General features: G+C 40.6%; 2 protein-coding genes and 1 long non-coding RNA gene across 3 annotated transcripts; 2 read left to right on the top strand and 1 right to left on the bottom strand.

Moving 5' to 3' along the window:
- Window positions 1–17530: 17530 nt before the first annotated feature.
- Window positions 17531–19168, top strand: LOC147327003 (uncharacterized). The gene has a single exon (XM_086297458.1). It carries the CDS (start codon window positions 17531–17533, stop codon window positions 19166–19168), a length of 1638 nt encoding a protein of 545 aa, XP_086153584.1.
- A 36127-nt stretch (window positions 19169–55295) lies between these two features.
- Window positions 55296–57001, top strand: LOC147327002 (uncharacterized). Its single transcript, XR_015129784.1, has 3 exons — window positions 55296–55436; window positions 56595–56649; window positions 56906–57001. It is a non-coding gene; the product is annotated as an uncharacterized LOC147327002 (long non-coding RNA).
- A 3947-nt stretch (window positions 57002–60948) lies between these two features.
- LOC147327001 (uncharacterized) lies at window positions 60949–64121 on the bottom strand. The gene is made up of 4 exons (XM_086297457.1): window positions 63505–64121; window positions 63249–63404; window positions 62736–62825; window positions 60949–62104 (listed from the first exon to the last, which is right to left on the bottom strand). Exons 1-4 carry the CDS (start codon window positions 63640–63642, stop codon window positions 61817–61819), a joined length of 672 nt encoding a protein of 223 aa, XP_086153583.1. The 5' UTR covers window positions 63643–64121; the 3' UTR covers window positions 60949–61816.
- Window positions 64122–72089: the final 7968 nt, after the last annotated feature.

Raw genomic sequence — 72089 nt, 5'->3', positions numbered from 1 at the left:
CAACCTACATAGGCCAACAATGATTTGTTTTGATGAACACATTGTTTTATTTACTGGCTGTTGTCCAGTTTGCCAGTTTCTGCCTGGGAAGCCAAATCAAACAGGATTAAAGGTGTTCATTCGTGGAAGTCCAGGTGGAAAGAACAGCTTCACTGAAGTCCAACAGATGGGAATAAGTGGAAATGCAGTCTAAGCGACACTTCCCAGAGGATCACTGGTTTACTTTGATATGTATTTTACCGTCATTCTTCTGGATGCTCTTCAAGAAGAGGTCTGCTTGGTACTAGGGACGGGTATCGTTTAGGTTTTATTAGATACCCAACCAAACCAAACCAGTACTTTTGAAACAGTACCGGTGCCTAAACGGTGCTCGAACCGGTGCTCAAACCGGTGCTCAAACCGGTGCTTAAAGAATGGAGAACACAAACTTTGTCCAAAAACCTCTCATGTTTAGCTGTTTTTTTGTAAAAAGATAACAATGTTAGCCTTTTCTGCAGCTATAGGGGATATATGGTATCACTCTTGGCTGGACGCAGTGCTTAAACAATGGAAAAAACACAAACTTTGTCCAAAAACCTCTCATTGTTTAGCTGTTTTCCACTTTTTCTTTGGTCATTTTAGCCTTTTTGGCCAGGGGTGAAGGGAGCATCTGCCATCAAACAAGATGACAGCCGCATGTAACTACGATGGTGTTTGCTAGTTTACCTTACATGCATTAATGTAATAATGTGGTTAGTCTACTCAACGTAAATTACACACGAATAACATTAAGCTACTCACGCAGAAAAGAACGGTTGCTGCTGTCATCATCACCCGTCATCATTTCTGCTACACTGGCAGGGCTAGGGGCCAGGACTCTACTCTTCGGGTTCTTGGGGGAAGTGCTAACTTGGTGCCTTTCTCGGCTTTTAAAAAAACGCTGTGTCACCAGGTTCGTCGTCAGATTCAAGGTGTTACCTCCTTTGCACAGTATCCCAGTATCACCTTAAAGCACTTGTTGCAGGCTGCTGAGTTTGCATCTTTTGCTGTGAAGTACAGCCAGTGTTAGATTTGTATTGTTGATTGTCATTTATGCTTAGAAATATTTACTTATATATGCTTAGAGTTTTGTAATTAGTTGTAGATTGGTAGAGGTTTTGATCCTTGATAGTCTGCAAACTTTGTGTGTATTAGACAGCACTTTGGGAGCATGAGAGGTCATACCGTGTCTTATTGTTTTATGGTAGGATTAACGTAGTTGCGTCTGTTCTAGTCTAAGTGCTCTTTGTTTAGATGAACTGCAGGACTTCCTCACCATGTTATCTAGGATGAACCATCTAGGGGGAGGGGGAGGCTACCCTCTTCCTGACCAAGGATGTTTGACCCTTTGATCAGCAGTCCACACACACACACACACACACACACACACACACACACACACACAAGGTACTCTTTGTGTATGTAGACGTTATATGTTAATGAACCTATGCATATTCATGTAACCTCAATAAAAGGACAGTGTATGGGAGGACGGACGAGAGCTACTGGGGTCAAGCGAAGGGACGGCGCTCTGTCCAGTCTCTCCCGTGCACGAGTACCATGAAGAAGTTTGCCTACTTGCGTCTTGCTTGCAGTGTAAGTATATTGTCTTAACGTTCCAGCGAATAGGTTCAAGCTACAAACCTAACATTAATTGGTCCTTCGATGCCGGCTCCCTGGGATCGCATTCACCGAGGGGGGGGAGGCACGCTGAAAGACTGATGTCAGCCAGGAAGTTCCTGTGGATTCGCTGTCTGTCTTTCTCCTCGATGAATGGCGATCGGCGGGATTCAGGCTGATATTACACGCTAAGCAACGCCAAGTAAGTTTAAAGAGGCCGACTCTATAACCGTGTCGTTGTGCAGTCTCCGCCATTTTGTGAGGCGTTGAGAAGTTCGCTGCTTTGTGGAGCGATAACTGGGTTAGTGTCCCGAAAAAGAAGTTTTGGTTAAATCGCCCAAGGGTCCCAAGCGTCCGGTGAGTGTCCGGTTTTGAAATCGCCCTGGGTGTGTGTCCTGAGCGTCCCTTCATTGGGTTTTGTCGCGCAAGTGGGTGAGCGTCCCACAACTGGGTCAGGGTCCCGAGCGGTCCGGTGTGAGTCCGGAGTAGGCCTATTTTGTGTTGTTGTCATTGTTGTCGTCGTCGTCGTTTTTGTTGTTGTTGTGTGAGTGTGTGCGGAGCAGAACACGTGGTCTGTAACACCGACTGTTGTTGTTATCATGGGTTTCTAAGCAACCAAGAGTGAGTTAGAGGGAGAAAGACGTTTGTGCTGGACTTTGCTCCTGGCAGCACAAAGTATTTATGTATAAAAGAGAGAGAGCGAAGGCTCCACAGCTGCGTGGGTGCACGCGAATGCGGTCGCGCGGGTTTCACGCGGACCTGAGCCGTGCGGTTAATCGCAGGCTTATAAATGGAAGAGATTCAAATGTTAGAAGTTTTCAGAAAACACACCAGCCTTGAAGAGTGTGTGGAAAAGGCCAGCCCACATCAGCAGCTGTGCTCTGGTGGGTGGCTTTCCCCCCACCCCTTCCTGACACAAAATGTTAACAGCCTGTGTGCCAAACCATTGAGGTGGATAGTTGTTAAAAGTAACCTACATTAAACTTGTGGTTGCTTAAATTCAGTACAATGACATGTGAGGAGAAGTGATATAGGTAAATATTTAAACTCATGAAGTGCATAGAGGCACTTGACCTGTGTGGAAGACTGTCGTCTTATTATGAACCATTGTTGAGATATACAGCACACCTGTGAAAACAACTAATATGCTCAACCCTGTATGAAACATCTGAAAATACATGATGGAGAAGCTGTGTTGAATATGTAAGTGTAAGACTTTGCCACTGTGGGCAGAGCATGCAACTACTGTGTGATGTCGCGTGTTTTTGTGCGCTGTGTAAAAGTAATTGCCTTTGATTGTGAGTGAGAGCGGTGATTCTGCAGGTCACCAGCTATTGTAACGAAAAAAAAAGAAAAAAAAGAGTGAAAAAGAAAAATCATAGGAAAAAGGTTTTGTGTTGATCAGCCAAAAACAACTACAATTTCATTTTCTGCTTTTAAGAAAAGACTGTTCACAAAAACACACACAGAGAGAGAGATGTGTGTTGATTAAGCAGTGATGATAATAATGAAATGTCTTAGTTTGTCACTTTCAGGTGAAAAGCAGACCTGAATCAATTTTCCACATGCAGCAGTCGGAAGAAAGTTATAGTTTAACATCATTGGAAACATGCAGGCCAAGTTTCTGGCTGACTTATTTACAGCGCCATGTGTCTCTCAACCTCACAAGCAAGCAAGCTCTCACCCCTCCCTGAAGACAAGGAATGCAGCTCCAAAGCAATAACATGATAAAGAGACAGCAGCAAGTCCTGAGCAAAGAGTCCCAGCAAAGCAGCAGCAATGTGGACAAACAGTATCAGAGAAGAAGAGCAAACCCATCATCCTGACTGATCGGATGGATGGCACTGTGTTTACAACAGGCTGTGACTTCACTGTGCATGTGAAGAAAACGTTTGAGGAGAACTGAACAGTTGGAGTTTGACATTTGCCACCTGTGGAGTAAAATGGCAAGAAGAGACAGTGGAACACAGGACAAAGCTGAAGGAGAACTGCCGGCTGTTTGGACTGTTGAAGTGGGAGAGGACAAAAGAGTGAGAGGACAACAGAGTGAGAAGACTAGGTGAGAACACAGAGGAATGCTGTTATTTAATGTGGGAAATCAAAATTTGGGTTAGCAAACCTGGGGAAAAGAAAACTGACTGCTTAAGTTGGAAAATTGAGGAGGAGTCTGGATATATGCAAATATAAAAAACATATACATCATATACAAAATCACACACACAAGCAGAACATGCATTAACCCTACTAACACAAACACAAGAGAGCTCATGAAGATTAGACAACATCTTCAGCATGTGAGTCTGTTTATCATCTTGTCCAAGTCACTTAGTGTGATGCAAAGACCAGTGGACTCATAGCACATTAGTTAAGAAATGATTAAATAATAGCAGAGAAATGTGTAGGAAAGGCACAAACACCCATGCAATGAAAATTAGCTTGTTATCTTTCATCAGTGTTAAAATAGTGTCAATTTAGCAGACACTTGTTATTAAATACTGAATTTATCCAATGCAAAAAATTGACTCTCCAGGTTGCAGGACAACAGTTTAACTTTTGTGGGAAAAAAGATCCTGGTTTGACCAACCAGTGATCAGACAATAAATTTAGTTGTTAAAATGGTAAATTGGGAGAAGCTTCCTGCTTGATTGAGGCAGCACATGTAATTTACTGTATGAGGGAAATTGTCTTTTGTGATACTATTTTGAACATGCTTTTCTGTCGTCCTGTCAACTTAGTGGGTTAATAGCTGATATGCAAATTAGTTGATCGGTTTTAGATTAATGAAAGGTGATTGAATTCTAGCACGAGTGAATGAGATGTGTTGGAGTTTGTTGTGTGTTGAGTGGAGACTCTAAAACACTGAGTTTCCTGTTTTGATGTGCGAGTGAATCCTGTATTTAGATACACAACTCTGAATACGTCAGAACAAACTTCTTTTGTGAAGTGCATGACAGCATGTCACATGTTTTATGATGAAGGGAAAAAAGGAAAACTGAATAAAATAGATCTGTGGCCTAAATGAGTGAAGAACACAGACCTGGTGATTAAACTCATAAGTTAAAGAAGACATTAGGCTTATGTTGTGAGTGGTGCAGCTGATGGTTGGTTTGGAGTGAATCTAGCTGAGGATTCTTCTCCTGTTGTGAAGTTGATGAGGAGTTTGTGTCATGACTTAGCAAGGCCTTTTTATTTTGATACTTTCACAGTGCACTGAAAGTTTGGTTTGATAATCTCTGTTATTTTTCATTTTTATTTTTTGAACAGGCACTGATTTTGTTTGTCTATTTCTTTTCTTTAAGCAGATCTGCACGTCGGGAATTAAAAGTGCTATACGACCTGTCGAGAAAGCTGTTACAAGTGAGTTTTCTCCACGTTGAAATGGGCTCAGGAGAAAGCTACTTATTGGGACAATATTAAATGAGAGTCCCTGTCCTAAAAAGGATTCAGCGATGTAATCCTATCTAAACTTCTTTTTCTTTTTGAAATGACGTCATTTTGCTGAGAGTGGAAACTAAATGCGACGATAGGTTCCACTATCAGCAAAGAAAGAAAGAATGAATGAATGAATGAATGAATGGAAATAGAATAAAAACAAACTGACTGACTGGTAAAAGCTGACAGGACTTGACCACGACTCAAGTTTAACCTCCACCTAGACAGGACAAAAGGGTGGATGATTTTATGTGTTTTTGTTACAGGAGCAGAAAGATGACAGCAACATTCGAGGTTGCATGATGATTTAATCTTTTAAATGCCATTTTCTCTGTCTGTGAATTTACTATGTGTGTGTTATTCACTACCTTGTGTTGCTTACAGAGGTAATGGTGACAAAGTATGCAATACGCCTGCGCAAGCGCTAACATTTGCATTTTCTTTTCTACAGCATTGCAGTTTTTCATGTGTTTGATCATGTGATTTATAAGAGGATTAGTTAATGTTTTTTTTACTATAGGATTTCTGGGTTTATATGTGTATGACATTCTTTCTACAGCTAGGGATGGCTAACTTCATGGTGTTTTTATGGCACCTCTGGAATGTGGATGGCCGACGCCTGCCCACCAGGATAATCAATGTGTGTTGCTAATGTTTGTTTTTTGAGACTGCATGTACAAGATTCAGCAGAAGCGGACAAGTGACATGAGACAAACAAATAAGAGATGTGGTGTTATGGAATAGTTAATATGGGCTCATTTGCTGGCCACTCTTGAGCCCATAAATAATATATGAGTGGAGTGACTTTGCTTACGAGAAGTCACTGATTACATTACTGTTGACTGAGTACATGGGATGATCCATGTCTGAGGCAACTTATGGTAATAATTGTAGTTTACTGATTTGAGAAAACCTGCATATGACACTTGTCTTGCTAGTGTTGAATGCTTATTGTTCTTATGATACAATTGTTTACAGGTATGAAGTTTGATTTTACTTCCAGATTTTGCTTTCCAGGCCATGATGGTGTGTATGCAGGCTCCTGGGAGAGCCCGGTGTTAAGCATACTTAATATGCAAAACACACTAACATTTTTATTGCAGGATTGTAGGTCCAGGGTGGTGCTGCTCCAGGGGAGGAGATGCCCTGATGTTGCCTGGGATATGATCTAGCTAATCTTTTTCTTTAAGACAGGAATCCAGGTTTGGTGTGTTGGCGCATGGGTGTGTCCATGCGTCAAGAGGTGGGGTCCAAGGAGTAACATTAAGCAATGTTTACTATTATTGTTGCAGTGATTTGTGTGATTAGCCGTTTTATTTACAAATATTAAACCTATGCAAGTGGTGCACCCATGTTCAGATGAGGCTTTGATGGCCTATAAGTGAAGTTCACTGAACTAAAGAATGTGGTTTGATGATTGTTGACATGCTCTCCAAATAGTTTGTCTTCCTAGCAAGGAAATACAGGTGCAGCAGTAATCTCCTGAGAAATCTTCAGAGGCCCAGTGAGAAGCGCATAGCTGACAGGACCAGGCAGTGGTTGAGGTCAAAGGTCAAGCTGGTTGGGGCCCATCATGAGATCAGACCTTGGAGCCACAGCAAAGACCATTTTAACTGCCTGCAAAATAGCGAGAGACCCTCCTGGATTTATCAGAGCCACTGCAAGAGGTCGAGGGCCCAGGAAACCCCGGCACCCTCAAGACAGCACAATAGAGAAATCTCACACTTGGTTGTTTCAGTGGTGAGGGGGGAGTGCTGATTGAGCCCCCGTAGGGTAAGCTCGCACTTCAACCTCCAGCCTCTGATCAACTCTAGGGCAACCAAGTGCGAGGCGTGACGGACCTGTGTGCGACCAGGACCCTCTTGGTTACCTTGACTACGACGCTCATCCTTATAGGACCCCAGCTGGTGCCGGAAACAGCTGAACCAGGAGGAAGGCAGAGGAGATGGACACATGACAACTCTCACCTAAGAGAGACAGATCCAGCAGGCCCAAAATCAGGACTATGCATTACGAGAAGGAGTGCCTGAGAGGATCGTCCACAGGATGGGAGCTGAGGCCAGGAGAGAGACTTCAGGAGGATCAGAGATCATCTTCAGCACAGCAGACATCACACAGAGAGCTGTGCTACTGAGCTTCCAGGAGATCAAGAGGAGACTTCCCACAGCAAGATGTTAAATAAAATGAAACATTCAATATTGACGCTGAGAAAGACAATTAAGGTGTACGACGTGCTCTGCCTTAAATCTTCAGCAGCGTTGGGATATGAAAACTCGAGGGATGAGGGCTCCATCGACAGCGCAGAAGGAGTTCGAGGATGACATCATGATTCTGTGAAAAGCACAGGAACCAGAAGCTATGGTGGTGATAACAGCAATTTCCTATGAACATCATCTAATGCTGTGCCACTGTACTGTGCATACGATGACACTCTGAAGGCTGCTGGGATCATAACAGCAGTAAGATGACGGAACCCAGCACCCTTTCCACAGAGAGCTTTTCTGCAGAGCGTGGACAATTAAGGAGTCATAAATCCCCCTCACAAGACGAAGGTCTGAAGTCAGGTGATGGGGGCTGGTAAGAGGCCATAAAACTAGAGTGCTGAGAAGTCTGCAGCTTGGAAATAGCTGAGACCCATGTTGACGAACAACAAAACCAACTGGTATGTTTGAATGTCTATTCTACATACATTTGGACTCTGGTCCTATGGACAGTGATGGAAACAACTGGAAGAGACATTCATGACGCCCTGCAGAGCTTAAACCACTCTGCAGAGAGACATGTGATGTGCACACCCGGAGGAAGCACCACCAAGCTGAGATGTTTTTGAAAATGTTATCTTCTTATTTTCACTATTAAATTAACAATTTCTTTGTTTGCTCATAGGATGCAGTTTGCCATGAGATGAGATCAATGAGGAATGGGATAACTGCTAATACATTTGTTGAACTGTGTACCTTTTCAGTAATTTAGGGTGATTTGACGTATGCTGAGTATAAAAATGTTTGCATTGAAACTGTCAGACATGAGGTATTCATACCTGGGAACTTTTCAAGCATAAAGGTCAAAAAGGGGGGAAATGTTAGATTTGTATTGTTGATTGTCATTTATGCTTAGAAATATTTACTTATATATGCTTAGAGTTTTGTAATTAGTTGTAGATTGGTAGAGGTTTTGATCCTTGATAGTCTGCAAACTTTGTGTGTATTAGACAGCACTTTGGGAGCATGAGAGGTCATACCGTGTCTTATTGTTTTATGGTAGGATTAACGTAGTTGCGTCTGTTCTAGTCTAAGTGCTCTTTGTTTAGATGAACTGCAGGACTTCCTCACCATGTTATCTAGGATGAACCATCTAGGGGGAGGGGGAGGCTACCCTCTTCCTGACCAAGGATGTTTGACCCTTTGATCAGCAGTCCACACACACACACACACACACACACACACACACACACACACACACACACACACACACACAAGGTACTCTTTGTGTATGTAGACGTTATATGTTAATGAACCTATGCATATTCATGTAACCTCAATAAAAGGACAGTGTATGGGAGGACGGACGAGAGCTACTGGGGTCAAGCGAAGGGACGGCGCTCTGTCCAGTCTCTCCCGTGCACGAGTACCATGAAGAAGTTTGCCTACTTGCGTCTTGCTTGCAGTGTAATTATATTGTCTTAACGTTCCAGCGAATAGGTTCAAGCTACAAACCTAACAGCCAGACTTTTGACTGCTTCGCCTTGGGCATCTGTAGCTCTGCTCTAAAAGAACGTACGTACCCTTGCAAAGGTAAAATGATCGGCTAGAATCCAAAGTGTATGACATCTCAGGAAAAAAAAAAGCACCGAAATGTGCACTGCTTTTTGGTCTGGTTACTACCGTTTATGTCAGAACCGGTGCCATTATGGCACCGGATACCAGTACCCATCCGTACTTGGTATAGGAACAATTTAAAAGATTTAAATCCCAAAAGAGTGCCACCTCAACGCTGACGTCATCCTGAGAACAAAAGGGCCATCAGAAATGATTGTATAGAGACCTGATGAAATAGCAGTTGCCAAATGGATTGACAACAAGCCTCTTGTCATGACACTGCTCATGGAATTTAGCCCCAAGATATCTATGCCAGATGGTCAAAAGAAGAATAGAGGCAAATCCAAGTCCCAAGACCTGCAATGGTTGCAGAATATAATATCAACATAGGAGGGGTTGACCTATGTGATCACATACTTAGCTTCTTCTCAGAATATCTTGCCGGACCAAGAAGTGGACTGTTCGCACCATACTACAATCGCATTGATTTGGCCTTTATCAATTCCCTGCTTCAGTACTGACAAGACTACGAGGTCTTGAAACGAGCTGAGAAGATCCCCTCCAAGTACCTGGAGTTCAAGCTCGTCTTGTCCGAGGAACTGATGAACAAGGGGCAAACATGTGAAACAGGTCTGACTGATTCAGGTGATGAAGAGTTCTCTCCAGAAATAAAGAAAAGGAAGCTTCAACCAGACAAGAGATTAAGAAAATATGGTTCAGTCCACTTGACTGAAATGGTTAACAATCCAGGGACCTCCATGTGTAGAAGGCCTGGGCGCAACAGTAAAACATATGTGAGATATGCGAAATGCCAAATGTTTCTTGTGTCTCCAAGAAAACACAGTGCTTCCTCAGGTATCATAAATGATTGGATTTTTGTGAAATAGGAAGCCCAGTGTAATCAGTTGTTCCTAGAGCAGTGGCCTACAGCTAGCGAAATGTCAGTGACTTCTAAGTTGATCTACTTTTTTATGATGCGTTTATGTAATTATGTTAAACATGCTTTGATATCTGTAGCTCAGGTGGTACAGCAGGTTACCGAATAATTGAAAGGTTGGTGGTTTGATTCCTGTCTTTTCCAGTCTGCATGCCAAATATTCCTGGGCAATATACTAACCCCAAGTTCCTCTCCCATGCATCCTTCCGAGTATGAATGTGTGTGAATGGTAGATAGAAGCACTTACATAGAACATAGAAAAAAGTCCATGTGTGAATGAGGCAAGTTGTGTAAAGTGCTTCTAGTGCTCAGAGTAGAAAGGCACTATACATAAGAACCAGTATATTTACCATATCCGGCTTACAAAGATTTTAATTTTCATAATCAGCTCTCGAATTTGGTTTGTTTCACATTTGCAGTCAATGAACTCCTAATGTCCACTGAAGTGCACGTGTTAAAAAATTAAAATAAGTTAAAAACAAAATCATTTTTGCAGTATGCTTTTTTAACACTTAATTTATTTATTTGAAAAAAAGAAAAATCTAAACACTTGATGGTTTTGCCGTAATGCACTGTTTTTCTTCTTCCGTCACCTTTTTCACTCACAGTGTTTATACATCACTCTGCATTTAATTATCTCTGGCTCTCTTTCACAGCATGTCTTTGTCCTGTCTTCCTCCACTCACCCCAGCCGCCCCTCCCTGAGCGTGGTTGATCTGATATCCTCGTGTTGGTGTTGTTCCCAGATCATCATACTAAATGTTGTTCCAGGATCAACATTGCAAGTGACCAATCAGAATGTTGTGACGTCATACTTTTGCGACTTCGGGAAACAAAAAACTGTACTTAAGCTGCGTGAAACCGCCTCTGTCCGCCGATCAACGGACCCTAACCCTAACCCTAACCGTAACCCTTTAATAAACAGTAAGCAGAATTGATATTGTCCTTGCAACATTGGAATTTCATAAATGCACGAATGGCTTGGCGCGCAAAGGAATAACGTCACAACAATGTGATTGGTCACTTGCAATGTTGAACCTGGAACAACATTTTCATGATGGTCTGGGAACAACACCAACACGAGGATATCAGATCATCCCCCTGAGCGTAGTTCTGCCAGAGGTTTCTTCCTCTGAAAAGGGAATTTGCTCACAGGTCATCATATGATTGTTGAGGTTTTCTCTGTATTCTTTGCAGTATTGTAGGGCTTTTACGTTACAATATAAAGTGCCTTGAGAAAATTGTTATTGTCATTTGGCGCTAGAGAGATAAAACAGAGATAATAGAAAACTGAAGGGCTTGGACAAAGCTCAAATAAAGCCAGTCTGTTTTTCTGACTGTTTACCAAAACTTGGAAGAACATTGATTTTCTTCTGTGGTAACAATGGCAACAATGTCAGCTGCAAATTAGAGATAGATTTACTTGGTACAACAATTAGTTTAAGCCAGTTAGGGGTTGTCACCAATTAGTTTATCTTGCTTTGACAAGAAATAAGTGCACTCATTAAAGCTGTTTCGAGAAGCTGTCTGCTAATAATTACTTAGGCCACTATGCCAGCATTACTACTTATGTATATGGGTGATTTGACTTTTAGTGGTACATGGACTGGATTATTCTTATTCTGGTGTGATTTTAGCTTTTCAGGAATATGGTTGAATCTTACCCAATACTGTCTTCTTGTTGAACAGCGTTTCCTTCTTGCTGAATAGTTTCCCTCCTTTTAGGGAGATATGCATCATTATGATGTGTGGTTATTGTATTTTATCAACTCTCCCATTCTCTTACTCACACTCATATTTCTTGTTTCTTGCTAGAAGGTTTATGATGATTGGCAGAGGTGTGGACTCGAGTCACATGACTTGGACTCGAGTCAGACTCGAGTCATTAATTTTATGACTTTAGACTTGACTTGAAAAAATGTTCTAAGACTTGTGACTTGACTTGGACTTTTACACCAATGACCTGGGACTTGAATTGGACTTGAACCGGTTTACTTGAAAAGACTTGATATTTCACCCCAAATATAAAATTTAACATGCATATTATATAGAAATTGAAAATGTGACGTCATTCAGGGGTAAAACCGCAAAGGATTCTGGGAACTTGTGGCAAGAGGTACTAGCGCACGCAGGCTTTCAATTGAAATCAGTCACACAGCGATAAAAAGAAATACAAAAATGTCAAGAAGCTGTTGTATTATTAACTGCAATAGCCGGTCGCATGACAGCCACGGGAAGCCGACGGGTAAAGAGATCGGTTGTTATCGGATTACGTCGTTGAAGAGAAATTGTTCGAGCCATGTTTCCGAAGTAACAAAGAGGCGACGGATGGCCTGGATTGCAGCCATTCAAAGACCAAATATAACGTCCCAGAACACTCCAGCTCACAGGTTAGTCTGCTCCAAGCATTTACACGAAGGTCAGTCTGCTGTTGTAGTTAATACGTCATTTTCATAACATAATTGGTGATATAGGTTACAAGCAAGTCTGGCGCTGAACAGAAATTGTCGCGCTATGCTCCTTTGTTTATTGTGCATAAATAGTGAATTGTCCTGACACAATATTGCGTTTCGCTTCTGTTATTGTGGTACATTGACAAAAACATATACTTTTATTCACAGGATAAAACAGCCAGTACGATTACAGCATACAGTATTATTGTCATTGCTACATTTTTGTAATGCGAACCAGAAATTATTTCCACTACTAATTAATTACCATTGAGCTCAAAGGTTATATTAATAAACGGTTAACGAATGTGTATTTATGACGACGATTTGTGAGACTGATAAACTTATGATAGGTACGATGGTCTTTACTTTCCACACGGTGCATTTCAAGGTCCTGCACCCATCCGTCGGTAAACTGTACCTGGGCTTGTTGCAGTGACCTGAAGTTACTAAACTTTCATGAGTGTATGCACTCACTCCAAGAACCGTATGATTATAAATATGCATATAAATATGCTACGATGAGATAGCTGACTTCATCTAACTAGCAAATGTTGTCCAGGCTACGTTGGTGATACAGTTTTTTTTAATATGTATGATATTTTTGTCATGCGATTTTAAAGCCGGTCCTACAACCGCATCCAAGAATAACATGCAGCTTATCTCAGAACCGTCGGTGAAAATTATTCTAGGAGCTAGGTTTAATTGAGCTGCATTTTATAGAGGTGCAATTTCACAATTTGTGTATATTTTCTACGTTCACTATTTCGTCATGTGTTGAGAAAAACACAGATTTAAAAATTACATGGTCTAATATTTACATTTAGCATAACTGCAACATTATTTTTTCGTTTTTTTTTTTAAAGACTCGAAAGGACTTGAAATTCAAAATTTCAGACTTGTGACTTTACTTGGACTTTTACACCAGTGACTTGAGACTCGACTCTGACTTGCCTGACATTACTTGAGACTTGACTTGTGACTTGAGGATAAAGACTTGAGACTTACTTGAGACTTGCAAAACAAGGACTTGGTCCCACCTCTGATGATTGGTGAATCCTATTATGCAAAAGTGTAGGTCTTTGTTCATTGTCTACAATGTACAGTGCAATGCTTGATTATAAAGATAACAACACAGCTGAGTAACTGATGATTGGAGGGGATGGAGACCACAGCGTATGCAGAGTGTTTATATATGGCAATTATTTGGTTTAAGACAGAACACTGGAGAGGACACACACACACACACACACACATTTGAAAATGACTAAAGGAAAACATACATACACACAGAGTGGATTAGGCTGATAGATCAAAACAATACAGTGCTGTTATTCAGAATGGGATGGTTTCCAGTCCAGAGTGATGGATGTGATGCAGTTTGATTGATTCCATGCTTATTGTAAATTCAATCAATACAGTTCTGTTTGCTTGTGGGAAATGCTGTCAGTGTCCCTTGATGGTCTAAATGCTTTTGCAGAAGCCATTCCACTATGACAAGAATAATATTCTGGTTAAATGGTCATATGGCAATATTACTGACTAATGGTGCATGCCTGGAATTTTCAAAAAAAATGTAAACTGACCAAGTCACACAGCAGATTTGAAATTTGAATGGGGTTGGATGTGTTTACTAGAGCTGGAAAAACAGATGGCCACTGTGGGGATAAACAAAAAGTATTTTACCAGCATAATATAATCTGCAGTATGGTCATTGCTTTAACAATGTAACAGATAGCTTTAAGATGGCCTTAAGATGTTTATGATGAGGTTAACTTTGTATTTCAGGTGCAGTTATAACTATTTTATACATATTGCATATCTGTGCTTATTTGAGTTGATGTTCAGGTTCTTTAAAGGTCGTAAGCCTCACTGACGTGACTGTTCAGGTGATACATGCTGAGGGAAAACTAGAACATAGAAGGAATTGCAATACATGCTTACAAAACACTTATATCAGTTTATTTTATTATCTTTTATATGTTCATATTCTTGTATTAAGGTTTTAGTAGAGGTTCTGGGTTAAAACATTTATTTAGTAGAAGACATACACATAGTCTCAGTGAGCTTCTGGTCTGGTAAAAGGTCAGAAGTGCAACAGGTGAATTGAGAAAGAGCATTTGAGGACGAGACACAGACAGTAGGTGAAGAGGTGACACAAAGAGCATGTGAGGTCAACACACACACACACACACACACACACACACACACACACACACACTTTAAGTTAGATTTATTTAGAGGAGAGGTTAGTTATGTTTGGCTGTAACTGCAAAATTGTCTTGGTAAAAGAGGAACCGTTTCTTGGTGTCTCGGCAAGAAAGAGGAACAAGACAAGAACTGAAAGGTAGACAGGAAGGGCTAGCCATGAAAATAGAAGATGATTTTCTAGGTGAAAAGTCATGATGATGTTGATCTGATCTATGTATAAAATGTATCTGTGACGCATGAAGGGGCGTCAGTAAACAAACCCTGATGTTATAAAATAATTGTTTGTGCTTTAGTAAGTCGAAGATCAATTGCTGTGTTCAGTGATCTTCCCACATGTGAATTAAAATCTTCGTTTGACTTCACCCGGCCGGACCAGTGTGGTTATTTTTCGATCACCTCTTGTACCCTTTCTCAATTCTTGAATCTTAACATTTGGGGGCTTCGTCCGGTGGTTGAGTAAGGGAGAAAAGTGGAGGTGTGAGCGGTGGTCCGAGGTGGTCAGACGGGCAGACATGAATTCCAGTGGTTGAAGTGAGTGGGCATAAGCCGGCTTATCCAAAAGGTAAGGCACTACCTGTTGAATTATTTCCAAAGTGTGCCAAATTGGACATGATAAAATTTAAGTCCACTCACTGAAGTTACTGGTGGATGTCTGTTTTGATTTTGATGAAAATCTCATGAGTTGAAGCAGTTAGAGTTCTGCTAAGAAGAAATGAAAGCAGTAAAGTCTGCTAAAGCAGTTTGAGTCTGCCAGGAAAAAGTTTAAATATTGGGTTGAAGTCCCAAAGAAATTGAGTTAGAGTCTCAAGTAGTTTGGTAGGGTATTTGGTCATTTTGTGGGTTAAAGTCCCGGTTGGTCATTAGGTCAGACCTTTGTGGGTCAATGTGTGGGTTAGAGTCCCCATTGTCCATCAGGGTCGATCTGCCTCAGTTATACACTTGTTTTGGGTGTTGATTGTTGTTTCAAAATATTATAAATTATTCTAGAACGGCAGTTCGAGTCTGCTAGGAAGCGCAGAGCCCGGAGGTTACGCTCCCTCCTTGTCGTGGACGCGCGACATTGACCTCTCGGCGAAGAGGGTTAGTTCAGTGTGGTTTAGCTGTGGGGTACAGGGCATCCCGGAATTAAGCTAGGAGTTAGAGTCTCCTTACCGTTTGAAACGGTATCTGCGCTTTTTTGGCCAGCAGAAGTGGACTTCGGGCGTGTAACTTTAACCTAAAACTTCAAAAAAGTTTGGGTTGGTTGACGCTTTTAAATTGAGTTAGGGATTTTAGAAATGAGGCCAGAAACAGTTAAAGTCTTGATACTGGTTAATTGATCGCAAAAAACTCAGGGAGTTTATCGGTTAAACGGTTATGTTAAATTTGTCGAAATTCGATAGGTGTTAAAAGGTTTAAAATCTGTGCAGTTGTAAATATAAGACGTCTCTGTAATAAAAAAGATCTCTGTGGGTCGAGTCAGCAATGCACTGACTGCCTGCTGCTATTCTTAGATGAAGAGTGTGTGTGCATGCAAATGAGGCAGCTGATGCAGAGCGCATGAGAGGACTATGCTTTCGGTTTTGTGTGTCATTCAGCTCTATAACTATTGTTTGCAAAGGTGGATAAATGTCTGCAATTAAAATGCTGGCTTAGTAAATAATAACATTGTAAATATATGAATGGTGACAGCGTTTCAAAATAGAATATAAGAATTGTTTGTGTTTAAAACCAACGTTTAGGTAAAGAAGATTTAAGGTGGATTTGAAGGCATAAACAAAAAATAAAAGGGTTACAGTCTGCAAGGGTTGTTAATTCATGAGCTGACTGGATGCAGAGTAAGTGGAGTGGTCATCCTGAGAGGATTGAATGATGCTCTAACTCTGTGGTCAAGTCAGACATAGGCTTTAAGCAACCATGAGCCACTAATAAGCGTGACAGATTAATGAGTATGTGTAAATTGAACTTGTTAAATAGCTTTAATAGAAGTAACTCAATGAGCACGCAATAAAGTGGACCTGTTAGAACCTGTTTGACATTTGTCGCTTTAACAATAAATGATTATATTGTGTCCCATGCACTAAACAGTCCCATTTAATACTGTAAAATCGTTGTTTAAATAGAATAAGCAAACATGCCTGTGATTTATTTTGCAACCTGTAACATACAAATTGCAGAGGAAGAGGGTCGACTAGAGGTGACCTGTAAATGTCACATAGTGACTGAGGAAGGTGTTTCACCTTATGAGATGACAGTGTGGTCCGAGATTGAGCTGCATGAGCTAAATGCCTATATACAACGTTGTCTATTTCTATTTCAAGGCTTAAAGGAGATGACTGAGCATGAAAATGATCCAAATTGGGAGCCCACAGAGGCCGCCCACTTTGCTCAGGTTATGGTAGAGTCGGTACTAGACGGTTTTGATTCTGATATGCTTGCTTGGGAAATAATGTAATTATCTGTGGAGATGTCTCCAAGCGATTAGTAGATTTAAAGGAGACAAATGTGCTTGAGAGTGCGTGGTTGAAATTGTATGTGTGCGTGTGCGTTTGATATGTGGGAGCCTTCTCGGGCAGCGATTTTTTTGTTAAACCTGTGGCAGGCTGTGCAAAATGGAGAAAGCTTTGACATAATGACATAAAGGTGATTTCGTGGTTTTAGATTTATTAGTACGGGATGCTTGAGGGTGTGTTGCTGTAAAGTATATAAGGGACGCGCAGCGCCGTTAATGGGTTTAAAATAAATGAAAAAACACTAATCCGAGGAACTATTGGAGAGGTAAGTATACGGAGGTGAGCGCGTTGCGCATAAGGGTTGCTGGTGTCATATATTAACACTTTGAGGGCGAATAATTTTGATTGAGTGTCAACGCTTGAGAACGCGAGGACAGCGTCTAAAGTGCTGGGTTAAACTTTGTGTATCACCGAGCAGGGGAAGAGGAGCCAGTGGTTGCGAGAACAGCGAGACGAAGACTGAAACCGAAAGTTAAGCGTGTCTGGGTGACCTAGACCAAGAAGGTGGAGTCGACCGACGCCATTGGAAGAGGTAAGTCTGTGTTTCAGAGAATGGCTGACAGCTCGGGTGCGACACCTAGTGGGAAAAGGGGATGCAAACCTCTGAAGGATCAGCTTGAACAGCTTAAGAAAGCTGTTCGCTTGGCTTCCCCTGGAGTATTAAAATCAGCAGAGAAAGAGTGCCAAGCGATGGAGGTTGAGGTAAGTAAACCTATTACATCCCAACAGAAAGGGCTGGGTGATAAAATACCTCTGAGCTTGGTGTTAAAAACTGAAGGAGAAGTGTATGGACAAATGCATGAGGCCCTACGTGCGTCCATAGAGGCATTAACGGCATTGGAGGTTATAAAGCAGAGAGTAATGCAGGGAGGGCCAGAAGAGGAGAATGAAGACCGTGCGACGTCATCAGAAGAAGAAGACGATGAGGAGGACGAAGATGGAAGAGCTGAACCTCAACCAAGTACAAGCCTAATTTTGAGGAAAAGGAGTGTGAAGAGAGACCAAGCACAGAGACGGCCCATATTTAAGAGCTCAAAGAGTAGAAAAGTGAGTTTTGAACAAGGAGCTCCTGACCCTGGTTTAAGTCTGCCTCTAATAGCAGGTCCAAAGAACGAACCAGTTTATCGCGCCTATAAGGTGAGAGATTTGGAAGCATTGGTTAAACAACTTCCACCAATAACCAAGGGAGAACATTGGGAAGGAGAAGAATTAGCGCTGGGCGACTTTCGCGCTTTGGCCGGACGTTGTATGCTGGGTGGTGGGTTAGCAGATGTAGAGCAGATAGCTCAAACAACCAGATATGCAAATGACCTACAATACCATGAGGTGCAGAATGACTTAGCAGATGCAGTCCGGGAGAAGTACCCAACTCCTAACTCTGGAGCCATTCCAAAAATTATTTGGGATCCCAAAAAGAAACCCAGAGAGTGTTTAGCTAAAGCAAAGGAACAATGGTTGTTAGGAACAGGAATACATCCGGGGAAGGAGGGTGAAAGTAGAGCGTGGTTTCGTTCGGCAGTGCTGGCAGGGCTGCCCAACCAGGTTGCAGTTGACTTGGAAAAGAACCCAGATTTTGCCGTTGCAGACTCGGTGCAGTGGGAGAGACATGTGACCCACAGACTTCAGCAGGAACAGGATTTGACGAACAAACAAAAGAAAGAGTTAGATGAAGTACAGGCGCAGCTGCTTAGGCTGCAGCTGGGTGAGGCTCGCGAAAAATATAATGCGAAGAAAAAAGAACCGAAAGAACTAAATAAGACTATAATGGTGGCAAGGCCTCAGCCCGATCCTGTGCCTGACTGGCCAGATCAGGATCCGGGTCTCTACCCTGATGACCGTTGGCCCGCCAATGCACCAAGGCAGCGTCAACCCGTAGGGAATTGGGGGACCGGTGGACCGCAGAGAGGGCGTGGTGGATCCGTGAGGGGAGGACAAAGGGCTCGGAATCCAGGGAATCCTAATAATGTGTCTTGGACTGGCTGTTACAGCTGTGGAGCAGAAGGACACTGGTCCCGAGAATGCCCTGAATCGCAGCGAAATTATCAGAGGCGAGGCTATCAACCCCAGGCACGAGGAGGCCCAAGACAAAGAGTTGCTTACAGGGGAGCACATCAAGCTCCAAACCCGAATGCAGCACCAGCCCCCCAGTACCCAGTAGCTAACTGGAGCTGGGAGAGGGAGCAATACTGACGGAGCCCGGAGAAACTGAACAGCGTGGGGACGGCAGAACCCATGCTGTCAATGACCGTGGAAGGCACTGAATTGCCCTTCCTGGTGGATACTGGAGCAACATACTCAACACTGAAAAACACACCAGACAGTGCAACACTCTCCTGTCACACAGTTAATGTGGTAGGCTTTTCCGGGATTCCAATGACACTGCCATTGACAGATCCAGCATTGACACAGCTGGGAAAACAGACTTTGAAGCACCAATATGTGGTGTCCTGACAGGTGCCTGGAAAATCTCATGGGCAGGGACCTGCTTGTGAAACTGGGATCACCTTCAAAGACTCAATATTTAGTCCAGAACTCTGAACAACCCACTGCCAAAATCTACTGGGGGAGGCTAGTGGAAGAAGGCATTCTGAGACATTATCAGCTGTGGAAACCCTGGATAATGAGTCTGGCCGTCTATTCCCTCCCGCGAGATCCTTTCCACGTTACACTCTTTTATGATAGGGAAGATAACGATATCTATCGGGAACAGTTCCAGTCTGATCTTGAGGGACAGACGTGGAATGTGCAAACACATAACATTTATGTTGGACCAGAAGGTGTGGCCGCGGCTGTGAAATTTACTGATGAACAACTGCCTTGGTACAATGTGGGAGAGGATTCAGCCCCTCACATTACATTGGCGGTCCACGAGGGTCATGGGCCAAGAGATCTGGGACCAATGGTCAAGCGGGCGCTGGACAACGCATGCTGGCAAAGCACCCAAATTCCAAACGTTTGGTATGCACCAAAATGTAAAATATATCGCATAACTTGTTTGTCCAACGATGCAGTGATCTTAGAACATAAAGAAATCTCCAGAATACATGGCAGGGAAAGAATGGATCATCCTGATGCAGTAGCTGAGCTCTCAAAATTGCCTGGTACTTTGTGGTCCGCAGGGCCCACAGATGTAGGTCTAGCTAACTGTTCGCCTGTCCTGTTCCAGCTGAAGTCTGACATACCATTTAACAGACCATAATAGAAGCACAAAACTGAAGACCAAAAGTGGTTCACATGTATTGACCTAGCGAATGCATTCTTTTGTCTCCCACTGCACGAGTCACTCAGAGACATTTTCTCATTCACATACAGAGGCCGCAAATTTAGGTACACACGCCTACCACAAGGCTTTGCACTCTCACCAGGAATTTTTAATCAGGTGTTGAAAGAGGCATTGTCCCCATGTCAACTGCCAGGGGGCTGTACATTAATACAGTATGTTGATGATCTTCTTATTGCAGCCCCGTCAGCAGCGGCCTGTACGGCAGCATCGCTCGTGGTGTTGAACAGATTGGCGGAGTGTGGCTTCAAAGTGAGCAAAGAAAAACTGCAGTTGGTCCGGCCAGAGGTAACATTCCTGGGCCGGGTGATCGCACACAGATCATTGGGGTTAATGAACACACACAGAGACCAAATTCTGACACATCCAAAACCAAGAACTGTGAAGGAGTTGCTTTCCTTTCTTGGCTTGACAGGTTACAGCAGGCAGTTCATTCCGAACTATGCGGGTAAAACGGCCCCTTTAAGGGACCTGATCAAGAAAGTTGGTGTTCGAAATCTGAAGGCTGAATTGCCTTGGACGCCGGACACAGAGACAGCGTTCATTTCACTAAAACAGGATTTGTCAAGAGCCACAGATCTGGCCACACCTAACTATGATGAGGCATTTTATCTTGATGTTTCAGAAACAAAGGGAGTTGTGAATGGTGTGTTGTTTCAGAAAAAAGGGGGAGGTAGGGATGTACTTATGTATGTTAGCATAAGATTAAATTCAACAGAAGCAAGGCATCCCACATGCACACAACACGCAGCAGGAGTAGCAAAGATAATTCAGAAAACAGCACATATAGTGAGGGAACACCCACTGAAAGTGCTTACTACACACAGTGTAGTGGCCTATGTGAACTCACAGGCATTCACAATGACTCCACTGACGCAACAAAGGTTGAGCAAAATTTTAGAGGCGCCAAATTTGATATTCACACATGAAGGAATAAATATGGCAGACCTAATGGGGTCAGGAGAACCACATGACTGTATTAAGAAAGCCCAGGTTGAAGGAAAAATCAGGGAAGACCTGAAGGCAGAGCCCATATACGGAGCTGAGGATTGGTTCACAGATGGATGCTGCCACAAGAGATGAAGAAGGATTGAAAGCGGGCTATGCAGTAGTCTGTAGAGTAGGAACTGAGTTTCAGGTGAAAGAAGCAGGAAAAATTGAGGGACAACAGTCGGCCCAGAGAGCTGAAGTGATAGCCCTAACTTGAGCCCTGAGGTTGGCTAAAAACATGAGAGTGAACATCTACACTGACTCAGCATATGCGTTTGGAGCAGCTCATGTGGAACTGGCTCAGTGGAAGAGAGCCGGGTTCAGGACGGCCACTAATGCACCCATCTGTCACAAAAAGGAAATGGAGGAACTGGAAAAGGCCCTGGAGGACCCAGACGAGGTAAGTATTATAAAATGCAAAGGCCACTCACAAGCAGACAGTATGGTGGCAAGAGGAAATCAGAAAGCTGATGAAGCCGCAAAGGAAGCAGCGGGCTACAAAGGACAGAGACAACTGGTGCAGGTAACCCCAGAAGAGGAGGTTAGCACTAACAGCATGGAAGAAGTTAGACAGGCTCAGGAGGAGACATCCCCAGAGGAAAAGGGGGTGTGGGAAAACAAAGGAGCCTGGCAAGATGGCGGTTTGTGGAGGGGGCCAGATGGGCGTCCCGCTTTAACGGCCAAAATGGCGGAACAGAAGGTGAATGAGGCTCACGGGCTTGGTCACGTGGGAGTGAAACAGATGGAGAGAAATTTGTGCCGATGGTGGCATCCTGATTTGAGAAGGATGATACTGGAAAAGGCCAGAACGTGCCTAATTTGTGGGGCACACAACCCAAAGCCAGCAGTAAAACCTGAAGCTGGTAAGTTTCTCATGCCAGAAAGGCCAGGAGAAGAGGTCGTGATTGATTATACCGACATGATTGATACAGGCCCAGGTGGGGTGAGGTATTTGTTGGTGTGTGTGGATGTTCTGACTGGATGGCCCGAAGCATGGGCGACCAAATGTGAAGACGCGAAAAGCGTGATTAAGTGCTTAATCAATCATTACATTCCAAGGCATGGGTTTCCCAAGAGAATTAGATCAGACAATGGTACTCACTTCAAGAATAAAGATTTGCAAGAGGTAGAGAGGATGTTGGGAGTGCAACATAAGTTCGGGACGGTCTATCATCCTCAATCTCAAGGAAAGGTAGAGAGGATGAACCTAAATTTGAAAAACAAGTTGGCTAAAATCTGTGCGCAGACAGGGCTAAATTGGGTCGCAGCCCTGCCCATTGCTTTGATGACCATAAGATGTTCTGTTAACCAACCCACAGGTTTCACCCCTTATGAGCTGCTGACTGGGAGACAGTTTCCAGCACCCTGGACAGTGGTCCCGGTGGAGCAGCCCAGGACAAGCAACAGGTCTCATGCAGAATATTTTAATGAGTTGAAAGCTCTTGTGTCCAGCTTTACAAAACAGGTCACTTGTGAGAGACCCACGGGGAACGGAGAGGTCCCGGACGCAAAGGCAGTGTGGCTGAAGGTCATTAAGCGAAAGTGGAAGGAGCCCCGCTGGACTGGTCCGTATGAGGTGACCGCCCGGACGGCTACAGCAGTCCAGCTGAAAGGGAAAGGCGACACCTGGTACCACTGGTCGCAGTGTGCACCCGCACACGAGAGCTTGGTGGAGGAAAATTCGTTTTCAAGGAACGCAGGTGTCAAGGAACAGAGGCAGAATAAACCTCTTCACCTGTGTAACGGGCCGACCAGTAGTCCACCTGGAAGGCCGAAGAAAGAAGAGCAGCCTAGGAGGAGATCGCCGCGCCTACAGAAAGGAGTGGTAACAAATTGAGAGTTTGAAAAGGGGTGGTTTAAATAAAAAGAGTAAAAAAGGGAAAGTGGAAGGGGCTTGTTCTGTCAATTATGTTGTCTCTATCTGTATTGGTGGGTATTTTGGTGACTTGTGGTTGTTGTCTCATTCCTTGTGCCCGAAGGTTGGTAGAGAAAGTGATTGTAAAGGCAGTGGACCCTGGGGCGGTGGCCCCTATGTCCATAATGCCGATGATGGATCTGGAGGTAGCCGAGTGGACTGAGGAGTGAACAACAACCTGTGTATCGACCTCTGGTGTGCCAGAGGTCGAAAGGGGGATTGTGGGGATAAACAAAAAGTATTTTACCAGCATAATATAATCTGCAGTATGATCATTGCTTTAACAATGTAACAGATAGCTTTAAGATGGCCTTAAGATGTTTATGATGAGGTTAACTTTGTATTTCAGGTGCAGTTATAACTATTTTATACATATTGCATATCTGTGCTTATTTGAGTTGATGTTCAGGTTCTTTAAAGGTCGTAAGCCTCACTGACGTGACTGTTCAGGTGATACATGCTGAGGGAAAACTAGAACATAGAAGGAATTGCAATACATGCTTACAAAACACTTATATCAGTTTATTTTATTATCTTTTATATGTTCATATTCTTGTATTAAGGTTTTAGTAGAGGTTCTGGGTTAAAACATTTATTTAGTAGAAGACATACACATAGTCTCAGTGAGCTTCTGGTCTGGTAAAAGGTCAGAAGTGCAACAGGTGAATTGAGAAAGAGCATTTGAGGACGAGACACAGACAGTAGGTGAAGAGGTGACACAAAGAGCATGTGAGGTCAACACACACACACACACACACACACACACACACTTTAAGTTAGATTTATTTAGAGGAGAGGTTAGTTATGTTTGGCTGTAACTGCAAAATTGTCTTGGTAAAAGAGGAACCGTTTCTTGGTGTCTCGGCAAGAAAGAGGAACAAGACAAGAACTGAAAGGTAGACAGGAAGGGCTAGCCATGAAAATAGAAGATGATTTTCTAGGTGAAAAGTCATGATGATGTTGATCTGATCTATGTATAAAATGTATCTGTGACGCATGAAGGGGCGTCAGTAAACAAACCCTGATGTTATAAAATAATTGTTTGTGCTTTAGTAAGTCGAAGATCAATTGCTGTGTTCAGTGATCTTCCCACATGTGAATTAAAATCTTCGTTTGACTTCACCCGGCCGGACCAGTGTGGTTATTTTTCGATCACCTCTTGTACCCTTTCTCAATTCTTGAATCTTAACACCACTGTGGCAAATTCTGTTCTTCCTCTACAATAACTTATGAGTTACTTTTTTGTTATTTTGCCAACAGTTGATGAATTTCATTAATGTGTGACCTGATCATAAGGAACATTTTGTGTTACGTCTTCGCATATGACCTTTCCAATCTGTAAAGCACCAGTATAAAGTTCTACATTGATGATAGAAATGGACTAGAGAAAACAGTAGTTGGAGCCCATGGCATAACCAACCATGTGCAATCTATGTACTGCAACTTGCAATCTTTTTGCTTCTGACCTGAAGAAGTCTGTGACATCTTGCTGTCAGCTGCTGTATTAAAAGCAACTTTGGTGAGTCAAGACCAGTGTTGGGACTAACGCGTTATTAAGTAACGCGTTACAGTAACTACGTTATTATTGTGGTAACGAGCACGGTAACTAGTTATTATGCCAAAATCAGGAACGCGTTAGTCGTTACTGGGATTTAGATAGGCTCGTTATTCGTTACTTCGTGTGGTGGCTATCGCGGAGCTTCCACAAATTCAGTAACATTAGCAAGTGGTGGAGGCCAGCAGGTGGATGAAGGAAAGGGGACGCAGAAGGAAAAGAGACCCGAGGCGACCGCCGGTCCAAGTGTGAACTGAACTTCAGGTAAGAAGTTATGACCTGCAGTCTCTCTGGGTCAGATATGAACCAAGTTTAGGTGGAGTTTGTTTTCGTTATTCTGACTTTTCCGTACTGCGTGCTAGCTAGCATGACAGAGTTTCTATACAGCTGGGTGGTGCTATAAAGTTAATGATGTTGCACTTTATTTTGTTCATAAGTTATTAGAGTTGCCAACCGTCCCGTCTGGTATTCAGAGAAAATATTACGCGTTTCTTATTGAGGTGAAAAGGAACAGTTTGTCCCGTAATTCAGCTACAATGAAAAAGACACAAAGCTGGAGTTATTCTGTGTCTTTGCTGCACAGCTGCCTCTTCTTCTTTCATTCTCCCCCCTCCCTCTCCCGTTTCTACTTCAGTCATGAAACTGATCAATGATCAGCTGATCGGCTCTCTTGTTTGTTTATCGCTCACTTTGCGCCAGAAAGAGGAAACCGGCGGATGTCGCGCTAAACAACAGCAGCACGTTTAAGCTTGATCAGCTGTTGTTAGAATTTATTTAATATTAATTTCTAGTATCAGCTGATGTTTGCTGGAGCCACAGCTGCAAAAAAGCTGCTGGTCATGATGTCGGTTTGGTTATCTGGTGAGAGGGAAACATGAAGATGAAACCAGGAGATGTCCTTACTGGATCATCAGAGCTGAACAGGTGATGGAGAAACAAGTTTACCTTTTAGGTGACATGAATGAGTTGAAGGGAAGTTATGAACTGTTTCTGAGAGACAAATAACCCCAGGATCCTTTTTTAGGTAGCTGACAGCTGGTAACTGTGCAGGTGCGGATCTAGCAAAGTGTTGCCAGGGGGCCAGGTAGGGCATTAACAGGGAAAGGGGGGCACAAAGAAATACTTTTCTTTCTTATTCTCATTTAAAATGTCTAGCTTTTAAAAAATAATTATCTGAATCTTACAACAAACGATTGATAGATTAATGCATATATACCATCAAAACAGTGTACATCACTGTCACAAAAGTGTTTATTTTCATTCAAAGGCTTTATGATTTTCCCTATAATGGTGGGCCAGTCTCTAGTCAAAATGTCCGGGCCAATTTTCTGTCCCAGTCCAGCCCTGTATGCAGCTCATCTGCAGTCTGGTGTTACCTACATCTTCCTATTCAGAAGGCAGAATTTCCGAGTTCTGAGTACAATCGAAAGCACCACGACTGCAGTTTTTGTGTTGGATGTAAAAGGTGCACATGACGCTGTGACGTAGGCTAGAATCATGGCAGCAGTCAATGACGGTCCAGGCGTGGGATTTCTCTCGTGGAAATATGCACATTATCTTTTCCTTTCTATTGGTAGGTGGCACAGTGCACTTGTGGCAAGTAAGCAAGCTAGAAGACTGGCAAAGTTATGGAAGAAACACATTAACAAGAGAATTCTGAGTAAAACCAAAGTTACTTTCCCTAGTAACTAGTTACTTTGAAAGTAACGAGTAACTTGAAGTAACTGAGTTACTTTTGAGAGAAGTAACTAGTAATGTAACTAAGTTACTATTTTAAAGTAACTTACCCAACACTGGTCAAGACGGAGTGAGCCTGCTCTTAATTTTTCACTGAAAGCAGTCAAGTTTGGAATTATATGCAATCTGTCTGTGATAATATAGTGATTAACTGTCAATGCAAGGCTGGCAAATCTGTTGCAAATCAGAGAGCAAAGATTTGCAAATTTCTTTCTAATTTCTATCTACGTACATAGAAATTTGCATTGCCATTCTACTTTTTTACTTGAAACGTGACTGGGCCATAAAAAAACAACAACCCTGAATTTTAAATTTCACATTGTGTTATTTATGATTTAAAATTAGCCCCTGCTGGTTACAGAGGGTTTTGTAATTGCTTCTAATTTTTCTGTTGGTGAACTAATTTTTGTACTTTTTTACATTTTATCTACACCTAAATCTACATTTTGTTACTAGCTGTGTTACTCATTGTTTAGCCTAAAATGCCCAGAAAGTATTGAGCTGTTAGTTTGTTCTTCACAGCCCAGAAACTTTTTATTTATTTATTTATTTATTTGCCTTTTCTGTCCAGGCACTGTAGCAATCAGAATTATTGTCAAAAGGCCAGGACAATTGCCCAACAGATTTATTTTCCCAAGTGGAACGCTACAGCTTTTGCTATACAGGTCCACTTGATTGTCATAGTGTATTCGATTTTTATTTATTTATTTAATTTTAAGTTATTACAATCAGAACAGACAGGACTAGGGTACAGAAAAGAGAAAAAAGAAAAAAAGTTGGGAAAAGAGTTAACTGAAGGAGAGGGAAACAAAATGTGAGGAGAAGAGGGATAGGAGGGAGAAAAGACACAGAAAATCTGCTTGACCAACTGCTGAAGAAAAACAAGCACAAAGCAAACAACACAGCAGGGAAACCACAGCAACAACCACCATAAGCATCAGTAAAAGAGAATAATAAACATTGAATGTTACTGAGCAGCATACAGTACTAATAATGCATGATATGTTTAGAGGCAGCAGCCAACCAAAGAGAGACGTTCCCAGAGAAGTGGAGACTAAGACCTGACCTGACACATAGACACAGACAAAAAGGCACACAAATACTCACCATTCACAGAAATGAACGTATTACACTCACTCATCGTCCCCCATCCATACTCCCAGGTCCAGTCACCAGCACCCCCAGAGGGGCAATCCACCCCCAGACCCAGGAGAAGGTTTTCTTTACTCTGGGATGGAAACAAGCAGACCGCCCCTGGGTCCTGCAGCAGCAGGGAGGCCCAGCCCAGACATCGACCAGACGACCATCTTCTTCATCCGGCTCCCTGCCCCAGTTGGCGAAAACCAATATAACAAAAGTGCATTTGCTGCTCAGTGCTCACAACTATATTGTACTTTACTACACTCTGACTATACAGGGAGTGCAGAATTATTAGGCAAGTTGTATTTTTGAGGAATAATGTTATTATTGAACAACAACCATGTTCTCAATGAACCCAAAAAACTCATTAATATCAAAGCTGAATGTTTTTGGAAGTAGTTTTTAGTTTGTTTTTAGTTTTAGCTATTTTAGGGGGATATCTGTGTGTGCAGGTGACTATTACTGTGCATAATTATTAGGCAACTTAACAAAAAACAAATATATACCCATTTCAATTATTTATTTTTACCAGTGACACCAATATAACATCTCCACATTCACAAATATACATTTCTGACATTCAAAAACGAAACAAAAACAAATCAGCGACCAATATAGCCACCTTTCTTTACAAGGACACTCAAAAGCCTGCCATCCATGGATTCTGTCAGTGTTTTGATCTGTTCACCATCAACATTGCGTGCAGCAGCAACCACAGCCTCCCAGACACTGTTCAGAGAGGTGTACTGTTTTCCCTCCTTGTAAATCTCACATTTGATGATGGACCACAGGTTCTCAATGGGGTTCAGATCAGGTGAACAAGGCGGCCATGTCATTAGTTTTTCTTCTTTTATACCCTTTCTTGCCAGCCACGCTGTGGAGTACTTGGACGCGTGTGATGGAGCATTGTCCTGCATGAAAATCATGTTTTTCTTGAAGGATGCAGACTTCTTCCAGTACCACTGCTTGAAGAAGGTGTCTTCCAGAAACTGGCAGTAGGACTGGGAGTTGAGCTTGACTCCATCCTCAACCCGAAAAGGCCCCACAAGCTCATCTTTGATGATACCATCCCAAACCAGTACTCCACCTCCATCTTGCTGGCGTCTGAGTCGGACTGGAGCTCTCTGCCCTTTACCAGTCCAGCCACATGCCCATCCATCTGGCCCATCAAGACTCACTCTCATTTCATCAGTCCATAAAACCTTAGAAAAACCAGTCTTGAGATATTTCTTGGCCCAGTCTTGACGTTTCAGCTTGTGAGTCTTGTTCAGTGGTGGTCGTCTTTCAGCCTTTCTTACCTTGGCCATGTATCTGAGTATTGCACACCTTGTGCTTTTGGGCACTCCAGTGATGTTGCAGCTCTGAAATATGGCCAAACTGGTGGCAAGTGGCATCCATAGCTGGACTGGCCATCGGGCATACCGGGCATTTGCCCGGTGGGCCGCTGGCGATTTTTTGTTTTTATGGGCCGATGTTTTTTTTTTTTTTTTTTTAGGGTATATATAATGAAAGGTGTTGGATTGGCTAATTGGTCATGATCGACTCTGGGCTGGACCAATTACAGCCGAGCAGGCCGGATGCACCCTCCCCCTTGTTTAGCAATCACGTGATTTTCGCACATTGCATGCCGGGAACTCGTGGCAAAACAATCCAAGTACCGCATCAAATGCAAGCATTTGCAGCACCGCAAAACGTTCATTCTCCGGTTCCAATACCTTCTTGTTTTTTCTTTGCCGCACAACAAAGGAATGTACAAAACAAAAGGAGAAGAATGGAAGAATGACGGTCAGTACAAAGACAGACTCGACGAAAAGACAAAGAAAAGATACGAGGAAAAAATCAAAGGAGTGAAAGGGTCAGACCCTTACGAGCACACAGAGTGGACAAAAGACGTTAGCGTGCTGCCCAACTTTCACCACGCTCATATTTATAATTATACGGTTCTTGGAGTGAGTGCATACACTCATGAAGTTTAGTAACTTCAGGTCACTGCAACAAGCCCAGGTACAGTTTACCGACGGATGGGTACAGGACCTTGAAACGCACCGTGTAGAACGAAAGACCATCGTACGAACAAAGGTAAGTTTACCAGTCTCACAAATCGTCGTCATAAATACACATTCGTTAACCGTTTATTAATATAACCTTTGAGCTCAACGGTAATTAATTAGTAGTGGAAATAATTTCTGGTAGCATTACAGAAATGTAGCAGTGACAATAATATTGTATGCTGTAATCGTAATGGGCAATTAGTGATACAAAATACCTGTTTTATCCTGTGAATAAACTTATATGTTTTTGTCAATGTAACATGGTAATAACAGAAGCGAAACGCAATATTGTGTCAGGACAATTTACTATTTATGCACAATAAACAAAGAAGCATAGCGCGACAATTTCTGTTCAGCGCCAGACTTGCTTGTAACCTATATCACCAATTATGTTTCGACTGTTGATTTCGACTGTGTAATTATTGTTGGGGATTTTAACATCCATGTGGACAACCCTCAAGACAAAGGGACTAAAGACCTGAGTAACACTCTGGGCAACTTTGGGCTGACTCAGCATGTAACAGAGGCCACACATAATAGAGGACACACTCTCGACCTACTGATCTCCAAGAGCCTGAGCATTTCAAACATTACTGTGTCTGATGTGGGCTTATCTGATCATTACTGTGTTTTCTTTGAAAGTAAAATCTCAGCCCACACAAATATATCAACAGCAGTGATCACAAAACGGTGTATAACTGAACACAGTAGTGCAATTTTTAACCAGGTCTTCCCATTAACACCTGACCTGTCCAGAGGGTCAGTCAATGAGCTCGTCAATAGCTTTAATGCTAACATGTTAAATGTAATGGACACTATTGCTCCCATTAAGGTGAAGGTTATCTCTGGAAGGAAAAAGTCTCCATGGAGAAACTCCACACTGGTGAAAAATGAAAAAAGAGAGTGTAGGAAAGCTGAGCGCAGATGGAGAAAAACAAACCTCCAGGTTCATTATGACATCTATAAAGAGAAACTTCACAATTATAATTTACAACTGAGGAGTGCAAGAAGGTCCTACTTCTCTGACATCATCACTAAAAACAGCCATAATGCTCGGGTCTTATTTTCTACAGTTGACAGGCTAACAAACCCTCCTGTGCCAGTGGCAGCTGAACTTCACTCGACCATGGCCTGCAATGACTTTGCCAAATTCTTCACAGACAAAATCCAAAAGATTAGACAAGCAGTTGGAACATCAACAGCAGATCCAGGATATGTACTGTGTCCACCGAAAAACTGTTTAAACACCATCAAACAGTTCCACCGGATTAACAGCAAAGACCTGGAGGACATCTTAGGTCAACTGAACTCCTCCTCTTGCTGTTTAGATGTCCTGCCAACAAGTTTTTTCAAAAAGGTCTCAAAGACTTTAGAGTCAGACCTGTTACAGATCGTCAACTTTTCCTTAATGTCAGGTGTGTTTCCAGAACCACTAAAAACTGCTGTAATCAAACCTATACTGAAAAAGGACAATCTTGACAAGACACAAATGAAAAACTACAGGCCGATCTCAAATCTCCCATTTTTAAGTAAGATCATTGAAAAAGCAGTTTCTCAACAGCTCAGTTACTTCTTAAAACAGAATAATTGCTACGATGCCTTCCAGTCAGGTTTTAGACAGAACCACAGCACTGAAACCGCTCTGACAAAAGTGTTTAATGACATATGTCTGAACACAGACAGTGGAAAAATGTCAGTCCTAGTTTTACTGGATCTCAGTGCAGCATTTGATACAGTTGACCACAACATATTACTCAAACGACTGGAGAACTGGGCAGGTCTTTCAGGAACTGTACTAAACTGGTTCAAAACATACTTAGAAAACAGGAAATACTTTGTATCAATAGGTAACTTCACATCTGAGCAGACAAGTATCACATGTGGAGTTCCCCAAGGTTCCATCTTGGGACCCCCTCTGTTTAACATTTACATGCTCCCACTGGCACAGATTATAAAGAACAACAAAATAAACTACCACAGCTATACAGATGACACACAAATATATATCACAATGTCACCAGGAGACCGAGGCCCTGTACAGGCTCTTGGTAAATGCATTGAGGAAATTAATGACTGGTTGTGCCACAATTTTCTCCAACTAAACAAAAACAAAACTGAAGTAATAGTCTTTGGCGCCAAAGAAAAACGATTACAGGTCACCAGAGAACTTCAATCTATACATCTAAAAACCACAAACCAGGCGAGAAATTTGGGGGTAGTGATGGATGCAGACCTAAACTTAGAAAAACACATTAAGACAATAACAAAGTCAGCTTACTATCACCTCAAGAATATTTCAAGGATAAAAGATCTGGGCCCGTATCCCTAAAGATTCTGAGAATCCTCTCAGAGAGCTCCTAACTTAACCTAAAAATTCCTTGCCAGGAGTTTTAGCTTAGAAGTGATTCCAGAACATTTTCAGTGAACTCTGAGCAAGGAATGGATGGGAAATCCTATCTTAGTGAGGAGGTGTGGTTGACCCCGTTGCTAGGTATGAGTCATCATTTCAAAAGCCGTGATTGGTTGATCCTACAAGTTTGATGGAAATGAGCTTTTGGTGATAATGAGCAAAGGATGTACCCTCAAATCAAGAAACATAATTATACACTCTAATCTTATGCTGACTGTAATTGTAAATAATATTTCACATTCAAGAAAATATCTGGAAAATGAATAGTAAGCTGTAGGGGTTATAGCCTAACATTAGAATCTAAAATATGTGAAAACTTAAACTCATTACACCCTGTTCAAATAATGATTCGTGTCTTATTTGCTCATATTAATATCCTAGCTGGCATATTTTGTACTTTCACTCCCATATGGATCCCGTTGAAAACAAGATGGCCTATCTCAAGAGGCTGTCCTTAATGAAGTAGAAATCACAACGTTGCAAGTCCAGTGTGGTCTTAACGAGGGTAACACGGCTCAGCTTTTAGCAATGTCTGTGATTGCTGTCTGGTATATTTATAAAGGCTTGTTAACAAATATCCTACAAACACAGAAAATGGAGGGAAAAAAAGGACTCGCAAGCCGAACTGGACTGAGGAGCAAGGTTTGTTGCTGGCCCAGTTGGTGAACGAACATAAAGGTATGTTACGAGGAAAATTTGGCCCAACTGTCACTAGCCAAGGCAAGAGGCGCGCCTGGGACACAATATCAGGATAGCCCAGCGGATCAAACACCATTCCCATCCGCAGCACCTGCTCCGTCAGCATCCCTGCAGGAGAGCAGATTGCAACTCACAATTGATGTGTTTGAACAACAAAAAAAAAGTCCTTTCCCTTCAGGAGGAGTACTACCGCCTTAAAATTGAACACCTAAAAAATAAACCATTTACAGATTGTGTTCTGTGTCTTGCATTTAACAATTGCAGGTGATGTGCAGTAAAACTGCGGTAGTTCTTAATACCATCACAAGTTCTCAAAAGACATGGGGCTACAGCTTGCCTGAAATGTAAATTTGTGACGTTTGCCCTGTAAGGCAGTCCACTCTGGGCTAGGTTCCCCTGTGGAATGTAAATATCTTCTTCACCACCATCCTCATCGTTGTCTTCATCCTCATCGCCATCCTCCAGAGGTTCTGCAATCTGTCTAACCTTGCAAATATTGTGTAATATTGCACAGGCTATGATGACTTTGCTGACTTTTTCAGGCCTCAGCTGCACCTCTCTGTGGAGAACATGAAAGCGCCTCTTAAGCTGGCCTATGCCACGCTCCACCACCGCTCTTGTTGTCTTGTGGGCCCTACAATAGAATACAGAGACCTTTAATTATTTGATGGAAATATTGCACTACTTGGATGCTCTAACATATTGCTTACATTTCATTTCCATGATTTTTGTATTGTTTGGCTTACCTGTTATAGTTTAGTTGGGGCCCTTGGTGTGGCTGGAGGTAAGGTGTAAGGAGCCATGGTTTGCATGGGTAGCCACTGTCCCCTAACAAGTGGCAATTAGCTGGCACATAGCGTCTCTCAAAAAGCTGTCTGATGCCACTCTCGGAGAGCATTCTCGCATCATGTGTGGAGCCTGGCCGTTTAGCCACAATGTCCAAAATCTTACAGGCCGCATTGAAGACTATTTGCACATTGATGCTGTGGAAATGCCTCCTGTTAACAAAGACAGCCTCGTCCTCTGATGACGCAGTTATTCTCACGTGTTCCATCAATTACACCCACAACGCCAGGGAATCCTGCAATGTCCATAAATGCCCTTTTATGTGTGTGTAAAGTGCGGGCATCCAGCGGGAATGAAACAAATTGTGTCACAATATTAGGTTGTGACAAAGCTGTCAGTGTTTGGGTGATGACTCTGCTGACAGAGGATTGGGACAGACCCAAGTCATCACTGCTGCATTGTTGCATTTTCCCGGTTGCCAAATACCTCAGGGTTGTGATTACTTTCGTCTCTGGTGTAATAGCGTTGTGGCGTCGAGTTGGTGAAGTAATTGCATCTCTAAGGAGATCCACCACAAACATGATTCCTGCACGATCCAATCTGTAGCGTCTCAATAATTCCCTGTCATCCAGTGTTTGCAGGACATCTCTCCTGCCTCTTCTGTTGGCCATTTTGTGCAGCTGCTTAGGGGAACTCCTAAGCCACTAAAAGTCCTCTTCCCTGCTCTTAGCAGATCTCGCCTTAGGAGCCCTTTTAAGCGCTAGGAATCTTGAGGAATAGCTTTTATATTAACTGGGATAGTCGTGTCACTTTTAGTAGGGGTGCAATGATATTCGTATCGATATTGAACCGTTCGATACAGTGCTTTCGGTTCGGTACGCATATGTATCGAACAATACAACATTTGTAATTTATTTTATCAATTTTCCTTCTGACGATGCTGTCTGTGTTGAGCGCTCAGTGAATCTGTGTTCGACTACTCCGCCTAGGCTGCACTGTCCAGTGCAGATCCACTGAGCGCTCAACACAGACAGCATAGTCAGAAGGAAGAGCGCAGGGCAAGCTAGCGAGACAGAAGTTAAGCTCTCCTTTTAACATGGACCTCCCCCACTCTCATTCAGATCTGGCGTTTGGAATTATTTTGGTTTTCATGTGACGTATGACCCTGAAGGTAAGCGAGTCATGGACTAAAGTAAAACAGTAGGTTGGATGTGCCATGCAATGCTCAATTACATTGGTGTGAACTAGTGTGTTAGCGCAGTTAGCTCGTTAACGTGTTGGCCGTCTAGCCCCATGCACGGAGCGATCGGCGGTAGCTCGTTAACGGAGATTTGCCGTGTTGTGGCGCTAAGGTCATTTCAACGAGATTAACCTGAAAGCACTAGTGGGAACACAACGAATATGACTGCACATTTACGCCGACATCATCCTAGTGCAAAGACAAGTGGAAGCAGACAAAAAACAACAAGCATGCTACTAATTTTAGCCGAGTCATTTAGACAGCTGTTAGCACATGATTCTCCTTATGCTGCTGAGAATATAGCCCAGAAGAAGCGGATAGTATAGCTTTTATTTTGGAAAGAGCCATTTCTCTGTAATAAACTCTCTTTTCCAAAGATGAGTGATTCCTCAATCAGATACAGGGCTTGCAATATCGCTAGCCCGACGTCCCGGAGCTAGCGATTTTTTTCAGTCGGGCTACCAAAATTCTGTCAATATGTGACATATTGAAGTCGCGTTTGAATTTGCGCTTGTTTTTTGCTTTCACTTTGCAATCACTGTGTATAGAGAGCGAGAGCACTGTGAGTGATGATAATTTGTGCACCAATTCCTCTGACATCGTCTTATTAATTGTTAGCTTACTATGCAAACATGACAAGTGAAATCTCCCGCAGCAAGCTTAAACATGTGAGAGGTTGATCGCGCAGAGAATCGCTGAAATTATGTGAGTGCGTGTGTAAAAGCATTTCAGTTCTGCTGAGCCAAATAAGACAGGTCAGGGTGAAGAAGTGACAGCCAAAGAAAAGCTTACCACAAAACGGAGAAGTTATGACAAATCAGACTATAAGGCAAAAAGAAAGTGCAGCTTTATGGTTTCATGGACAAAATAATTTCTGTGGCTGCAATATGACGAGCTAAATAACCAGGGCTGCACATAAGTGGTCCGCAGGTGTGCATTCGCTGTCAAAATAAAAAACACGCACAAGGGTTAGGGTTAAATTTAAAAACTGTACTTTTGAGTTAAAATATATATTTATAATTTTAATAAATGACAAATTAAAAATGCTTGAACATTTTTTTGTATCGAAAAAATATCGAACTGTGACACCAAAGTATCGAACCGAACCGTGAATTTTGTGTATCGTTGCACCCCTAACTTTTAGGGGAAATTCTAAGAAAACGTCATGACTCTGAGAATTTTCTTAGAATTTGGCCACTAGGAGCCACTTTTTGCACAAAGATTCTTTAGGGATACGGGCCCTGATGTCTCAACAGGACCTGGAAAAACTAGTCCATGCATTCATTTTTAGTAGGCTTGATTACTGTAACAGCATCTTTACAGGTCTACCTAAAACATCAGTCAGACAACTACAGCTCATTCAGAACTCTGCTGCTCGAGTCCTCACTAAGACCAAAAAAGTGGACCACATCAGTCCAGCTCTGAGGTCTTTACACTGGCTGCCTGTCCGTCAGAGGATAGACTTTAAAGTCCTGATGCTGGTCTATAAAGCTCTGAATGGTTTAGGACCAAAATACATCAGTGACCTGCTGACCCAGTATGAACCTTCCAGATCCCTCAGGTCATCTGGATCCGGTCTTTTATCAGTTCCCAGAGTCAGAACCAGACACGGAGAAGCTGCATTCAGCTTTTATGCTCCTTATATCTGGAACAAACTCCCAGAAAGCCTCAGATCAGCTGAAACACTCAGTTTATTTAAATCCAGGTTGAAGACTCACCTATTCTCAGCTGCATTTGAATAAAGCACCAAATCCACACTTTTAAGCTTAAATTTCAAAACTTACACTAACTACTGATCTTATCTATTTCTGATTTTATCTGTTTTGGTTTTATATACTGTTTTGTTTGTTTGTTAAGCTTAAATTTCAAAACTTACATTAACTACTGATTTTATCTACTGTTCTGATTTTATCTGTTTTGATTTTATATACTGTTTTGTTTGTTTGTTTGTTTGTTTGTTTGTTTGTTTGTTTGTTTGTTTGTTAAGTGGGTTTAGAGCTCTGGGTAGCTCCCCAGCTGGGTCTAGACTGGGTCTAGAGAGTATTTTAAATTCAGGGAATTTAAAATAGAAAGTAGCTCGTCCACAGAAGGACTGGTAGCTCCCCTTACGATAAGGGTTCAGATCGCGCGAACAGGTGTGGAATTAGAGCTCTGGGTAGCTCCCCAACTGGGTCTAGACTGGGTCTAGAGAGTATTTTAAATTCAGGGAATTTAAAATAGAAAGTAGCTTGTCCACAGAAGGACTGGTAGCTCCCCTTACGATAAGGGTTCAGATCACGCGAACAGGTGTGAAATGTGTGTGTTTAGTTAGTTTGTTTGCTTGTTTTAATCAATTTTAAATCATGCTTTTTATTTGTTTTTGTTTCTAATGTCTCTGTAAAGCACTTTGAATCACCTTGTTGTTGAATTGTGCTATACAAATAAATTTGCCTTGCCTTGCCTTGCCTATGTTAAGAAAAATGACGTATTAACTACTACAAAACTCTGACCTTTGTGGGAATGCTTGGAGCAGACTAACCTGTGAGCTGGAGTGTTCTGGGACGTTATATTTGGTATATCCAGACCATCCGTCGGCTCTTACTTCGGAAACATGGCTTAAAAAATTTCTCTTCAATGACGTAATCCGATTAAAAAAAAAAAAAAGATCTCTTTACCCGTCGGCTTCCCATGGCTGTCATGCGACCGGCTATTGAAGTTAATAATACAACAGCTTCTTGCCATTTTTTGGGTTTATTTTTATCGCTGTGTAACTGAGTTCAATTGAAAGCCTGCGTGCGCTAGTACCTCTTGCCACAAGTTCCCAGAATCCTTTGCGGTTTTACACCTGAATGACGTCACATTGTCAATCTTTATCCTGGTGGGCCGGTCTCTAGTCAAAATGCCCGGGCCGATTTTTTGTCCCAGTCCAGCCTTGGTGGCATCTTGGCAGCTGCACGCTTGACTTTTCTCAGTTCATGGGCAGTTATTTTGCGCCTTGGTTTTTCCACACGCTTCTTGCGACCCTGTTGACTATTTTGAATGAAACGCTTGATTGTTCGATGATCACGCTTCAGAAGCTTTGTAATTTTGAGACTGCTGCATCCCTCTGCAAGATATCTCACTATTTTTGACTTTTCTGAGCCTGTCAAGTCCTTCTTTTGACCCATTTTGCCAAAGGAAAGGACGTTGCCTAATAATTATGCACACCTGATATAGGGTGTTGATGTCATTAGACCACACCCCTTCTCATTACAGAGATGCACATCACCTAATATGCTTAATTGGTAGTAGGCTTTCGAGCCTATACAGCTTGGAGTAAGACAACATGCATGAAGATGGTGATGTGGACAAAATACTCATTTGCCTAATAATTCTGCACTCCCTGTATAGTCCCAATCTACTCAAGATTCTTCTTCATAGCCAGGAAAGTTAGCTTTTCTACATGTTATGCAGAAAGGCTTGCTATCTTTTGAGAGCAGATGTTCCCTGCTGCGAAGAAGACTGATGGGGTGGAGGTTGCAGGAATGCACAGAAAAGATCTAGCTAGCTTTGATAGTGTGAGGAAATGTCCCTCATTTTTGCTCAACCATTTAAGAGGATCATCCTTTTTAGAGACTGTGGCCTTTTTAAAGTACTTCACTTCTCACAACTTGGACATCTCGGTCCTCCTTAGATGCTTCTTCCATTTTCACCCTGACTGTGTCAAACTCAAGGAGGGTGTCCAGAGCAGTCTTTTCAATTATACCTGAACCATTGGCTGTCTGCAGTTTTGCATGCTCATGTGTCCCAGCATTTGCTTTTTTGACAGCAAGCACTTCAACACTCTGATGCCATCTTCAGGAGCTAAAACCTTCTGCTTTCTGAATCTGGGGTCCAAGGCAGCTGCGAGAATAATAGGGTTTTCTTTCTCTGCTGAGAAAGTGCAAATACTCCCCTATCTCTGTGTTATCCCTGGTGTACAGCCTGTGTCAGCCCTTTGACCACCTGTGGAAGACCGGAAATGGTTGTGTACTGCTGTCCACTAAGATAAACAGTAGCAGGCTCAAAAGGCACCAACCCTTGCTTCAGTTCTTCAAGGAGCGCCCACTGCTCTGGCTTCAAGTCAAAGTAGTGCTTCCCCCTCAGAGTTACCTCAGGATCTGATCAGTGAGAGGCCAGTGCTGTTTGAGGAGGAGAATGTACTATTGTCATCTTACTGACATTCATTTGCTCCTGTTTCATTTTTAGCCTTGCACTAACCAGCTTGCTAAAATGCTCCACTAGCTGCCTAGCAGCACCTAGTCTTCTGCTGATGGTGGTTTCTTTGAGAGCAGTATTGACTATGACTAGCTAGAGTGAGTGTCCAGCGACCCAGATAGAGGCCAATCCATGTTTTTCTTCAAGCATCTTCTAATCTTCACTCAGGAAATAGCAAGACACACCAAGGTAGGCCTCTGTTGCACGACTGGTCCAGACATCAGCAGTCAGGGTGAAGAAACCTTTGACACCCTGATGGTCTGCTTTACCTAAAGATGTGAGATGATTTGGAACAATAGTAAGCATTAGGGAGACAATTACAGTATATTTTTTCATTATTAATAATGTTTGTCAGTTTATGCATCAAGATTTAAATTTACCAGTTCAATAATTCAATTACACCAAATACAGTTAAGTAGCTTAAACAATAAACATTCAACATATCAGTAAAACAATCTTTACATGCTTTAACCAAGATTATTTTATTAATATTATTTCATCATGAAATGTATTAAATTGTAATACAAATTGCTATTTTGTGTTTGCGGTGTGAGAGACGGAAGAGACAGACATAGAGAGACAAACCTTCTCAAAGGTTGCATCATATTTCTTTTACATCATTTTGGTGAAGTGGGATCAGCCTGGTAGGTATTTATCATGCTAATCTGGGTTGAACTGCTTGATCATCTCTTTGAATCCCTGATCAATAACTATGAACAGGGGCCTCATGTCCGTCACCAACATGTTCAAGATTGATTCAGTCAGGACATCTGCTTGCGGAGGTGCACATGTTGTTGGCTTGGTGACAAAGTTGTCAATGAAGAAGAACGTCTTTTTTTTAGCAGTACTGTAACATAACATTTACAGCTATCAATATGCGTAAGTAGCTCACTGTTTACACTAATGTTAGAAGCTAACTAGCCAATTAGCTTACCGAAACGACTGTACCACTTCGTTGTCCTTAAATTAGCCACGACATGCTTCCTGTTCAGATGCTCGTGCATCACGGTCGTACTGCCATGGAAGGCAAGTTCCATTTTGCAGATTTTACATCGGAAATTCTTCTCTTTCATTTTCTCAAAATGCTCCCAGACTTCCAAGCTCCATTGCCAGGTAGCCATGCCATCGGAGACTGCTTCTTCTTATTTGGTGTCTAACGACAGCTGACATCCTGCCATCTTCTGTTTCAGTCAGTTATTCCACTCTTAAATCTTACCACATATTCCTGCGTCTTTCAGAATCTTACAAAGCTTCAAACGACGCATCCTCTATTAAGTTAGTCATCGACGATTTTAATAGTTGACGTAATCGTGACTAGTCGACTAATCGTGGCAGCCCTAAACTACACCCACCCCAACATTCAGTCAACTCCCAGACTACATAAGACAATAGACACCCAAGTTGAGTTCATCCTCCGCCTCTGCTAGATAACCCCCTCTTGCAGAGTGGACTCCTCAAGTGCAGAGACCATCTGCAAAGGATGGTAACAACCTCCCTGCCAGCTGAAAGGCCTCCAGTTCCACCCACCCACAACCCAGGTGACACACTAACCTCCCGGGCCCAGCCAGAACCCCAGCCCGGAAGTGAAGCACACCCCAGAACACCAAGTGCTAAAGCCTGCCCCAGACCCACACAGGAGCAGCGCCGCTACCAGACCGGTGACCTACGTCTGCCAGACCCCCCCCCCCCCCCCTTACGTTTATCAAACTTAACCTTACTTTGAAAGTAACTAGTTACTAGGGAAAGTAACTTTAGTTTTACTCAGAATTCTGTTGTTAATGTGTTGCTTCCCTAACTGGATACCCAGTAAGATTGCCAGTCTTCTAGCTTGCTTACATGTTAGCACTATCCTGCCACAAGTGCACTGTGCCACCTACAAACAGAAAGGAAAAAATAATTTGCATATTTCACGAGAGAAATCCCACGCCTGGACCGTCGTCGACTGCTGCCATGATTCTAGCCTACGTCACAGCGTCACATGTGCTTTTAACATCCAATACGAAAACTGCAGTCGTGGTGCTTTCGATTGTACTCAGAACTCTGAAATTCTGCCTTCCGAGCGGGAAGATGTAGGTAACTCCAGACTGCATACGAGCTGCATACAGGGCTGGACTGGGACAAAAAATCGGCCCAGGCATTTTGACTAGAGACCGGCCCACCATTATAGGAAAAAACATAAAGCCTTTGAATGAAAACAAACGCTGCACACTGTCTTGTTGGTATACAGGGAGTGCAGAATTATTAGGCAAATGAGTATTTTGTCCACATCACCCTCTTCATGCATGTTGTCTTACTCCAAGCTGTATAGGCTCGAAAGCCTACTACCAATTAAGCATATTAGGTGATGTGTATCTCTGTAATGAGAAGGGGTGTGGTCTAATGACATCAACACCCTATATCAGGTGTGCATAATTATTAGGCAACGTCCTTTCCTTTGGCAAAATGGGTCAAAAGAAGGACTTGACAGGCTCAGAAAAGTCAAAAATAGTGAGATATCTTGCAGAAGGATGCAGCAGTCTCAAAATTGCAAAGCTTCTGAAGCGTGATCATCGAACAATCAAGCGTTTCATTCAAAATAGTCAACAGGGTCGCAAGAAGCGTGTGGAAAAACCAAGGCGCAAAATAACTGCCCATGAACTGAGAAAAGTCAAGCGTGCAGCTGCCAAGATGCCACTTGCCACCAGTTTGGCCATATTTCAGAGCTGCAACATCACTGGAGTGCCCAAAAGCACAAGGTGTGCAATACTCAGAGACATGGCCAAGGTAAGAAAGGCTGAAAGACGACCACCACTGAACAAGACACACAAGCTGAAACGTCAAGACTGGGCCAAGAAATATCTCAAGACTGGTTTTTCTAAGGTTTTATGGACTGATGACATGAGAGTGAGTCTTGATGGGCCAGATGGCTGGATTGGTAAAGGGCAGAGAGCTCCAGTCCGACTCAGACGCCAGCAAGGTGGAGGTGGAGTACTGGTTTGGGCTGGTATCATCAAAGATAAGCTTGTGGGGCCTTTTCGGGTTGAGGTTGTGTCTTTTTCTCATTCCAGCTGAAGTCTGGGACAAACTGCGTTCCTTTTCAGCTCAATACAAAACACGTAACATTTTCTCTGAATACGAGACGATTCCATTTTTTACGTGACGGTTGGCAACTCTACTAGCTAACCTTATGAACGAAATACAGTTCACTATCAGTAACATCATAGCACCCACCCAGCTGTATAGAAACTCCGTCATGCTAGCTAGTAGCAGTACGAGGTATTCTAACTGACTGAAAAAAGTCAGCACAACGAAAATAAACTCCACCTAAACTTGGTTTATATCAGACCCAGATAGACTGCAGGTCATAACTTCTTACTTGTCAGTTCACCTGACACTCGGACCGGCGGCCGCCTCGGGTCTCTCCTCCTCCTGCCTCCCCTTTCCCTCATCCACCTGCTGGCCTCCACCACTTGCTAATGGCCTGTATTGTATAGCGCTTTTACTTAGTCCCTAAGGACTACTTTACACTACATTCAGTCATTCATTCACACACTGGTGATGGCAAGCAACGTTGTAGCCACAGCTGCCCTGGGGTGCACTGACAGAGGCAAGGCTGCCGGACACTGGCACCACCGGGCCCTCTGACCACCACCTGTAGGCAATGGATGAAGTGTCTTGCCCAAGGACACAATGACCGAAACTGTCGGAGCCGGGGCTTGAACCGGCAACCTTCCGATTACAAGATGAACTGCCAACTCTTGTGCTGAATCTGTGGAAGCTACGTGATGCCACCACCAAACAATTGAGTTATTTTTACACATCTGCCAGCATCTGGCCAATCCACCACCTTTCATTGTTTATACCGTTATGGAAAAACAACCCCCCCCCAAGACATTGGCACATCAAAACGAAAAATCACCATCGGCCCACCGAGTACAGCTATGGCTGCATATGTGTTTAGTAGTAGTGTAGGAGTAGTGTTTAGTCTTTTTGTAGAGCTAGCAATGCAGCCGTTTTTGAGGGCATTTTCCATATTGGAATCTCGACTTCTCCGATGAGGCTAACCAGAGCACCGTTTACTCGAGTGTGACATTATTCCCAGGTCCATGTTCCGATTTCCGAGGTAAGTCGAACACAACACACAAAGTAACGAATAACGACCCTATCTAAATCCCAGTAATGATTAAAACGTTCCTGATTTTGGCATAATAACTAGTTACCATGCTCGTTACCACAATAATAACATAGTTACCGTAACGCATTACTTAATAACACTGGTCTTCACATATCCAGCGCCAAAACCTGGTGAACAGAACTAAAGATTGTGGGCGTAATTGTCAGCCCAGAAACTTTAAGATTTGTTGAACTCCATCCATCATCACTAACGTTACCTACCATCAGTCTATCCATTACATGTTTCTTTCTGCCTCTCTAATCTCATATGCTTTTCTCCACATCATCTCACACAATTTCCCTCTATTATTTGCCTATTAGGTCACTGTCCATCTGTCCAACCCACATATGATCTTTCTCTCTGTCCATTTGTCTGTCTTTCACATCATTTGTCTATTGCAGCTCATATGAATCTTTCTTTTCTGTCTCTATCCAGCTGTCAATCCCTCTGTTATCTATCTATCTCTGCTTTCTTGAGGCTTTTTAGTCTTTTTCCTGCTCTGAGAAATCACGGCCTTGATCCCTGTAGGGAAATTTGTCCTGATAAAATGTCACTCTCGAACACTCACATGCAAACGTACCCACAAACACTAAAGCGCACACGCACTCTTATACACACAAGTACACACATACACGTATCCAAAAAGCCTGTATTTGTCCTAATAAAACGTCAAGCCGGCAGCAAAATGAACTGTAATGACTTTCAGGCTGTACTAATGGCCAATAAATCCTGGATTAGGACGCTCACACGCACTCCCCCTCTCTCTCACACACATGCACACACACACACACACACACATGCAAACACACCCACACAGGGTCATGTTTCATGGCGTGCTGTGCTGGGTTCATTCAGGAGTCAGATGGGTAAAGTTTTAAGCTGTTTTCAGCTCTTAATGACTGTTGTGCTGACTTTTATAATAACAGCATGGAAAGGAATCAGCAGGAATTAGCATGCTAGGATCATTTAAATCAATGATTCATGATGACTGAGGCTCGAAGCCATACACACTCGCTTTCTCACACACATGCATAGCACACACACACACACACACACACACGCATACAGCATTCACATACACAAATGCTTCCATCAGAGAATTTCACTTTATGACAGTTCAGAGTCATTTTCCGGCTAAATGTACAAAATAAAATCCCGGAAGCAGTGTCTCCGTCGTCTTTCATTATCAGCCCAGTGATGGATTCATTTCATTGCTTTATTTTAGACAGAATCAGCAGGATAAGGTGCAAATGAGAGGGGAAATTGTGTATGAGGGATGTTTATGGAGGATTTCTGCAGTATTAGATATGTGGGGGAGAATGATTAGTGAGATGGCGCAGAGAGAGAAAAGGTCATCAGTCATGATACAGCTGTCTTTGACTCAAATGACTTAGAATCAATATTACTAGAACTTTATCTGCTGTAGATACATTGAACTCAAATGAGGCAACATCTTGTTCATTATAAACCATGATGAACCTTTTGTAACCACCGAGATTTTTCTTTTCAGGAATTGACAGTATGTCCCAGCCGATATGTAGTGCTTTAAGTAGGACTAGTTCTTAAAATCCATAGTCTGTGAAGCTTTTGACTTCAAATTTTAAATGTTGGTGAACAGCAACTGCACCTCACAGCTGGACGTATTTGACGACATTAGAACTAAAAGCTCTTTGGAACACTGTCATGCTCTAATAATGTGATTTATCAGGAGCATTTTGCAAATAAAATAAAGCTTGTAATGTAATATTGTACTCTATAAATACATTTTGAATTCATTCAGAAGATTGTAGAATATGATGATTTTTTTATTGTGTTGTTTTAAAATGATAATAACAAAAAAGCAACACAAAGCTTTGCACTTAAGCTTCTTGCACCTACCCCCTTTTCAGCAGATGTTCTGACATGGGATGAAGAAAATATTTCTTGTTCTTCTGACTCTCATTTTTTTCAAAGATTGCTCTTTTTGTTTTTTAATGTGATATCATTTTAAGGAAATTTGACAATTTGATAAAACTAAGATAAAAAGAAAATGCTTCATTTTAATAATGTGAACTATGATATTAAAGAACTGACCTAAAAAAATTCAAAAAGACACCTTTCTATTTTATATTAACAGTTTACTTTGAATAGACGGCTACAACAGGGGGCTTTCAAATTATCCACTAGAATCACCCTCTTACAATCTTTCAGGAAATTTTGAGTTGGAAAGTGTTTTTTTTTTTTTTGTTTGGTCCGTTTTTTAAACATACAGAGAATTAATAAAATTGTACATTTTTCTTTTAGTGCTACCAGATTAATAGAGGAACATTAAAACAGTAGGGACAGATGACAGATTAAGGAAAAATATTCACAACTGTTGCTAAAAAATACAACAACAGCTGAAACAGAAGATTCTGAATTTTGTTTTATCATGCTGCACTGGTCAGAAAGGTGCTTGTATGCTACTTTGTTGAAACCTCAAAGGACATCCATGGTTTTCCAGTTCCATTTACATCACATTACTTTACAGCCAGTGTTCTATTAGTTGCTGTAACCAAAGCAGCCTCTTTCTGTGCCCTACATAATGGCTGAAATCAGTACACACACATTTTAACGTAAAGGAGGAGATAAAGCACAATTTATTTATTTATTTTTAACTTGTTGAACTATTTAGTTTACATGTAGGACAGTGGATTTGGATAAATCTGCTCTGTCAGTTTATGAATGCTGTTTAGAGCTTGATGCTTTATACAACACTGTAGGGGTTTTCCACTGAATGCAGCAAAGAGAATTCATAACTGAATTGCAGAGGGAGACTTAGACAAAGGGGTATGCAATGATGGCCATGTGGAGGAAACATTTGTGGCAGAGGAGGATACAGAGAGACTGGAGGAGGCGCCTTAAGCTGAGGGAGAGCAGAATGATATTCACTGTCACCCGCTGTGGGAGAAAAATAACATTCGGGATCTCAGAGAGAAAAGGAGAAAGAGAGAAGCTAAGAAAATAACAGGGACCAGAAAAAAAGAGTTCTTGCTACAAGGATTGCAGTTTCTTTGCCCAACATATGAGTTTAAGTTCCAATTATTAATTTATCTTGTTAATAAATTATTGAATTAACATATAATGGTTGCTGTATAATGGTGCTATAAATAATATACCAGTAAGCATAAAAATCACAAAGCGAAAAACAAGAAAACAAAAAAGAAAATGAACATTAATATCACATTTAGATAATTTTTTCCAGCAGCTAGGCTGCCAGTCCTCGCACATCACCCCTATTCTTGCTGTCCTTCACACTTTGAGATAACTGATGTTGTGAACTGTGCTATATATCTCCTTTTCCTCCTGTGACTGTAGAATAGGTAAGCTTGTCTGCACTTTTTAATAATGTACTTTAGTTGTTATTGCTTTATTATTGTGATATTGTATTAATGTTTTAATGAACACAGCATGAGCCTTCTTGTTGGCTGGCCTTTGAAGCGTGAATATTACATGTTGAACTGCACAGAAATTTAATCTAAGAGCACAGCAGCAGAGGCAATAAAAACGTAGTCATTTCAATGTAGAGAAGAAAACACTGCTTTTAGCTAGTTTGAAGATAAATATTAATGTAAGGATTTTATGGAACTTGTTTTTCTTGATAAATATTAATATGCTTTGAAGGTTAAAAGTTCATTATGCTTGGGGAGAGTAATAATGACACAGGCTGTGTTTGATTCATGTAGATGCAGCAAAGTGCAAAGGGCTGCATGAGCTGGAATAGTTTGGTCAATCACAGTAACCCACAAAGCAACAATTCAACAAATGAGGAATCTGTTTCTCAGTAAAAGCATTTTGTTGTGGAATTACACAATGTGATCAGACAAGAATATTTAATTACAAATATGATTTTTGCATCCATTATGCATCGCACCAGTGTTTGCACTGTAATGTGTTAGAAAAAACAAACATGAAAAGCTGAAAGGAGTTGAAAATTGTGAAATATTCTTGAAAAAGCTATTTGTTTATTTACATAGACATAAATGATCTAGTTTTAGTTAGTGTGACTCTTAAGTCTTAGTAGTATTTGCACAACCTCCTGAGTCTCCTCAGGGAAGTGTCATGTGGGCTTGAACTGTTGTCACAACTAATTGCTTCAGCCTCTAAATGGATAAGTTTTTGTCTTTTTAAGCTGGAAAAATTATACATGAATACAAATAAATAGATATGGAGCACAGCTTATTAAAACTAATTTTTAAGTCAGTAAAAAAATAGGACGAAGGTTGTGTTGTGGAACCCACGCACAAGCTAGCATGAATTATGACATCAACACAGCCCTGACTGGAACCATTTATTTGTCTGAATAAGGAAAACGTCACAATAGTGTTGCTCTGAATGATTGGTAATGACCAATGGCAAGAGTCTCATGGCAGTGGAGATATAGTAATTAGTAGTGATGGGAATTCCTGCTCGTTCTAGAGAACCGGCTTTTTCGGCTTGACTCACTAAAAAGAGCCGGCTCTTCTGGCTCCCAACCGGCTCCCAACCGGCTATTCGGGTTGTTTTGTTGCTTTAATTTATTTATTATCAACAACAATGTAAAATTATGCACAAAAGGAATTACTAATGTAAAAAACAAACAAACGTGGTTTTATTTATATATGTTTATATATAAATATATACGCTGGCCCCTGGAGACAAAGCAAGTACAAAAAGGTACAACCTCCAAAAAGCATGTAAAAACTCCAAAGCACGTACAAACTCCGAAGCATATACGAACTCCAAAACGCATTGCTAGCGTAAACTGAACTTCCAAAACAAAGCTACCTAGATCACTTAAATTACACAATTGAAAGCATGTTTATTGTTTGTGTATTTATACCGAAGTACTCATATATATTCAAATAATTTAAAAAAAAGTTAATTTACCTGTTACTACCACACCAAATCCTGTCATTGGTACTTCCTGGCTTGTGTAGCCACGAATGTTTTTAGAAAAGCACTCAGAGTCAGTGCTTGCGAGAATGGGTGTGGTTGTTGAATACAGTGCTTTGAGTAGTCCGTGAGAGTAGAGAAGCGCTATATAAGAAGCAGTTCATTGACCATTTACTAGGGTAACAAAAGCACAGCACTTTGTGCTCTGTTTTGTTCTTTGGAGTTTGTACATGTTTTGGAGGTTTCACATGCTTCGGAATTTGTACATGCTTCTGAGTTTTTATGTGCTTCTGAATTTTTACGTGTTTTGGAGTTTGTCTGTCCTTGGGAGTTTGCACGTGTTTTGGAGTTTGTACGTGCTTTGTCTCTAGGGGCCGTCGTAAATGTGCTTTTATTTATTCACTCCACATAAAATGTATAAATAAATCATATAATACAAAAACCAACTATTTACATTTAAACTTTTAACTATTTAAATTTTCAGCTTTTTCCTTTTAAAAATATTTAAAAGTGAAACAACACAAAACACTGCAAACCACAACACAATTAAATATAAATAAAAATATGCAAAACAAAAAGAAGATGCACATTCTCTGTCATATGGGCCTGCATGAATAAACTTTCTGAATCCTTTATCATCCGCAACTGAAAATAGTTGTGGATGATTAATATACTTTTCTAATGTGATGTTGTTGTCCCTGCTCTCTTTCTCTCTCTTTCCCTCCTGCTCTGTTCCTGAGCTACTGCAGTGTAACTACTGCCCCTCTGCCCAGTGCAAGCATAAGGCTCGCATGCGGAGTGAAGCAAAAAAAAGTGAGAGAGAGAGGTTGAGAGAAAGAAAAAACACCCCACGGCTCCGAATAAGGAGCCAGTTTGTGTAGTTCACTTCAAAGAGTCAGCTCTAAGAGCAGTTTTGTTCATGACCGACACATCACTAGTAATTAGTCCAGAGACTTCATTTTTTTAGATGAAGAAGTCTCCCAGTTCTTAGGCTTAACCTCACCTGAGAAAATTCCTACATCAGTGCTGCTGTCCAGCCTGTTGGAAGCCCAGCTGTGCCACCTCCCCAGCCTTCTCCTCACCTGCCTTATTGTTAATGGGGCTATAGACTGAGGATGAGAGGCCTACTTCCACAGCTCCCACTGCTCCCTGTTCCAGGATGAAGGAGGGCTCCTCCTGATATCAGTCGAGGCCCCGGCCAGAGATCAAACCTAAGTCTGCCTCTTTTATAAGTACAGTGAACTTGTTTTTGAGTGCTCTTTTGGATCCAGCTCTGGAGGCCAGGATTACTGAATTGGAGACTCAGCTTCGCACCCTTCATTCACCCGTAGCTAGCCAGGCCCCTGTAGCTGGTGCAGCCGAAGATAGCGTAGGCCCCGCTAGCTGTTCCCCGGCAGACCCCCAGCAGCTGGGGAAAGGTGAGGAGGAAGCATAGTCCTAAACAGAAGCCCCAGGTACACCACCAACCTGTTCATGTGTCTAACTGTTTTTCACCACTCTGTGACACACCCGCCGGGGGTCAAACTCTGGTAATTGGTGATTCTGTTCTCAGACATGTGAAGCTAGAGACACCGGCACCCATAGTCAATTGTCTTCCAGGGGCCAGAGAAGGCGACATTGAAGGAAATTTAAAACTGCTGGCTGAAGGTAAACGTAAATTCAGTAAAATCATAATTCACGTCAGCAGTAATGACACCCTGTTACGCCAATCGGAGGTCACTAAAATCAATATTGAATTGGTGTGCAACTTTGCCAAAACAATGTCGGACTAGTTTTCTCTGGTCCCCTCCCCAATCAGACCAGGAGTGACATGTTTAGCCGCATGTTCTCCTTAAATTACTGGCTTTCTGAGTGGTGTCCCAGAAACGATGTGGGCTTCATAGATAATTGGCAAACTGGAGGAAACGTGGTCTTGTTAGGAGAGACAGCATCCATCCCACTTTGGATGGAGCAGCTCTCATTTCTAGAAATATGGACAAATTTATTAAACTCCCCAAAATATGACTATCCAGAGTTGGGACCAGGAAGCAGAGTTGCAGTCTTACACGTCTCTCTGCAGCTTCTCTCCTCCTGCTACCCCCCCAAAAACCCATCTCCATAGAGACTGTGTCAGCTTCCAAAAAGACAAAAAACAAACTAAAAACCAGCAACAAACAACTTAAACATAAACAATCACAAAGAAAGAACAATACAATATCCACATCAGAACCAAAGAGTAAAACAGTGAAATGTGGATTATTAAATATAATCCACCAGTCTCCAAGTCTTGTGGATAAGTCTCTGTTAGTACATGACTTAATAATTTATCAACAAATTGATTTACCTGGTTGCAGCAGGATGATTATGTTAGTTTAAATGAATCAACACCCCCAAGTCATTCTAACTACCAGAAATCTCGAAGCACAGGCCGAGGGGGCGGTGTGGCAGCAATTTTTCACACCAGCCTATTAATCAACAAAAGACCAAGACAGACTTTTAATTCATTTGAAAGCCTGATGCTTAGCCTCGTCAACCCCAGCTGTGAAACTCAGAAACCAGTCTTACTTGTTATCATCTATCGTCCACCTGGGCCTTACACAGAGTTTCTGTCTGATTTCTCAGACTTTATATCTAATTTAGTTCTGAGCTCAGATAAAATAATTATTGTGGGTGATTTTAACATCCATGTAGATGCTAAAAATGACAGCCTCAACATGGCATTTAATCTGTTATTAGACTCAATTGGTTTCTCTCAAAATGTAAAAGAACCCACCCACCACTTTAATCACACTCTAGATCTTGTTTTAACATATGGCATAGAAACTGAACATTTAACAGTGTTTCCTGAAAACCCTCTCCTGTCTGATCATTTCCTGATAACATTTACATTTACAATAATTGATTACACAGCGGTGGAGAGTAGACTTTATCACAGTAGATGTCTTTCTGAAAGCGCTGTAACTAAGTTTAAGAATATAATCCACCCACTGTTATCATCTTCAATGCCCTGTACCAACATAGAGCAGAGCAGCTATCTGAAAGCTACTCCAACAGAGGTAGATTATCTTGTTAATAATTTCACCTCCTCACTACGTACGACTCTGGATACTGTAGCTCCTGTGGAAACTAAGGTCTCAAATCAGAAGTACCTGACTCCGTAGTATAATTCTCAAACACGTAGCCTAAAGCAGATGACTCGTAAGCTGGAGAGGAAATGGCGTCTCACAAAGTTAGAGGATCATCATTTAACCTGGAGAAATAGTTTGTTGCTTTATAAGAAAGCCCTCCGCAAAGCCAGAACATCTTACTATTCATCACTGATTGAAGAAAATAAGAGCAACCCCAGGTTTCTCTTCAGCTCTGTAGCCAGGCTGACAAAAAGTCAGAGCTCTTTTGAGCCAGCCATCCCTTTAACGTTAACTAGTAAAGACTTCATGAACTTCTTCACAAATAACATTTTTATCATTAGAGAAAAAATGACCAATAATCATCCCACAGATGTAATATTATCTACAGCTACTTTCAGTACCATTGATGTTAAGTTAGACTCTTTTTCTCCAATTGATCTTTCTGAGTTAACTTCAATAATTACTTCCTCCAAACCATCAACGTGTCTTTTAGACCCCATTCCTACAAAACTGCTCAAAGAAGTCCTGCCATTAATTAATTCTTCGATTTTAAATATGATCACCCTATCTCTAATAATCGGCTATGTACCACAGGCCTTCAAGCTGGCTGTAGTTAAACCTTTACTCAAAAAGCATCTCTAGACCCAGCAGTCTTAGCTAAATATAGGCCAATCTCCAACCTTCCTTTCATATCAAACATCCTTGAAAGAGTAGTTGTCAAACAGCTAACTGATCATGTGCAGAGGAATGGCTTATTTGAAGAGTTTCAGTCAGGTTTCAGAGCTCATCACAGCACAGAAACAGCTTTAGTGAAGGTTACAAATGATCTTCTTATGGCCTCTGACAGTGGACTCATCTCTGTGCTTGTCCTGCTAGACCTTAATGCAGCATTCGATACTGTTGACCATAATATCCTATTAGAGCGATTAGAACATGCTGTAGGTATTACAGGTACTGCGCTGCAGTGGTTTGTATCATATCTATCTAATAGACTCCAGTTTGTACATGTAAATGGAGAGTCCTCTTCACACACTGAGGTTAATTATGGAGTTCCACAGGGTTCAGTGCTAGGACCAATTCTGTTTACACTATACATGCTTCCCTTCGGCAGCATCATTAGAAGACATAGCATACGTTTTCACTGCTATGCAGATGACACCCAGCTCTATCTGTCCATGAAGCCAGATAACGCACACCAATTAGTTAAACTGCAGGAATGTCTTAAAAACATAAAGACCTGGATGGCCGCTAACTTTCTGCTTCTTAATTCAGATAAAACTGAGGTTATTGTACTCGGCCCTAAAAATCTTAGAAACATGGTATCTAACCAGATTCTTACTCTGGATGGCATTACCTTGGCCTCCAGTAATGCTGTGAGGAACCTTGGAGTCATTTTTGACCAGGACATGTCCTTCAACGCACATATTAAACAAATATGTAAGACTGCTTTCCTCCATTTGCGCAACATCTCTAAAGTTAGAAATATCCTGTCTCAGAGTGACGCTGAAGAACTAGTTCATGCATTTATTACTTCCAGGCTGGACGACTGTAATTCATTATTATCAGGATGTCCAAAAAACTCGCTGAAAAGCCTTCAGCTAATCCAAAATGCTGCAGCAAGAGTCCTGACAGGGACTAGAAAGAGAGAGCATATTTCTCCTGTTTTGGCTTCCCTTCATTGGCTCCCTGTTAAATCCAGAATTGAATTCAAAATCCTGCTCCTCACATACAAGGTCTTAAATAATCAGGCCCCATCTTATCTTAATGACCTTGTAGTACCATATCACCCTATTAGAGCACTTCGCTCTCGCACTGCAGGCCTACTTGTTGTTCCTAGAGTATTTAAAAGTAGAATGGGAGGGAGAGCCTTCAGTTTTCAGGCCCCTCTTCTGTGGAACCAGCTTCCAGTTTGGATTCGGGAGACAGACACTATCTCTACTTTTAAGATTAGGCTTAAAACTTTCCTTTTTGCTAAAGCATACCCATATGGAAAAGATATATATAAATCTTATAAAGTTTGTATCTGTCTTGTGTGAAACTTGTATGAAAAGCACATAAGAGTGAAAACAGATATAAGATCCCTTGAAAAATTACATAATGAAACTTGTATGTTTTGGATACTTACTAAAACAATATATGAAAGTAATGAGAAAGTGGCCACTTTCATGAGTAAATCATGTAAGCCTTATGATTTACTCATGAAAGTGGCCACTTTCATGAGTAATCACATATAAGTTTTTACTATTTCTTTTCCATATGGGTATAGTTAGGGCTGGACCAGGTGACCCTGAATCCTCCCTTAGTTATGCTGCAATAGAAGCAGGATGCTGGGGATTCCCATGATGCATTGAGTTTTTCCTTTCCAGTCACCTTTCTCACTCACTATGTGTTAATAGACCTCTCTGCATTGAATCATATCTGTTATTAACCTCTGTCTCTCTTCCACAGCATGTCTTTTATCCTGTCTTCCTTCTCTCACCCCAACCGGTGGCAGCAGATGGGCCCGCCCCTCCCTGAGCCTGGTTCTGCCGGAGGTTTCTTCCTGTTAAAAGGGAGTTTTTCTTTCCCACTGTCCCCGAAGTGCTTGCTCATAGGGCATCATTTGACTGTTGGATTTTTCTCTGTATCTATTATTGTAGGGTCTACCTTACAATATAAAGCGCCTTGAGGTGACTATTATTGTGATTTGGCGCTATATAAATAAAATTGAATTGAATTGAATATGCAAAATGATAAACGCACATTTGCCCTCTCGATGGGAAATTTGAGTCCTGAAAAAATACCAAGATCGAACAGTCAACCGACATAAAGTATTATGCACATTGTGTAAGAAGGAATTTGCTTTTCACCGAAGCACTTCGAAGGTTAAAATATTACATTGACGCGAAGCATACGTTAGTCGGGCATGCTGCTAGAACTTTGGCTAATGCATCACCCTAGCTTGCGACAAACCACTCACGGAGCATCGGGGACTCAGTAAGTCTACCTCAGACATATTGACTGACACAATTGCCAAGTGGATTGCAACAAACTGCAGACCTATTAATATCGTTGAGAACACGCGCTTTACATAGATTTGGTTCCTTGTTTCAAGGACTTGAAGTACCTCCCCAAGAGTGACAGAGAGAGAGTGGATAAATGTTTACAGAGTTTTTTGTTAACATGAATGTTCAAGATGCTTAACAAACATGTTAAGTGCGTATATTTTCCCCTTTTTTCTCGAGTCTGTTTGCTCATGCAAAATGAAAGGTGATTAATATAGAATAAAAAATGAATGATATTTAATTGTGATTAATCAAAATCCACAGTACCCCTGTCATGAATCTGATTAAACATTTTAATTGTTTGACAGCACTAATATATATTATATATATGGCCTACTCTGGTTGACCCGCCCCACCGATTGGAGGGTGCATCGAAATGCACCAAAGAAGACATGGATGAAACAAATCCAGGATGATTTGAAGGCCCTTCGACTTGACCTCAAGCAGGCAAGAACCATCGCCTTAGATCGAAAAGCGTGGAAGATAGTCGTTGGTCAAGCAAGAGAACCTGCGGCACCTACACTGTAATCCCTAACAGTTGTTCTAGCTCATAACTAATAAGCTCATAACACTCAAATGTCGTTTTGTAGTTGAGCAAACTATAAAGTATTGAGCTCTGTTGGCTTTTATGCAGCTTTAATTGAATAGGGCTCAATATTTTTTAGCTAATTTTTTTGGAACGCTCAAAAAGTTTAAGAAGCATATATTAGTGACGTTCTGGTGGGTGGAGTCTTGTCGCTCCCTCAGGAAAGCTGAGTCAGCCATCTTGAATTTACCTTGATACGGGAAAGTTTTGGCCAGCCCGTGTGGATTAAGAGTCCCCAACTTCAACCTACCACGACCACCACCTTATTTTTTTTCATCAACTGCCCTAAATTTGGTAAGTCTAACGTGTTTTTGTTTTGTTTAAATTTAATTTCGATAAACATTCTTTTTTATTTTTTACTGGAAATATATTCGTACTTTGTGCACAGTGAATGTTTGTTATAAATGAATTCGAATCCAAGTAATTGTAATGTGGGAAGTTTTCTAATGTGACAAATACGTAATGTTATTTCAAATTAGAATGATGTAACGTTTTGGCGGTTTTCCGTGGGGGACAACATTTCCCATAATGCATTGTATTCTTGCCCGGGAAGTTGACGGTGGCAGTTCTAGCTCCATGCATTTGAACTTTCTACTAAAACTTTCCACTGTCCGTTTCTACCGGTTGTCGTATTCGCCGGTAATGTACGTGCGTATTGTGAGTATACTTATTTCAATAAGTGTCCGTGTTACACAGTCAGTAGTTTACGCTGTTGAGCTGTGTGTGTGTGCTAGCATGAAGCGAACAATAATAAACAACATGAGTGTGTTATCATGATGGTAATTAGACACGTTTGTATTTTTTCGTAGTCTCAAATGTGTGGTTGTGAGATAATCTCGAAATCCTTTTAACAGTTTAGAGGGGTATTCCACTAAGCGAGCTCTACAAGTCAAGGCTTGCGGAAAAATGCATCGCCTGATTCAGCCTAACATTATACACTGGTCGAACTCGGTGCTACAAATGAAGTTCAGCTAAATTGTTCGCGCTAATTCAACAAGGCTCAACCAGCCAGACTGAGGCGCCTCCTTGACACCTTTAAGCCAGACCCTATCGATCTTTGCTAGGTAAATTGAAATGAAATGAAAATAAAGAGCCGCGTTCTGCTCCCAGGCTAAGAAAGAATCATTGATGCAGACTGTGCGGATCACAAATACTCCCTAACCTGTAAGGCTGGGGTGTCCAAACTTTTTTCACTGAGGGCTACTTACTAGAAATTAGGTAAATAACCTTAACTTTAGTGTATTAAAGTGTATTAAAGATCACAAAATCACTTAAAAGTGGTCGAATATGTTATATTGTTGAATATAATTAAAGACAAAACTGCTTTCATCACAGCTTTCCATAAATGGATCTTTATTGATTCATTCAGAAAAAGCTTTGGTAGCTTATTTTCAGAACAGCAGCCTCAGATTTCTTCTTAGACAGAAGATTTACAGCACAGAGAAAAAACAATAAAAGGGAAAATAGGACGGGTAAATTTCAAGTTTGTTATTTAAGTTATTAAGCTTAGCAACACACCTATCAACATTAGTTTGAAACGGTTAACATTAACAGACTGAACTGGACTTAATAACAGGAGTGCATATAATCTTAGTAAATTATTGTGGTGAGTATCAGGTGCGCTGGGTATGTAAATCGGGCCATCCAGCTGCGGTGCTGATTCGACGTCACTCGTGCCAAAAATCCGGACAAATGTCACTTGATCAAGGAGCAGATCTGCATCAGATGAGATCAGCTGACTACTTGTGTGTGTGTGCTGTGCAAAAAATGTTTTTGAACATTAATAAGTCGTCTTTGTGCACATATTGTTTACAGATATCAGACTGCAAAGAGCGCTACAGAGAGTCAACATTTCACCAGTTGTCAGTGGGTGAGTTTTATCATTTGTGTCCCAATTTAAATAAAAAATAAATACAAAGAAACTAGAGAATTTTGCCTTGAATTATTCAAAATTTTTAGATTTTTTTTGGGTTACCCTTCTAGATTGACAGGTTTAGCCCGTTACACAAAAAGTTTGGACACCCCTGATCTATAACAATGACAATCAGAACATGGCTATCCAACACTTTGTTTTTACTCTGCATTTGTGTAAATACTATTCTAATAGATATTGTGTGTTCATCTAGGAACAGCATGATGTAAATACAAGACAGGCCCTCGTCCTTCGTGCACTTCCTGTGTACCTGCGTGAAGATGCCTCCACGTTATTCAGGACTTCTGATATAAGTGTACTGGTCTCAGCATCAACTATATGACATCGCTCAGAACTCAAGGAGAACCAGGGTGTATATCAGGAAGGATGTTCAACACAGTCCTCATCTGACTTGTTTTCTCCCATATATCAACTATTGTTGAATAAGATTGCAAGAAGATTGTTACGCATAAACCAGAAAACATGAAAATAGTTGAAAGATTATTATACAAAAAAAATCTGCAGATAAAAACTATCTCCCTTTTTAAAATTCAAGTGTTCTATTTTTTTGGAGGTGCCATGTTGTGGTCAGAGAAATGTTTGGTAAATAACAAAAACGAATATCTTGGCATATATTTATTATTGAAAACATTTATTTACACACATGTTTTGAAACCAAACCCAAATTAAGATTATTGTAATGCATCATGATGTATCGCAATATCAAATTAAATCGTTGACATTATAATCCTAAAAGAAACGTGCGACTTATGAAGATTCACACCTCTAATCAATAGCATGATTTGTGTCCTTGTGGGGCTGAACTCATTCTTGTATTATTTTTGTTTTGCAGTCAGCAGATGGTCCAGACCTCACTGACACTCCTGTGGCTCTGCTGACAGTTGTCACGGATGACACTACTGATTCGGCCCTCTTCAGTCCCGAAAGCATCTGCATTGTCGTTGAGGATGAAATACTTGTGAATGGTCCCACAAATCTGGCTGAGTCATTTCTCCTGCTCTTTGGGTACATCTATGCATTAGACCTACAATACCCAAAGAAACTTGAGCTTACATTCACATTTATCCAGAAGGTTGTGATGTGCCTTGAGGACAACAAACCACTGAAAGGGCGTCTACTGATGCTGAAGAATGATTTGTTCAATGAGTGAATCACTCAGAATGGACTACTTGTTAAGCTGAGTATTGAGGAAGCTTTTTTGTTTGTTTTTTTCCTAATCATTTGCCTCTTCTACCTCACATTTAAGATGAATGACTGTTCAGTTCACTATTCATGTTTAATGTTCTGTTGCCTAATACGTAAATGCACTGCCTTGATGTTTGTTCCCTATAAGTACAGCAGTGGAAACCAGTACTGTTTTTTTTATGTATTTTTAAAAAAGAAAGTGAGCTGCAGCTGTCAAGGTACAGTAAGTGTTAAATGCATCAATGTTCTAATAGCTGCAATTGCTGTTAATACTGAAAATGTTATTGAATTTTAGAATTGAGATGGAGACCCTTGGAGTCTTTTTCTCTTGTTTTATTTATGAATCACTTTTTTATGAGTGAGCTCTGTTGTTTGTGCCTTTTTAAAAGCACATTGTGTTTAATAAAAAGTTGTTAAATTGTTAGTGTTGTTACTTTCATGTTTTCTAACACTTTTAGCTGATTATAATTTACTGGGCAAACAGTTTAGAATTATTTGTAAGTGTATTTCCCACAGTATTTTAAAAAATATTGAAGATTTTAAGTGTTATTTCCCATATTATAAGTTAGAAAATATGAAAAAGTTGAGTTTATTTCCCACATCGTATGAGTTGCAATATGTAAAATATTTTGAGTGTATTTCCCACCTTAATTAAGTTGAAAAAATTGAACATTTTGAGTTTATTACTCCCTAATTATAAGTTGAGGAATATCAACATTTATGAGTTAACATTGAGGTAATTTAAGGCAACTGCAACTATAATTTTTATTTTAGTTAAACTTAAAACTTTTAAAAACATCACTAAAAAATTGTTGTGTAATCTGTTACACAACAATTTTTGAGTTCTGTGAACTTATTAGGTTTTACAGTGTACAGCAGCGTACTGGTTGCGCGGCAGATCACCGCCGCTGGTCGCCCGCTAAGGACAACAAGAAGAGAAGAGTGTATACTTACCTATTAGTATATAGGGGTTTTTTTAAAGTTGTATTTCAGAGGAGAGAACCTGTGTTAAAAGATTGAAGAAAATTATCCAAATTCTCTTTGAATTTAAGCATTTAACATTCTTTGTGTTTATCCTGCATTCCTTCATTATATTGCATAAATGTCTGTTAAAAGCTTAAATATATAGTTGAAAATTATAGTATTATTGAATAATAATGATTTTGATAACAATAAAGTAAATGCTTAAATAGCATTCTTATTAAAAATGCAAATATAAATGATTTGAGGACATGAGGCTGCAGAGAGATGCTGAGGAGATCAGGGAGAGAACAATTGTTCTATAAACATGTAAAGATTGTTCCAAAATAAGTTATTATGAGTTTTATAAATTGATTTATACTAGTTTTCTTTATATCTCTGAATGTAAAATTACATTATATTGCCAAGGTTATTCCCTCATCCATTCTAATCACTTAATTCAGGTGTTCCAATCACTTCCATGGCCACAGGTGTATAAAATCAAACACCTGGGCATCTCAACTGTTTCTACCAGCTTTTGTGAAAAAATTGGTTTCTCTCAAGAATTCACTGCCTGGTGCTATGATAGGAAGTCGTCTATGCAAAAACATTATTTGGTACTAAATATTCCAAGGTTAACTTAGGTTAAATTAGGTATAAGTATTAGGTATAAATTACAACATGGAAGTAACTGGAATAACAACAAAATCACAGAGGAGAGTGAAAGGATGCAGGTAGGTTACCAATAGTCCATGATTCATGTAAGAAAGGGCATTGGTTATTTCAGGCATTTTTAAAAATATATTTAATAGTTTTTGTGATATTCATCAAGTTTTGATGGCTTCAAAGTGGGTTGACAGACCAATTTTCCAGAAAATATAACCTCAAAGGTATTTGACATATGAAGGTGAGATTTCTCATCAAACTTCCTACTGTAAAATTTTAATAAAAACCAGATGGCCTAAGAGTTGATTTGAGATGAACTAACTATGTACTGTCAAACGTGATGGTGTTTGTATTGTCTTTGCAAGTTTGTTTGTTCTGTAGCTTTTAAACTGTGTCATAACGTTGTACTCAGTTCATTCGTTGTTCAGTTCCACAAGCCAGATGTGACAAGAAGATACACTCTTGTACTGCAAGGCCTGTTCTACTCTTTTTTTCAAAGTGTGTGTGTGTGTGTGTGTGTATGTTTGTTTCAAATGCCACCAGCATTTTTCTAATCGACAGGGACACAACTTGGCACCCAGTGGAACCTTCTCTCACTGTGACAGTTTTGGCTCACTGATTCACTGGAGTTTTGTGTGTGACTTGCCTGCATATATATGTATTATTGGGTCCATAACGACTTCCCTCTCCCCTCTTTGCAGCCATTCTATTGTCTCTTTTGGTTTTGCAACTCAGCATGAGTGCTTCAGGAGCCCACTATGCTCATTACACAAACATGCACACACATACAGACACACACACATGCACATATAATTGCACACAGAAGAAGGAAGACAACCCCAGGGACTGTCTTTGTCAAGTCTCTTTCCCTTGTTCGCTGCCGTTTTTGTTTTTTCTCTTTTAGCTTTTTCCTTCTTCACACCTCCCCTTTCCCTTCTTTTCTCTTACTGTCTGCCATCCCTTCTCTTTTCTTACTGTATTCTGTCTTTTTTGTTAGCCTCTGACTTTCACAAAGCAGTCCAGGTCAGGGAAGGCCACTATGCACAGCTTTGGCCTTCCCTCTCTTCACTCTAAAAAAAGATCTGCTGGCTTAACGTAAAAAAATTAAGGTAACAATTTGCATGGATCTTTTTAAGTTACTTCAGCTTAGCCACTATAGCGTAAATGCCACAAGAGTTCTTTAGTTAGGCAAACTATTCCTTACGTACAAACAACATGATTTGCTTTGTCCTCTACAAGCTTAATTAAGTTGAACCAACTTAATTTTAATTGTTTAAAAATTACTCCATTTAGTTATTAAAACTTATTTTTTTACTTTTATTCTACTCAGAAATATCCATGCAAATTGTTACCTTAATTTTTTTGAGTACTAATAACTTACAATAACTTATAACTTACAATTATACAATAAATTACGCATTGAAATTCCAGTTTTATGATCAAACTGTTTATTAGAACACCAGTCCACCATTCCAGACTCATTGACATTTCAATAGCAGACAAAATTGTTGCCTCCATAAAATAAATGACATAAAACACCCCTGTAAATCTGTCTCAAAAAGACTGAACATTTTGACAGTCATGCTCTGATTCAAGTTTGTTTGTGTTAAAGTGATAGTTTAGGTTTTTTTAAGTATGAAGTACATTGTGAGTGTATTACACACAGTAGACAGCAGTCAGCACATTCCTGCCACCGACACGCACGATAGGCTCAGTTTGTTTGTGTGACTTTGGTAAATCTGAACTAACCCGAACTAACACCAAAGTCACCAAATAACACAATTACACTTACTGATCAAGGCAGCAGGAGACCAGCAACTCCTGTGTGCTGTCAGGTAAAATTGCTGTTTTTGTCCATGGACGCTGGTGGGCCAGAGCGATTGAAACAACAAGCAGTAGAACTTCTCTTTCCTCACAGAAAAGGCTGTCTGATAGCAAAATAAAGCAGTAAACATATTCTTGATATAATGTACATTTAAACTGACATCAGTTTTATTAGGATGGAGGCTCATCTTGCATGCCGGTGGCCCCGTCTGCTTCTCCGTAGGTGGAGCTTACTGACTGCCATCTACTGTGTGTAATACACTCACTATACATATGTACCTCATACAGCCTCACTTCAAAAGACCCGAGCTATCCTTTTAAAGTGCATTATTTTGAACTAGGTGTACTTAATGCTCAACGCTCAACTTTACACCTACTGCCTACTGTACAGTATGTAACACAACACATTGCAAACAACAGTGGAACATTTCCCATTTAATTTGAGGATAGCCTCACTCTTCACATTTTTTTAGTACAACAGTTTACTTTTTAGTGACATTACCTTAGGACTGGCTTTCAGATCATCCAGCTCGAGGAATATCTTTTGAAACACTTCAAAAGTGTTTTTCAGTTCTTTTGGGTAGCTGAGGTTGAGTGCATATATCAGCCCCATTAGCAAGGCACAGGCTCTGGGTACATCCAGGTCTGCTAGGACTTCTGTTCCTTCAAGTATGATCCTTGCGTTGGCTGGATCAGACGTTGTGGCACCTCTGGTTACAATCTTCATCACTTCATTGGTAATATCCCCGCCACCATCCTGGTAGGTCAGAATCAATATAAATGTTTTAAGTAATCATACTTATACATGAGAGTAACACAAAATAGGGCTGCAACTAACAATTTTCTCGATTATCTGATTAGTTGTTTGGTCCAGAAAATGTCAGAAAATGGTGAAAAATGTCAATGTTTCTCAGAGCCCAATATGATGACCTCAAATGTCAAACATATTCAGTTTGCTGTCATAGAGGAGTAAAGAAACCAGAAACCATTCACATTTATGAAGCTGAAACCAGAGAATTTGGACTTCTTTTTCTAAAATAATTACTCAAACCGATCAATCAATTATCAAAATAGTTGCCGATTAATTAAGATAAGATAAGATAAGATAACCTTTATTAGTCCCACACGTGGGAAATTTGTTTTGTCACAGCAGGAGTGGACAGTGCAAAAGTTATGAGGCAAAAATTAGAATACAATAAGAATAAATACAGTACACAACTGTACAGAATAGAATAAAATAAAATACTATATACAGTAGAATAAAATAAATATACAATAAGATAAAAATAGAATACAAATACTATATACAACTGAGTAAAAATTTAGAAATCAATTAATAATAGATTAGATCGTAGCTCTAATACAAAGTATAGTCATGTCTGATTTACCTGCTCTTTGAAGAGATCCTCCTCCTTTTCCCTGAGATACACCACTAAGCCACGGATAGCGACCTCTCGCCTTCTCTCCACAGAATCATCCTGTGAATAAGAAAAAGAATGTCGAACTGCTCTTCGAGGAGGATGGGTTTTTGATAATTACATCAAAAAAAAAAAAAAAAGATTGACTTTATATGGCCTGAACTGTACCAATTATAGATTTCCAGTGATAATCAAAATAATGAATTGATCATTTCAAAGAGCCATTTCTCTGAAATGATCAATTCATGAACTTGAAAAATCCAGGTAACAAATAGAAAAACTGCAAAATCTTGCAAATTACTCTGCCAATCATGATCCACATCACCTATAATTTGTTTTATTATTAAGTATTTATAGTTTTAATTGATATTTGTGCCTCAAGCTCTAAACAATAATTTGACATAGTTGAGTTGTAAACAGCTACCTTTTAAGACTCAATATCACCTATTGGAAAAAAAAAAACTACATTTCATTCATTCATACCTCTAGCAGCATGTTCTGGATGCGCCGAATGTGCATTTTTGCAGCCCCTCCTCTTGAGGACAGCAAGGACATTATTTTCTGAGAGTACTGGTCCAGCTTTGCCATGAATGTTGTTTCCAGGTTAACAGTGGTGATCCTTCTGAATTCTTGGTTTATCTGTATAAAAAAAAAGGCACAAATAGGCACAACATGTTAATGTATACAATTTACTTTAAAAGAATACATACTGCAAATTATCTTATGGAAAAATATTTACCTGAACTGCATCAAAAAGAGCAGGCCATCTTTCTTTCAGGTCATTGATTTTTGGTGCTTGATTGACAACTTCCTGCCTGCGAATGGAGAATGTCTTTCTTGGTGTTTCAAATTTGCAAATTTTACAGATCCACTTCATTTTAAAAACAAACAGTTTAAATTACTTTAACTTGGGTGATTCAGAAGGCTGTAGTACAAACAACTTGTGCTACATCAGCATTACAGTAAATTTTAATTCATTGTTTTTGAATATTCAAGATGAAAAACAAGAAAAATGCTTGTAAACTACTGCAAAGAAATGGGCAAATTACACGCAATCAATATTCACGCTTTTTTAACTATAGTCTTTAGTCTAATCATTATCTCACAGGAAATCCTTATGACATTAAAAGTTAAAACTATGTATATTATTTTTAGTGTTGAGTTTCTCCTAAAAGTTGCTTTATGTTTCCAAATCAAAGATATTTTTTCTTAAGTGATACAACTGCGCTTATGTATCTGCAGTTAACACCCAAAAGAGCAATATTATATTTTATGTGCTAATGCACATTCAATGTAATGTCATTAAAACAACTAGTTTATGAATGTTACTTAAGATCTTTCGTGTGGCGTTTCTACAACATGGCGTTCGCTTCCTCGCCCGCGTTTTTTGACTGAACTTTGACACAGGCTGTTCTTCAGCTAGGGCTCAATTAACAAACTTCAATCTCACATAAAAATAACTCTAGGACTTAAACATCAAAATGCATCGATGTTAAACCGAATGTATACTCAGTAACCTACATTTGTTTAGTCATGAATGTAAAACGGCCCAGCCTTTTGCTGGTCAAACCTTCATCAACGCTGCAACGATTTCAAAGTAGAAAGAAGAAAAACGTGTATTACCCTGTCTTTGCAGAGTTAAAAACTACGGCTACAGAAGCTCAGTGTCAATTAACACCATTTGGCTGCCACCGTAAAACAAAACTTAACAAAGACTAATGTTACGGTCGAATTACTTCACAAGTTAGCCAGAAGTGTAATGTTACTAGCTTATCACCACCACTCGCCGAGGAAGAGTTTAGTGTTGTGTAAAAATAGATTTCTTGCAGTGCGTCTTGATAGAGTTAAAGTTAGAGTTATTAGCTGCTGTGAATAAAACAAGGCAAAAAATTGTACTCACCACAAAGCTTTAACGTTTGATAATGTTCCGTACAAAATGCCGCTTCTCTGCTTTCTCTCTTTGCCTCCGTTTCTTTCGATCAGTGGTCTGAGAGCACAACATGTCCGGGCAAGTCAGCCTTGTACTCAGCTTTTAAAGGATGCTTACGAGATTTTTAAGTTGTATTAACTGAATACACTTTCATGTTAAGTTAACACAGAAATGTCTGTTCAAAATCGATATATTACTGAGCTAAGACTGTTTTCTTTATTTTCATTTCGACCAACTCATTAAATTAAGTTATCAACTGATTACAATGTGTACATGCAACAAACTTAATTTTTTATGCAGAAAAAGCTATTGATTTTAATCTTTACTTACTAAACCCATGAATCGTTTTTTAGAGTGTTCCACCTGCTCTCCTCTATTGCTTCTGATACTTCCCATGAAACCTGTAGACAATGATGGACCTAAGGAAAGATAGAGAAGAGCAAAAACACACTCCTGTATTGTGTAAAACAAAATCTAGCAGTTGTATTCGCTTATTATTTTTATTATCATTATTATTATCATTATTATAAAAAATGCAATTATGGAAGCTCATTTTGGTGGAGAGAAAAATCTGCAACTCAACTAAATAAACTATATAGAACTAGAAACTGTCAAATTTAGAATTTAGCTTCAAATGTTGCAGCAGCAGGATTAAAGACGACCATAACTTGATGCAACTGTTTTTGCTCGTCTGATGGTTTTTACAGGCATCCTTTTGACAGGTGTCCACATTACAAACATGCTATATGTAATGTTCTTTTCATTTATTGTTTTATGATAGTAAGGACCAAAATCTCTTTTACTGAAACAGGTTTTAATAAATCCAACTCAGAAACATCAGTAAACCAGCAATGTGTCAAACAAGTAAGGTTTCAGTTGGTTAATTCATGTTCAGGGAAGAGGAAAGTCTTTTTTCAAAAGCCAAATTTGTTTCTAAAGGTTGACCCACAGTGTGGATTTCTTTCGTGCTGCCTTTCTGTGGATTTCTGACAGATCACATACATTTTTCATACTGTATTTTGTCATCTAACGTCACCGTGCTGAGCCAAAGCGAAACCTCAGGATATTTACATCTCCCACCAGCCCCTATACAGTGACAACCGGTGTTAATTAAACACAATGCAGTAGAATCCTACCATGACCAATTTAATACATCCTGTCTGTATGGGGAAGTAAGAGCAGTTTGTCAGATGGGAACTGTGTCTGAAGGCATGGTGTCCAGGGGGACTATAGTGGCAGATGGACCCACTAAGAATAGTAGAGTCAAACTGACGGCATGGGTTGATGGAGGACCAAGTCAGGCCTGGGCTGATGAGAAACCCAAGCAAAAACATACATACACAACATGTGTTCTCATTTGATGTGTTAGAAGAGAGCAGAATATATATAACAAACGTGGCCTTAACTTCCACACTATGGCTTTTATATATTTGTGTTCCTTTTATTTAAAGAATTTTTGGTTTTCTTTAGTTAATTAAAATGTCTAAAACTGTGTAAAAGGTGTGGGAGATGTGTGTTGGACCAACATGCAACAACAACAACAAGTTTGTCTATACACATACAGGCATACTGTATATGTGTGTGTGTGTGTGTGTGTGCGTATGTGTGTGTGTGTGTGTGTGTGTGTGTGTGTGTGTGTGTGCGTACGTGCCTATGCATGGATAGTATGATAATAGAGTCCTGAGTGACAGAGGTATCAGCAGACTAGCCTCTTAATGTAATACACGTTACAGGGTTTTGCTGTATAGCGCAATCCAGTGTACACTAGATGTTCCCTTCCATAATTTACAGTGCCAGATGGTGCAGCAGCTGTAGCCCAAATGTAGCTTTCATTAAGGAGTTAGACTATAACTTAACACTAGCAAGTGGGAGAACGAATAACTTAAGACCTACACCTGGCCCATATATAAATGACTTCTTGCTGACTGCTGTCATGCCAGAAATGGCAGTGATTAATGTTAGACAGCATTAACTTATGCCTCTTAATTCCTGTGGACAGCTGTGTTCTGAGGAATTATGTTTTCAGGTTTTCAGGAGACCCTTGCGGGAATTGCAACAAGAATCTCTTTAATCCACACTGTTTTTCAAGGCCACAGTTAATTTAAAAAAAAAAGTCTAACAGGTAACAATTGGTAATGAAAGAAAATGATGACATTTTATAAGCATAACTTTTAAGGAAGTTAACTTTATGATTACTTTATATTATTCTGCAAACACTTTTCTGTTATTTTTCACCATAATTAAAAAACAAAGACGAAATGGTGCATTCGCTGTTCATGGTTAACAACTCGTTCACTACTATACTGTGACAGAGTAGTTAAGACATATATCTACAGGAAGATCATTACAGGAAGTTGGTGTCTAATTGGTAATTCTAAATTAACTGTTGGTGTGAATGTGGGACTAAATAATTTTCATAATCAGACATCAAGTGATACGTGAGTAGCCTGACTCTCCTCCAGTGACAATTGGGATTGGATCCATGTGAAACAAGTTATAATCCAAAACAGGTTTTAATAATAAATCTGTCTTAAAAATGGTGCCACATAGGGAACTATTATTTGAGTATATTTTGTCATTTCATATCAGTTCAATTTGGACTGTACAGATAGTTGTATGTGTAGTTTTCACAGTTTGCACTTGTTACATTTTTTTTATAATTGAATTAATGTCATCATTAGTTCCCTGTTACCTCTTCCAACTAAATGGTGAGTGGAACAGTAAAGTGAACCAAAACCAAAAGTCATATTTTTTGTGAAAGTGGGAAAAAACAGTTAGTCTTGGACACATGTCAGCGTCAGGATTCTTGAATTGTGGACCCAGAGGTTAGCATTTTTCAGTGTCTTTTGGGTTTCAAGAAGTGGCTTTGTTCCTAGTTTCTGTTAGTATTGCTTTGGTTCTCTGTTTCGTGTCTAGGTTGGTGATAAATCTCCCCTCATTGCCTGATATATTTATTGTTCAAGTCTTCCTTTGTCCTTTGTCACGTTGCCCCTCATGGCTGCATCCCTCCCAGTAGCATGTTTTTCCTTGAAGCATCTCAGTTTTTTTATTATCTACCCCTGGCCTTTGTTTCCTTGTGCTTTTATAAGAGTTGAGCAATAAAGCTGCCCGTTTGAGTTCGCTTTTGTCTCTGGTGTCCTTCCTGCCTACTGCACAGCCGCACCATGACATTAAGTGTTAGGCTTGTTTAATGTGAGGTACACTGGCTAGATGAGGAGCTAATATTGGCACAGTAGTCAAATAATATTCAGGCTCTCTCCATTTATTATCATTATCCCTCTCCTGCTCTGCACTCCGCTCTGTGGAATTCATAACAGCCTGACAGTGTGTGTGTGTGTGTGTGTGTGTGTGTGTGTGTGTGTGTGTGGCCAAAGATGTGTATTTGTGTCTGTATTTGGAAGAGGACTGAAAAAAACCTTACAAAATTTATGTGTTACTGAGCATGCAGACTTTAGCATGCATTTGTGTTGATGGTGACTGTATTTGTGTGTGTGTGTGTGTGTGTGTGTGTGTGTGTGTGTGTGTGTGTGTGTGTGTGTGTGTGTGTGTGTGCCGGCTGGAAAATAAGCGTGCATGCATCCCCTAAATCACATCACACGGCTAATGTAGATGTTAAATTGAATCGGCTGCTGCATCATTTGTCTGGTGGATCGTTACTGGTAATAGGTCTGTCATATTAGTGAGGCATTCCTCATCTGGACAGTAAAATCTCTTTCCTGTACTCACTGGAATAGCTGTGCTTAAGTCATTGTATTTTTTCATTTGTTTTCTATTTGTGCAATCTCACAAACAAGACAAATGCCATACTCGCGCTATTTATTGTGATTCTAAATACAAGTTGAATTACTCCAATGTTTGAGAGCTGACAGATCAAACCTTGATGTACAATGGAAAGCTGTTTAAATGCCATACATGAACCCAAACAAAAAACCTTTTTAGACAATTATGAACAAATTAATGTTTAAAAATAATTAAAAACGAATTATACAACTTAAAAAATGTTGATTATTATTCCGAACACACACAAAAAAGCTTGTGCTTATGCTTATTGTTAAAAAAATGCAAGCCCCCCCCCCCCCCCCCCCCCCCCCCCCATAAAAATCTGTATACATCTACTGTGGTAGATGATCATATGTTTCTACTTCTTTCATCAGGCTAAAAATAGTAAGGCCAGATTAGACTTTGCCAAAAGGTCCCCAAAAAAGCCGGAGTAGCAACAGCATTCTTTTGTCAGATGAAAATGAATCAACCCGCATCAAAATGGCAAGGAGAGGTAGCATCATGAAGGCTTGGGACCATTCACAAGCCACAGTAACGGCGGTCCAGCACAAACACATCCTCCAACCACACACACCCATATTTGACTTCAAACTCCATTTGAATCAAAGCATCAAGTTTATTTCACACCTCAAACCTTTTGTAAATAATGAAACAAATAAACTGCAATAAATTACAGGTTGAGAAATACATAAAATAAACTACCTCTTTTAAATAACAGAAAAACAAATAATCTTTATAGTGTAATTATTTTACATGTAGTTGTTTTTTTTTGTTTTGTTTTTTTTAATGTGTAATAATATTCAACATTGCTATCAATACATTTTTCAAAAAATGCCTCTGTGCAAATGGGTTTAAAACAGCTGTGGGATCCTGTTTGTCCGTGATTTGGACAGCCCAGCGCATGCTCCTGATGCAGGGCAAACAAATTCTCTCGCAGAGACCTACCTTGGCACCACCGTTGTGCAGGTGAAGCCAAAGGGAAGATATATTTCATCACATTTTCTAGTCTTTAGCTTGGAAGGACGTTGGTTTGGAAGCATATTTGGGGATGCCTCATCTTCTGCTTTGCGTTTGTGTGGGAGCCCCGTCAAAAACCTGTCCATTATGCAAGCAGTGTCCAAGCATTCTCTTTTTTTTAAATTCTCACACACACACACACACACTTTGGGAACCACTGGTTTAAAGGTTTGTGGGCCAGTCCCCTTTAATTTTGGCATATTTACTTACAGTAAAAAGACACCCGTGACATGGAAAATCTCTCCGACAGCTCTTCTGCTGCGAATGGAGCCTACAAATGCCAAGGCTTGAGATAGCCTCTTCGTCACAGAGACTGAGATCCTTCAGCTCATCTTTACTCAGAACTGGAATAAAAGAACTTAACATCCAGATTTTATTTATCAGAGAAGTGATAGTGTTAAAACTGTTTCTGTTTAACTGTTTTTTAATTGCTAATAGTGAATCATGCATAATTCTAATCAAACTATACCTCTGGTATCAGCTATCAGGTACTATCATGTACCGCTGTAAGAGGCAGACAGGATTGAGCCAAAATGCAGGACTGAAGTCAAAACTCAGACACAAGAAACCTAAACTGAGACAAACTAATCTGACGGGACTAACAGCCAGAGGATGAGAGAGACTGTGACAAGGAACTCACGGGCCTTTGGTGACAGAGAACCAAAGGCTAGATATGAAACTAAGACCTGGGGATACAAAAAGACGGATCACAACTATAATAACCACAACTGGGATCTTCACCTCAGAATATTAAAGAAGTCAGAAGTCAAACTCAAATGCCCAGTTACAGACCCAAGACCATGACAGGTACCAGGGGAAGAAAGACTAAAATCATGGTTGTCTGCTAATTTTCTCAATTCAATAGTAGTAGTTAATTCAAACACAAAACAGAGGTTCTTCTGGTAGGAACCAAAACTGTTTTGGATGAATTCAATACATTTGCTTTTGGAATTGTCAATAAATAGAGAGTATTGACAAACCTCTCCTTCCTCATATGTTAAATTTAGTTGTTTTTGATAGCACCTCAGATTATGAAACAAATATCAATAACACATGATCTAAGTAACATTATTTGGCTATGCCCATCCTTTGCAGCTCAAAGTACTCCTATTCTTGTATGTGCTCTGATTACATCTTGTATTGATTATTGTAATTCGATCTTTTCTGGCCTACCACAGAAATTTCTTCACAGCTTGCATACAGTTGACCGTGTCAAAACTAAAATATCTTTCAGAACATCTTAATCCTGTGTTTCAGACTCTTCACTTGCTTATTTTAAAATATTGCATAAATGTGTAAGATTGTGCATCTTACTTTTAGTTCTTTCTATACTCTTGTTATCTACTGAACATTGTCACCCATCCCATACTCTTTGATTCTTCTCCACCATTATTCTCATTATACCACCTGCTCATTTGACCACCATCGGTTTAGAGTTTTCAGCCATGTGACCCCTCGTCTTTGGAAATCCCAAAACCACATTTGCAACATTGATTCTCTTCCTATCATTAAAGTCAGCCTTTCAGTTTGATTATGTTTTAGGATTTACTGGTTTTTAACTCTTTTTTCTTTTTTATCTGTTAATTTATACATACTTTGATGTTTAATTGCTTTTAAGGTGCCCTTGAATTTCTTAAAAGGCACTTATAAATAAAATACATTATTTATTATATAGTTTATAAATTCCAATGATATGATCATAAAATTGATAATTGAACTGTGAGCTGGGTGTCCTGGTGCATGTTGTACTTATGGGCATCCTCATTCTCAAACATGATTGTTGTTATGAAAATTGTGATAATAGAGATCAGGCATTTTGTTATTTCCAATCAAACCCATCAATTCATGCTGTAATTGGTCGTGTGATGAAGTCCCCCTACCTGGGGCACCTTCCAGGACTGCAAGAAAGAAAGTAGTAGTAATAATAATAAAAAAATTTATTTATAAAGCGCCTTTCAAGACACTCAAGGACACTGTACAATAAAACACATAATAGAACAATGACACAATGAAGAACAATAAAAACAAAACCATGAGAAAAAATTAACAAACAGTGGGTTCACAGTGAATATGCAGATTTGAACAGACGGGTTTTTAGTTGAGATTTAAACTGGGGGAGAGAACCAATGTTTCTTATATCTGGGGGTAGAGAGTTCCACAGCCTGGGAACAGAGTAGCTGAAAGCTCTGCTTCCCATGGTGGTGAGGCGGAAGGAAGGCACAGAAAGCTGGATAGAAGAAGAAGATTGAAGTGAGCGGGCAGAAGAGATAGTGCTTAACAGGTCAGAAAGGTAAGGAGGTGCAAGGTTATGGATGGCCTTGAAGGTGAGCAGAAGTTTGTATACTATCCGGAATTTTACTGGGAGCCAGTGAAGTTCCTGACGAACAGGGGTGTTGTGCTGGTAAGAGGGGGTTCTGGTGATCAATGTTCACTGTAATCTTTCATGTGTCTGCGCGAACACACAAACTCCCTGAGCGGTCCCTTGGACCACTGTGAGCAACAGAAGATGTGTGCACTGTTGTTATGCCAGCATCGAATCCATCCAAGTTACATGGTTTATTAAAATAATCAAATTACAGCATTTATGTTAGACTTCT

The sequence above is a fragment of the Aulonocara sp. 'chitande type north' Nkhata Bay genome, linkage group LG6 (genome assembly GCF_057382095.1).
Source record: "Aulonocara sp. 'chitande type north' Nkhata Bay isolate Kocher_YH1m ecotype deep benthic linkage group LG6, A_spYH_male_GT1.1, whole genome shotgun sequence".
Taxonomy (NCBI): domain Eukaryota; kingdom Metazoa; phylum Chordata; class Actinopteri; order Cichliformes; family Cichlidae; genus Aulonocara; species Aulonocara sp. 'chitande type north' Nkhata Bay.
Note: the sequence above shows the minus strand (reverse complement) of the source record. Positions and strands in the feature narration are given on the sequence as shown.

Excerpts from the sequence above, each read along its gene's own strand:
- LOC147327003 (XM_086297458.1), top strand. The coding sequence starts at position 17,531 with ATGGCTGACAGCTCGGGTGCGACACCTAGTGGGAAAAGGGGATGCAAA.
- LOC147327001 (XM_086297457.1), bottom strand. The coding sequence starts at position 63,642 with ATGAAGTGGATCTGTAAAATTTGCAAATTTGAAACACCAAGAAAGACA. Across the intron at positions 63,405-63,504 it reads CTCTTTTTGATGCAGTTCAG|ATAAACCAAGAATTCAGAAG; the intron begins GTAAATATTTTT and ends TTTTTTATACAG. Across the intron at positions 62,105-62,735 it reads AGGATCTCTTCAAAGAGCAG|GATGGTGGCGGGGATATTAC; the intron begins GTAAATCAGACA and ends CTGACCTACCAG.